The following is a 60,811-nucleotide window of genomic DNA, read 5'->3' on the forward strand; positions in this document are numbered from 1 at the left end:
TGGGCCAAACAGCAAAACTCCACCTCAAAAAAAAAAAAAAAATAAAAATAAAAAAGGCAGGGTTTACCAGCCAGAATATCGCATGTGTGCAAAGATGCAGAGGAGTGACAGAAAATGACTAGGTGTGTCTGGAGCTTAGGGTACCAGGGAGAATGGTGGGCAAGGAAGCAGGGAGAGGTGTGTGTTTGAGGACCAGATTGTGGTGGGCCTGCTCTGCTAAAGAGTTTCAAGTTTGTGATGAAGTTCATGGGAGCCATGAAGATTTTCAGATAGGAGGTGAATTATCAGATTTTCATTGTAGAAAGATCATTCTAGCAGCAACCAATGTGGAGAATGGGAGGGCACAGTCAGTACTGGAGGCAAGGAGAGCAAATAGGAAGCTGTTGCAATAGTCCACAAGAAGGATGCAGAAGATCTGAACTGGAGTAGTGGCAGCGGAGTGTGGAGGGGAGGCATGAAGACCCATTCAACAGATTTTTAAGCAGTTCCTTCCAGTATCATGATTCTGTCATCCCAGTGTGGCCCTTTTCAAAACTTAGGGGAAATATTTTTTGCCTTATAGGCTATTATAAAGAACCTTTATGGTTATATAGGCTGGGCATATATATATATATATATATATATATATGTAACATAGGCTGGGCATATATATATATATGTAACATAGGCTGGGCGCAGTGGCTCACGCCTGTAATCTCAGCACTTTGGGAGGCCAAGGTGGGTGGATTACCTGAGGTCAGGAGTTCGAGACCAGCCTGGACAACATGGTGAAACCCCATCTCTACCAAAACTACAAAAAATAGATAAATAAAATAGCCAGGTGTGGTGGCGGGCACCTGTAATCCCATCTACTTGGGAGGCTGAGGTAGAAGAATTGCTTGAACCCAGGAGGCAGAGGTGTCAGTGAGCCGAGATTGTGCCATTGCACTCCAGCCTGGGCAACAAGAGGGAAACTCTGCCTCAAAAAAAAAAAAAAAGTAACATATATATTGATTATGAGAACTTTAGAAAACATAATAAAGCATAAAGAATATAATACAAATCACTGGCCAGGCACAGTGGCTCAGCCTTAAATTTTTATTTCATGCATTTTTCTTGACCCTTTGACACTTTCTATCTATACAAAGGCCTAATGTATTGCAGCAAGTCATGTAATCGTTAAAATTAATATATCAACGTTTCACAAGCAATAAGACAACTGAGGCTGTTGGGAAATATCTGGGAAAGAAGGTTGCAGGTGGCAAGATTTGTTTGGACATGGCAACCAAGCTTCCTAAGGTGTGACCTTAGAAAGTGGTATGAGAGGCCGGGCTCAGTGGCTCACCCCTGTAATCCCAACACTTTGGGAGGCCGAGGTGGGTGGATCACCTGAGGTCGGGAGTTCAAGACCAGCCTGGCCAACATGGTGAAACCCCGTCTCTACTAAAAACACAAAAATTAGCCAGGCATGGTGGCATGCGCTTGTAATCCCAGCTGAGGCAGGAGAATCACTTGAACCCAGGAGGCAGAGGTTGCAGTGAGCCGAGATCAAGCCACTGCAGTCCAGCCTGGGCCACAGAGCAAGACTCCATCTCAAACAAACAACAAAAAAAGTAGTGCTTGCATGTGGCCAGAGGGGAAGAGTCAGCTCTTTTGGTGAACACATTGTCCTTGCTGCCTTAGGCTGAGGTTGCAGTTAATTAAATTCCAAAATATTTTCTTCCATCCGGTACTTCACAATTTTCTGGATCTCAATTCAGGACTTGATATTTTTCCTATCGTGTTTCATCTGCTATCTTCCTGACTGGGGAGAGCTTTGTGGATCCAGATGATTCTGGCAATAAATTCCACAGGTCCTGTAAATCCCCTCTGGTATGGACTGAATTGTGATCCCCCAAAATTTATATGTGGAAGCCTTAATCCCCAATGTGATGGTATTTGGAGATGGGGCCTATGGGAGGAGGTTAGGATTAGATGAGGTCATGAGTGTGGGGTGCTCATGTTGGATTAGTGCCCTTATAATAAGAGACACTAGAAAGCTGCTTTTGATTTCTCACTCCCCTGACCCCAAACTGTGTCCGGAATTGGTGGGTTCTTGGTCTCACTGACTTCAAGAATGAAGCCGCAGACCCTCGCGGTGAGTGTTACAGCTCTTAAGGTGGCACGTCTGGAGTTTGTTCCTTCTGATGTTTGGATGTGTTCGGAGTTTCTTCCTTCTGGTGGGTTCATGGTCTCACTGACTCAGGAGTGAAGCTGCAGACCTTCGCAGTGAGTGTTACAGCTCATAAAAGCAGCATGGACCCAAAGAGTGAGCAGTAGCAAGATTTATTGCAAACAGCGAAAGAACAAAACTTCCACAGTGTGGAAGGGGACCCGAGCGGGTTGCCACTGCTGGCTCGGGCAGCCTGCTTTGCTGATTGGTAGAGCCGAGTGGTCTGTTCTGACAGGGCGCTGATTGGTGCGTTTACCATCCCTGAGCTAGACATAAAAGTTCTCCAAGTCCCCATCAGATCAGTCAGATACAGAGTATCTACACAAAGGCTCTCCAAGGCCCTACCAGAGCATCCAGACACAGAGTGTCGATTGGTGCATTCACAGACCCTGAGCTAGACACAGGGTGCTGATTGGTGTATTTAAAATCCCTGAGCTAGACATAAAGGTTCTCCACATCACCGGACTCAGGAGCCCAGCTGGCTTCACCCAGTGGATCCCGCACGGGGCCTGCAGGTGGAGCTGTCTGCCAGTCCCGCGCCGTGCGCTCGCACTCCTCAGCCCTTCGGTGGTCCATGGGACTGGGCGCCGTGGAGCAGGCGGTGGCGCTCGTTGGGGAGGCTTGGGCCGCACAGGAGCGCATGGAGGGGGTGGGAGGCTCAGGCACGGCGGGCTGCAGGTCCCGAGCCCTGCCCCGCGGGAAGGCAGCTAAGTGCCGGTGGGTCGGCACTGCTGTGGGACCCAGTACACCCTCCGCAGCCGCTGGCCTGGGTGCTAAGCCCCTCATTGCCCGGGGCCGGCCCTGCCGGCCAGCTGCTCCGAGTGCGGGGCCCGCCAAGCCCACGCCCACCCGGAACTCCAGCTGGCCTGCAAGCGCCGCGCGCAGCCCCGGTTCCCGCTCGCGCCTCTCCCTCCACACCTCCCTGCAAGCTGAGGGAGCCGGCTCCCGCCTTGGCCAGCCCAGAAAGGGGCTCCCACAGTGCAGCAGTGGGCTGAAGGGCTCCTCGAGTGCCGCCAAAGGGGGAGCCCAGGCAGAGGAGGCGCCGAGAGCAAGCGAGGGCTGTGAGAACTGCTGGCACGCTGTCACCTCTCAAAACCATGTGAGGAAGAAAGCCCTCACCAGAATTCAACTATGCTGACACCACAATCTTGGACTTCCAGCCTCCAGAACAGTGAGAAAATAATGTCTGTTTTTTAAGCCAGTGTATAGTAGAGTTGACCCTTGAGCAACACAAGGGCGAGGGAAACCAACCCACCACATAGTCAAAAATCCACATATAATTCTTGACTCCCCCAAAACAAAACTACTAGCCTACTGTTGGCCAGAAGCCCTACTGATAACATAAACAGTAAGTTAACACATCTTTTGTATGTTATATGCATTATATACTTTATTCTTACAAAGTAAGCTAGAATAAAGAAAATGTTATTAAGAAAATCATAAGGAAGGTAAAATATATACACTATTCATTAAGTGGAAGTGGGTCACCATAAAGGCCTCCATTCTCATCATTCTCACAGTGAGTAGGCTGAGGAGGTAGTGGAAGAGGAGCAGTTGGTGTTGCTGTCTCAGGGATGATAGAGGTAAAGGAGGTGAAAGGGGAAACGAGAGGCAGGCATACTTGGTGTAACTTTATGAAAATACATTGTAATTTGTCTTTTTTGCTTTTTCATTTCTCTAAATTTTTTGTCTATATAATACCAATCCTTCTCCAACCATATGCTTTAGTTTCAGTCTCTGTATCACAGAAAGGATGTAGTAAAAGAAGTCAAAAGCGGCCGGGCACAGTGGCTCACGCCTGTAATCCCAGCACTTTGGGAGGCCGAGGCGGGTGGATCACTTGAGGTCAAGAGATTGAGACCATCCTGGCCAACGTGGTGAAACCCCATCTCTACTAAAAATACAAAAATGAGCTGGGCATGGTGGTGCATGTCTATTGTCCCAGCTACTTAGGAGGCTGAGACAGGAGAATGGCTTGAACCCGGGAGGCGGAGGTTGCAGTGACCCAAGATCGCACCACTGTACTCCAGCCTGGCGACAGAGAGAGACTCCCTCTCAAAAAAAAAAAAAAATTAGCCAGGCGAGGTGGTACACACCTGTAATCTCAGCTACTCTGGAGGCTCAGGCATGAGAATTGCTTGAACCCAGGAGGTAGAGGTTGCAGTGAGCAGAAATTGTGCCACTGCACTGGAGCCCAGGTGACAGAGCAAGACTGTGTCTCAAAAAAAAAAAAAAAACAGCAGAACAACAAGAAATTACTTTTTTTTTTTTTTTTGAGACAACGTTTCACTCTTGTCGCCCTGTCGCCCTATCGCCCTGTCGCCCTGTCGCCCTGGCTGGAGTGCAGTGGCGTGATCTTGGCTCACTACAACCTCCACCTTCCTGGTTCAAGCGAATCTCCTGCCTCAGCCTCCCAAGTAGCTGGGAATTCAGGTGCCTTCCATCATGCCCAGCTAATTTTTTGTATTTTCAGTAGAGACGGGGTTTCACCATGTTGGCCAGGCTGGTCTCAAACTCCTGACCTCAGGTGATCCACCCACCTCAGCCTCCCAAAGTGCTGGGATTACAGGCGTGAGCCACCGCACTCGCCCTAAGAAATCACTTTTTACTGTGATGTATAATTTCCTGGAGATATTAACTGCTCACTTGCTCACTCAGAGATGATCAGCGTCACACACTGTTTTAAGTGGCTACCCACCATGCTTGAGCTCACCACAAAAGCAACAGGAAGTGGCTAGGAAATTATTATAGTAGTATAATATATCCTACTATTATTGTATACAATTATGATTTAATACTGCATCTTTACATTTACATATGTTTCTCTTAACTTTAAATGGCGCCATGTGCTGTCTGTGTATGTGTATATGTGTTTTTATGAACTTTAACTTTTTATAATAGATTTCTATGTATTTTATGGTAGTAAGTGATAAAATAGACTAATATCTACATGTATTTTATGTATTCATAACATACCTTTTTCTTATTTTTGATATTTATTTCCGGGCTACATGGTTCATCTGTATTTTTATTTTATTTTTATTTTTTTATTTTTATTTTTGAGATGGAGTCTCGCTCTGTCACCCAGTCTGGAGTGCAGTGGTGCAATCTTGGCTCACTGCAACCTCTGCCTCCTGGGTTCAAGCAATTCTCCTGCCTCAGCCTCCTAAGTAGCTGGGACTATAGGCGTGTGCCACCACACCTGGATAATTTTTGTACTTTTAGTAGAGATGGGGTTTCACCATGTTGGTCAAGCTGGTCTCAAACTCCTAATGCCAGGCGATCCACCCGCCTCGGCCTCCCGAAGTGCTGGCATTACAGGCATGAGCCACCATGCCTGGCTGATCTGTATTTTTAAATCGTCACAAATCTCAAAAAACATTTTCAATGTATTTATGGGGGAAAAATCCCACATATAAGTGGACCTGCACAGTTTAAACTCACGTTGTTCAAGGGTCAACTATATTTTGTTAACGTAGCCAGAGCCTGAGCCAATTAAGACACCTTCTTTATCCCATTATCTCATGACTCCATTATCCTCAATTCTCACTTTCTTGTCATATAGTAGCATCACCAGGTTACATGGTGACTCACCTTCCAGTGCCCTTGCATTTGCTCCACAAGCTGCCTTAGGTCCCACCTGGCCTCCAACCCCCACACCTCCTACAGATTCGAACATGCCCTCCTCGGGGCCCTCCATCCCTCATTAATCAAGATATGAAAGACAGACAGACACTAATATTTAATAAAACAGTTAAAACCATAGGCTCTGAGGCCAGAACGTCACAGTTCTATCCTCTGTTAATTCCCTGACTTTAGGCAAGTAATTCAACCTACCTGTGCTTCAGTTTCCTTATCTGGAAAACAAGGTCATTACATGAGTTAGTCTATCCATAGTACTTGGAACAGTGTCTAGCACATTACAAACATTCAGTAATTGTTACCATAATTAATACTCTGTCTCGGGCACAATGCTAAGTGCTTCATATGTAGTATCTTATGTAATTTTGATGTCAACCCTGTGAAACAGAATTGCCATCTCCTATTACATATAAGCAACATCCCTAGTCACTCTATCATTTTATCTTATTTTATTGTTTTTGTTTGTTTTTTGTTTTGAGACAGGGTCTCACTCTGTTGCCCAGGCAGGAATGCAGTGACACCATCACAGCTCACTGCAGGTTCCACCTCTCGGGCTGAGGTGATACTCCTGCCTCAGCCTCTCAAGTAGCTGGGACCACAGGTGCACACCACCACACCAGCTAATTTTTTGTTTATAGTAGAGACAAGGTCTCACTATGTTTCCCAGGCTGGTCTCAAACTCCTGGGCTCAAGAGATCCTCCTGCCTTGGTTGGGATTACAGGTGTGAGCCACCATACCCAACCATCTTATCTTATTGTCTTTATAGTATCTACTACTATTCCCATATTACATCATTTATTAATTTTCTTGTTTATTGTGTCTCCCCAACAACCCTGCATGCCTGAAAACTCTTAGAGATAACAGACTTTGTCTTGTTCACCACAAAATTGCAGTGCCTAGTAGTAAATTCTCAATAAATATTTTTGAATACATGTATCATCAAATGAATGAAAAGGAGAGGTGAGGCGAGGTGTGATGGCTCACGCCTGTTATCCCAACACTTTGGGAGGCCGAGGTGGGTGGATCACCTGAGGTTAGGAGTTGGAGACCAGCCTGGACAACATGGCAAAACCCCGTCTCTACAAAAAATACAAAAATTAGCCAGGCATGGTAGCGGGCACCTGTAGTCCCAGCTACTTGGGAGGCTGAGGCAGGAGAATGGCGTGAACCCAGGAGGCAGAGCTTGCAGTGAGCCGAGATTGTGCCACTGCACCCAGCCTGGGCAACAGAGCGAGACTCCATATTAAAATAAAATAAAATAAAATAAATAAAATAAAAATAAAACAAAATAAAATTAAATTAAAATAAAATAAAATAAAATAATGAACTTGCTAGGACAAGGTCACACAGCAAGTAAGTGACAGAACCAGGATTTGACATCAGGTCTAGATGTTTCTAAAAATCAATATTTACTTCTGCTTCCCAGAGCAGCCACAGTTGGGGGCAAAAAGCTGTAGGTGGCAGGGAGAGGGAGTGGATAACATTCAGCTCCCTAAGCCAGCGCTTCCCCTCTCTCCTCCCATTGGTCAAGTGACATCACAGCTGGCGGAGCCGACATTGATATCGAAGGTGCTTTATGGACTAGCAACCCAGCTCCAGGTTGCACTTACAACCTCTTATGTCTCCACATCTAAGGGAGAGTAAATCTGTCTGATAAATCCCTAGGAGTTACATCGATTAAAGGCTACGTGCATCTCTTCTTTTGATATTAATCCAAAGAGGACGCACCAGTCTCTACTCATATAGTATTTTCTCACACTTTCACAACAGAGTACTAGTAATCTTTTTTGATATTTTAATTTTTGCCAATCTGAGAGATGCAGCTGGAGATTGCAATATTCTAAACCTCCCCAAATTGCTCCCGGGGATAACATCTTAGGTTACAGTAAAACCTAAGATCAGTGCTTGAGATAGTTTGCAGATCCTGTACTCGATGGATCAGCTGACACCACCCAGATCAATAAACTGGCTCATCTGGTCTTGTGGCCCCCACCCAGGAACTGACTCAGCACAGGAGGACAGCTTCAGCTCCCTATGATTTCATCTCTAACCTGACCAATTAGCATTCCCCACTTCCCGAGACTCTACCCACCAAATTATCCTTAAAAACTCCTATCCCTGAATTTTTGTGACCAGTTTCTGCTCTACATAGTATTTTCTCAAACTTCCACAACACAGTATTAGTAATCTTTTTGATATTTAAATTTTTGCCAATCTGAAAGATGGAAAAGAACTCATTTTAGGTTGATTAATTCAATTATGAGTGGGACTATGCATCTTTTTTTTCTTTCTTTCTTTTTTCTGAGGCAGAGTTTCATGTTTGTCCTCCAGGCTGGAGTGCAATGGCACGATCTTGGCTCACTGAAACCTCCGCCGCCCGGGTTCAAGTGATTCCCCTGCCTCAGGCTCTTGAGTAGCTGGGATTACATGTGCCCACCACCACGCCCAGCTAATTTTTTGTATTTTTAGTAGAGACGGGGTTTCGCCATGTTGGCCAGGCTGGTCTCGAACTCCTGACCTCAGGTGATCCGCCTGCTGGAGCCTCCCAACGTGCTGGGATTACAGGCGTGAGCCACTGCACCCGGCCCGTCTTTTCTTGTTTATTAGCCATGTATAAGCTGTTCGTCTGGAGCTGCCTGTTCCTGTCTTTTGCTAATTTGATTTGAGATTCTGCATGAGGACCTAGAGAGGCCCCAAAGTCCCACACCCGTCCGCTCTTCTCTCCCCATTATCAGCCCCCCGCCTGCTCTGCTCGGTTCTCTACTGCCGCCTAGTGACAGGGGTTAGTCTTACCACAGACCTCACAGACGCAACTACTGCCTGCCTCTCCCTGAGGTTAAATTTCCTGCTGGAATCATGCCCTTGATTCCTAGGTGGGATTGCCAGGTGTAGTTAATAAGAATGCAGGACCTCTCGTTAAGTTTTTAGGATTGCCAGGTTTAGTTAATAAGAATGCAGGATCTCCCGTTAAGTTTGAATTTCAAATAAACAAATACCTTTTTAGTTGTGACATACTTTTATCCAAATTTAACTGAGTGTCCTGTAATTTATCTGGCAACCCTATTCCAAGGCTTCCCATTAAATTTCAGTCCCCACCCTCCACCATTCCTTACTGGCTCTCATTCTCAGCAAGTTCCATTCTACTACATTCCTCCCCAGTGGTTTCCTAAATGGCACCGTTAGGTGGTACATGAATCACTGTTTTTAAGACCTTGTCTCTGGCTCAATCCTGGGTTTGAATCCTAGCTCCAGCCATTTTGCTAATTTCTTTTAAAACTGTATCTAGTCAGAACTTAATCATTTTATTGCATATGTTTTTACAGTTGCCTTCTATTTAAGTCGAGTGATAGTGAATTCCCAGATTTCTTTTTAAAACAGATTTAAGGCCAGGCACTGTAATCCCAACACTTTGGGAGTCCAAGGCGGGTGGATCACGAGGTCAGGAGTTCAAGACCAGCCTGATCAAGATGGTGAAACCCCATCTCTACTAAAAATACAAAAATTAGCTGGGCTCGGTGGCAGGCTGAGGCAGGAGAATCGCTTGAACCCAGGAGGCAGAGTTTGCAGTGAGCCAAGATCGCGCCACTGCACTCTAGTCTGGGCGACAGAGCAAGACTCTGTCTCAAAAAAAAAATGAAAAAATGAAAAAAAATTTAATCTTTAAAAATCTGGAGAAAAGGGATTGAATAGTACAGATGATAAGTAGAAATGGCAGAAGTCATAAGGCAGCTTCTGAAATGATTAAAGTTTGGGAAATACTGCCCTGTTCCCATCCTGGGAGTCAACACAGATCAGCACAGTGCTGACTGAAATAATGTGCTCCTTTTGTAGCAGGACAAGCTGCAGACAAAACCCCTCAGACACCGAGTTAAAGAAGAAAGGGCTTTATTTGGCTGGGAGATCGGCAAGACACATCTCCAAAAACCAAGCTCCCCGAGTGAGCAATTCCTGTCCCTTTTAAGGGCTCACAACTCTAAGGGGGTCCACGTGAGAGGGTCGTGATCGATTGAGCAAGCGGGGGTACATGACTGGGGGCTGCATGCACTGGTAATCAGAACGGAACAGAACAAGACAGGGATTTTCACAATGCTTTTTCATACAATGTCTGCAATCTATAGATAACATAACTGGTTAGGTTGGGGGTCAATCTTTAACCAGGCCCAGGGCACGGCGCCAGGCTGTCTGCCTGTGGATTTCATTTCTGCCTTTTACTTCGTCTAGTTTTTACTTCTTTCTTTGGAGGCAGAAATTGGGCATAAGACAATATGAAGGGTGGTCTCCTCCCTTACTTTATGTGGCCCTGGTTTCAGGAGGAACCTTCATAACTCAGAGGGTGCCTAGAGGAGGAGGGAAAACTCAAGGATATGTAACTGTTTCATATGGGGGCTGTGGCAGTGTAACGACTCAACAGGTTTTCCTTGCCTGCTGCCTAGACAAAGCTGATGTATCAAGACAGGGGAACTGTAGCCAGGCGCGGTGGCTCACGCCTGTAATCCCAGCACTTTGGGAGGCTGAGGTTGGTAAATCACAAGGTCAGGAGTTCGAGACCAGCCTGGCCAACATGCTGAAACCCCATCTCTACAAAAAATACAAAAAATTAGCCAGGCGTGGTGGCAGGCTCCTGTAATCCCAGCTACTCGGGAGGCTGAGGCAGAGAATTGCTTGAATTCAGGAGGCAGAGTTTGCAGTGAGCCAAGATCTCACCTCTACACTCCAGCCTGGGTGACAGAGCGAGACTCCCTTTACTTTACTTTCTTAATAATTTACTTAATTCCTTTACTTTCTTAATAAACTTGCTTTCACACCGTCTTAAAAAAAAAGGGGGGGGGGGGAATTACAATACAGAAGGAGTTTAATTCACGCAGAACTGGCTGTACAGGAGACCAGAATTTTATTATTACTCAAATTAATCTCCCCAAAATTTCAGCAATCTGAATTTTTTTTCTAATATTTTATTAATTCAAAAGCACTTTACAAGAAAATATAAGTATGGCTTCCAACAGGAATGTTATACCTGGACTTGGTACCAAGCTCACAGATTTGAGTTTACAAGGAAAAACAGGCTTTCAAGTTAAACAACAATTTGTAACCAAAACTTTAATCCCAAGAATTCTCATAAAACATATTAGAAATGACAGCATGAAAAAAAAAAATCTTGCACAGTAACTCAAAGTTCGGCTCTACAATGTACCCTTAAACTGACAGGACATTTTTGAAATCTCAAATTTGCACATAAAGAATGTCACGAACAGCCATGTATTCATATACAGCAATCAAATAAGGAACTTATGACCTAAAGCAAAGGTAAACTTTCTTGAAACTTAACAGATTCTATACCAACTAGGCAACCTCTGCCCAGGATGAAAGTGAGTTGGATTTTTCAAAAACGTCTGATTTAATAGTGCAGCGTTTTTTTTACCTGATGGCTTGTGTTTCACAGCAGTTTTTAAAGACTGCTTGTTCAACTATAGCTGCATCCTATATCCCAGCTATGGAAAAAAAGTAAATCTTAGTTCAATTTTTGCCAGTTGTTTCTGTATTAAAAAAAAAAAATCACACTTCTGCTGGGCAGGTTTAGAGGTTTATTGTCAGTCTATGAGTAACTAAAGTTCAAAGCAAATTCAATCTTGCTTAAGGGAACATTGTAAAGTAACAATTCTTGGTATTACATGCCTCATATGATCCATTTCAAACCACAGAGAATTACCTCTGTGTCACTGTTTCCAGAGACAAACAGACTCGAACAGCTAAAACATCTTAAAAATGCACCAAGCTTATGAAGTCTCAAACAAAACTTGAATTTTCTGTACATACTCCTGTCAGATGAAGTAATTTCCTGTATGCCACTTTTCTTGCAAACTGTCTTCTATTTCCTTTCATTTGACCTAGATTGGCTACGAGACCTAGAGAAGGATCGGGATGGCTTGTGATTTCTCTCCCGAGACAGCGATCTCTCTCTTCTCCTATCTCTAGAAAGGGACCTGCTGCAACTGCCAGAGAAGTTTCTCCTTCTTGGAGATCTGCGACGAGGTGGAGGACTACTCCTACAATAATCATCTTGAGGGCAACGAACCCAAGAGGGAGGTGGGCCATGATTTCTACTTCTTTTTTCACCATTGGACAGTTCCACTGTTACGTGGCAGCCACATAGTGTTCTTCCATCTAGCTCTCGGGGATGGAACTGCATCGGCTGCATCTCGGGGATCTTCAGATTCAACAAAAGCAAACCCGGGTGGGTTTCTAGCAACCCACACACTTCGGAGTGGTCCACAGTAGCCAAAAGCCTGTTCCAATTCGGTCTTGTTGCCATCGTTTCCAAGATTGCCTACATAAACCTTTCAGTCCAATGAACAGGAATCACAATGCATTTCGAGATCTAGGGTTAAAAACTGCGGCGGCTCAAATCCACATGCTCCGATGGGCCTTCCTGCTTTCCTCCGGCCCAACACCCACCAATGCTCTCGCTCACCTGGCGTCCATGAAATGGCGCCTGAATTTTTTTTTTATTTATTTTATTATACTTTAAGTCTAGGGTACATGTACACAATGTGCAGGTTTGTTACATATGTATACATGTGCCATGTTGGTGTGCTGCACCCATTAACTCATCATTTACATAGGTATATCTCCTACTGCTATCTCTCCCACCTCCTCCCACCCCATGACAGGCCCTGGTGTGTGGTGTTCCCACCCTGTGTCCAACTGTTCTCATTGTTCAATTCCCACCTATGAGTGAGAACACGTGGTGTTTGGTTTTGTGTCCTTGTGATAGTTTGCTCAGAATGATGGTTTCCAGCTTCATCCATGTCCATACGAAGGACATGAACTCATGCTTTTTTATGGCTGCATAGTATTCCATGGTGCATATATGCCGCATTTTCTTAATCCAGTCGATCATTGACGGACATTTGGGTTGGTTCCAAGTCTTTGCTACTGTGAATTGTGCTGCAATAAACATACATGTGCACGTGTCTTTATAGCAGCATGATTTATAATCCTTTGGGTATATACCCAGTAATGGGATGGCTGGGTCAAATGGTATTTCTAGCTCTAGATCCCTGAGGAATCGCCACACTGACTTCCACAATGGTTGAACTAGTTTACAGTCCCACCAACAGTGTAAAAGTGTTCCTATTTCTCCACATCCTCTCTAGCACCTGTTTCCTGACTTTTTAATGATTGCCATTCTAACTGGTGTGAGATGGTATCTCATTGTGGTTTTGATTTGCATTTCTCTGATGGCCAGTAATGATGAGCATTTTTTCATGTGTTTTTTGGCTGCATAAACATCTTCTTTTGAGAAGTGTCTGTTCATATCCTTTGCCCACTTTTTGATGGGGTTGTTTGATTTTTTCTTGTACATTTCTTTAAGCTCTTTGTAGATTCTGGATGTTAGCCCTTTGTCAGATGAGTAGATTGCAAAAATTTTTTCCCATTCTGTAGGTTGCCTGTTCACTCTGATGGTAGTTTCTTTTGCTGTGCAGAAGCTCTTTAGTTTAATTAGATCCCATTTGTCAATTTTGGCTTTTGTTGCCATTGCTTTTGGTGTTTTAGTCATGAAGTCCTTGCCCATGCCTATGTCCTGAATGGTATTGCCTAGGTTTTCTTCTAGGGTTTTTATGATTTTAGGTCTGACATGTAAGTCTTTAATCCATCTTGAATTAATTTTTGTATAAGGTGTAAGGAAGGGATCCAGTTTCAGCTTTCTATATATGGCTAGCCAGTTTTCCCAGCACCATTTATTAAATAGGGAATCCTTTCCCCATTTCTTGTTTTTGTCAGGTTTGTCAAAGATCAGATGGTTGTAGATATGCAGCATTATTTCTGAGGGCTCTGTTCTGTTTTATTGGTCTGTATCTCTGTTTTGGTACCAGTACCATGCTGTTTTGGTTACTGTAGCCTTGTAGTATAGTTTGAAGTCAGGTAGCGTGATGCCTCCAGCTTTGCTCTTTTGGCTTAGGATTGACTCGGCAATGCGGGCTCTTTTGTGGTTCCATATGAACTTGAAAGTAGTTTTTTCCAATTCTGTGAAGAAAGTCATTGGTAGCTTGATGGGGATGGCATTGAATCTATAAATTACCTTGGGCAGTATGGCCATTTTCATGATATTGATTCTTCCTATCCATGAGCATGGAATGTTCTTCCCTTTGTTTGTGTCCTCTTTTATTTCGTTGAGCCATAGTTTATAATTCTCCTTGAAGAGGTCCTTCACATCCCTTGTAAGTTGGATTCCTAGGTATTTTTTTCTCTTTGAAGCAATTGTGAATGGGAGTTCACTCATGATTTGGCTCTCTGTTTGTCTGTTATTTGTGTATAGGAATGCTTGTGATTTTTGCACATTGATTTTGTATCCTGAGACTTTGCTGAAGTTGCTTATCAGCTTAAAGAGATTTGGGGCTGAGATTATGGGGTTTTCTAAAAATACAATCATGTCATCTGCAAACAGGGACAATTTGACTTCCTCTTTTCCTAATTGAATACCCTTTATTTCTTTCTCCTGCCTGATTGCCCTGGCCAGAACTTCCAACACTATGTTGAATAGGAGTGGTGAGAGAGGGCATCCCTGTCTTGAGCCAGTTTCCAAAGGGAATGCTTCCAGTGTTTGCCCATTCAGTATGATATTGGCTGTGGGTTTGTCATAAATAGCTCTTATTATTTTGAGATATGTCCCATCAGTAGCTAATTTATTGAGAGTTTTTAGCATGAAGGGCTGTTGAATTTTGTCGAAGGTCTTTTCTACATCTATTGAGATAATCGTGTGGTTTTTGTCATTGGTTCTGTTTATATGCTGGATTACGTTTATTGATTTGCATATGTTGAACCAGCCTTGCATCCCAGGGATGAAGCCCACTTGATTATGGTGGGTAAGCTTTTTGATGTGCTGCTGGATTTGGTTTGCCAGTATTTTATTGAGGATTTTTGCATTGATGTTAATCAGGGATATTGGTCTAAAATTCTCTTTTTTTGTTGTGTCTCTGCCAGACTTTGGTATCAGGATGATGCTGGCCTCATAAAATGAGTTAGGGAGGATTCCCTCTTTCTATTGATTAGAATAGTTTCAGAAGGAATGGTACCAGCTCTTCTTTATATGTCTGGTAGAATTTGGCTGTGAATCCATCTGGTCCTGGAGTTTTTTTGGTTGGTGGGCTGTTAATTATTGCCTCAATTTCAGAGCCTGTTATTAGTCTATTCAGGGATTCAACTTCTTCCTCGTTTAGTCTTGGGAGGGTGTATATTTCCAGGAATTTATCCATTTCTTCTAGATTTTCTAGTTTATTTGCATAGAGGTGTGTATAGTATTCTCTGATGGTAGTTTTTATCTCTGTGGGATCGGTGGTGATATCCCCTTTATCATTTTTTATTGTGTCTATTTGATTCTTCTCTCTTTTCTTCTTTATTAGTCTTGCTAGCAGTCTATCAATTTTGTTGATCTTTTCAAAAAACCAGCTCCTGGATTCATTGATTTTTTGAAGGGTTTTTTGTGTCTCTATCTCCTTCAGTTCTGCTCTGATCTTAGTTATTTCTTGCCTTCTGCTAGCTTTTGAATGTGTTTGCTCTTGCTTCTCTAGTTCTTTTCATTGTGATGTTAGGGTGTCCATTTTAGATCTTTCCTGCTTTCTCTTGTGGGCATTTAGTGCTATAAATTTCCCTCTACACACTGCTTTAAATGTGTCCCAGAGATTCTAGTATGTTGTGTCTTTGTTCTCATTGGTTTCAAAGAACATCTTTATTTCTGCCTTCATTTCGTTATGTGCCCAGTAGTCATTCAGGAGCAGCTTGTTCAGTTTCTATGTAGTTGAGCGGTTTTTAGTGAATTTCTTAATCCGGAGTTCTAATTTGATTGCACTGTGGTCTGAGAGACAGTTTGTTATGATTTCTGTTCTTTTACATTTGCTGAGGAGTGCTTTACTTCCAACTATGTGGTCAATTTTGGAATAAGTGCAATGTGGTGCTAAGAAGAATGTATATTCTGTTGATTTGGGGTGGAGAGTTCTGTAGATGTCTATTAGGTCTGCTTGGTGCAGAGCTGAGTTCAATTCCTGGATGTCCTTGTTAACTTTCTGTCTCGTTGATCTGTCTAATGTTGACAGTAGGGTGTTAAAGTCTCCCATTATTAATGTGTGGGAGTCTAAGTCTCTTTGTAGGTCTCTAAGGACTTGCTTTATGAATCTGGGTGCTCCTGTATTGGGTGCATACAAATTTAGGATAGTTAGCTCTTCTTGTTGAATTGATCCCTTTACCATTATGTAATGGCCCTCTTTGTCTCTTCTAATCTTTGTTGGTTTAAAGTCTGTTTTATCAGAGACTAGGATTGCAACCCCTGCTTTTTTTTGTTTTCCATTTGCTTGGTAGATCTTCCTCCATCCCTTTATTTTGAGCCTATGTGTGTCTCTGCACGTGAGATGGGTCTTCTGAATACAGCACACTGATGGGTCTTGACTCGTTATCCAATTTGCCAGTCTATGTCTTTTAATTGGAGCAGTTAGCTATTTACATTTAAGGCTAATATTGTTATATGTGAATTTGATCCTGTCATTATGATGTCAGCTGGTTATTTTGCTTGTTAGTTGATGCAGTTTCTTCCTAGCTTCGATGGTCTTTACAATTTAGCATGTTGTTTTTTTTTTTTTGAGACGGAGTCTCGCTCTGTCACCCAGGCTGGAGTGCAGTGGCACAATCTCGGCCCACTGCAAGCTCCGCCTCCCAGGTTCATGCCATTCTCCTGCCTCAGCCTCTCCGAGTAGCTGGGACTACAGGCGCCCACCACCACGCCTGGCTAATTTTTTGTATTTTTAGTAGAGACGGGGTTTCACCATGGTCTCGATCTCCTGACCTCGTGATCTGCCCGCCTCGGCCTCCCAAAGTGCTGGGATTACAAGCATCAGCCACCGCACCAGGCCAATTTGGCACGTTTTTGCAGTGGCTGGTACTGGTTATTCCTTTCCATGTTTAGTGCTTCCTTCAGGAGCTCTTGTAAGGCAGGCCTGGTGGTGACAAAATCTCTCAGCATTTGCTTGTCTGTGAAGGATTTTATTTCTCCTTCACTTATGAAGCTTAGTTTGGCTGGGTATGAAATTCTGGGTCGAAAATTCTTTTCTTTAAGAATGTTGAATATTGGCCCCCACTCTCTTCTGGCTTGTAGAGTTTCTGCTGAGAGATCCTCTGTTAGTCTGATGGGCTTCCCTTTGTGGGTAACCCGACCTTTCTCTCTGGCTGCCCTTAACATTTTTTCCTTCATTTCAACTTTGGTGAATCTGACAATTATGTGTCTTGGAGTTGCTCTTGTCAAGGAGTATCTTTGTGGCGTTCTCTGTATTTCCGAATTTGAATGTTGGCCTGCCTTGCTAGGTTGGGGAAGTTCTCCTGGATAATATCCTGAGGAGTTTTTCCAACTTGGTTCCATTCTCCCTGTCACTTTCAGGTACACCAATCAGACGTAGATTTGGTCTTTTCACATAGTCCCATATTTCTTGGCGGCTTTTTTCATTTATTTTTACTCTTTTTTCTCTAAACTTCTCTTCTCGCTTCATTTCATTCATTTGATTTTCAATCACTGATACCCCTTCTTCCATTTGATCGAGTCGGCTACTAAAGCTTGTGCATGTGTCACATAGTTCTCATGCCATGGTTTTCAGCTCCATCAGGTCATTTAAGGCCTTCTCTATGCTGTTTATTCTAGTTAGCCATTCATCCAATCTTTTTTCAAGGTTTTTAGCTTCTTTGCGATGGGTTTGAACATCCTCTTTTAGCTCAGAGAAGTTTGTTATTACCAGTCTTCTGAAGCCTTCTTCTCTCAACTCGTCAAAGTCATTATCTGTCCAGCTTGGGTGTTCTCAATAAGAGAATGATTGACTAAAATCATGGTATGCCCATCCCACTGGATATTGTGGCAGCTACTTAAAATATATGTTAGAGCCATATCAAGTGCTCTAGAGGGGCTTCTGTGAGCTTTGGCAAAATGAAAACAGCAAATTTCAGAGGAAAGCCTTTGATTTCTTTTTTTCTATGATTTCTTTTTTTCAAGAGACAAGATCTCACTCCATCACCCAGGCTGGAGTGTAGTGGTGAGATCATAGCTCACTATAACTTCAAATTCCTGAGCTCAAGCAATTCTCCTACCTCAGCCTCCTGAGTAGTTAGGACTATAGGTGTGTACCACCACATTGGGCTAATTTCTTTATTTAGTATAGAGATGTGATCTCACCGAGTTGCCCAGGCTGCTGGAACTCCTGGCCTCGAGCTATCCTCCTGCCTTGGGCTCCCAAAGTGCTAGGATTACAGACTTGAGCCACTGTGTCTGGCTGATTCTAGTTTTGTAAAGTGAACAAGAATTAAACCCTTATAGATATTTAGGTATGTTTGAGCATGAAGAATGAGCAAGGAGAAAGGGGGTGAAGAGGAAAGAACGAGTGAGGTAAGAAAAAAAAGTTCCCAGCAAAAATACAAGGATAAAATAATGGAAAACTAGTACAAAAATGAATTAAAAATACTTGTTGTCAAGTGTTCTTTATACAGCAAAAATGTAGAGATAGCTTAAATGTTCATCTACAGAAAGTTCATTATTTTTATTTATATTTATTTGTTTATTTTTTTTTTAGAGAAGTCTCGCTCTTGTCCCCCAGGTTTGAGTGCAATGGCTTGATCTCGGCTCACTGCAACCTCTGCTTCCTGGGTTCAAACGATTATCCTGCCTCTGCCTCCCAAGTAGCTGAGATTAAGGAGCCTGCCACCATGCCTGGCTAATTTTTGTATTTTTTAGTAGAGACGGGGTTTCACCATGTTGGCCAAGCTGGTCTCGAACTCCTGACCTCAGGTGATCTGCCCGCCTCGGCCTCCCAAAGTGCTGAGATTACAGGCATGAGCCACCGTGCCTGGCTATAGAGAGTTTATTAAATTAACTGTGGTATGCACATGTGATACTCTATAACCACTAAGAATAATGTTGTACATGAAACAGTGTTTAAGATTTACATTAATAAGTGAAAACATTAGGTGATAGGTGAAAAAAATAATAGTGTATATAAGCTCATCTATTTATATGTTTTTGTTTTTGAGACGGAGTCTTGCTCTGTTGCCCAGGCTAGAGTGCAGTGATCTTGGCTCACTGCAACCTCCCTCTCCCAGGTTCAAGCAATTCTCCTGCCTCAGCCTCTCGAGTAGCTGGGATTATAAGTGCGTGCCACCAGGCCTAGCTTATTTTTGTATTTTTAGTAGAGACAGGGTTTCGCCATGTTGGCCAGACTGGTCTCAAACTGAGGAATTATGTCTGAAAGAAGGGAAGAAATGACCATGGTGGCCTTCTCAGACCCTGTGGGAAAGGCCTCTACCCATCCAGTGAAAGTGTCTACCTAGACCAGGAGGTATTTTTGTTTCCTGACTCGAGCATGTGAGTAAAGTCAATTTGCCGGTCCTGGGTGGGAGCAAATCCACGAGCTTGATGTGTAGGGAAGGGAGGGGGCCTGAACAATCCCTGAGGAGTAGTAGAATAGCAGATGGAACAACTAAGAAGTGATTTCCTTGAGGATAGATTTCCAAGATAGAAAGGAAATGAGAGATTCTAAGAGGCGGGCTAGCAGCTTGTAACCTACATGGAAGAGGTTATGAAATGATGATAGAATAGAATGGGCCTGTGAGACTGGAAGGAGATATTTTCCTTGGTCTAAGAACCATTTGCCTTATGTGGGAAGAGACTGATAGGTGGAAGTTTCAGTGGGGGAGTAGGTGGGCGTGACCAGATGAGAAGGAGAAAAGGGAGAAGGAGGAGGAATGGAGGGTGGAAGACTGCCTATAGTGAAGGAGACAAGTTTAAAGAGAAGGGTAGAGACAAGGGGGGGGCGGTGGGGAGCAGCCCTGGGCTGCAACATGGGTGAGCAGCCAAAGCAGGCGTCCCCGCAATTGACTTGCCACCAAGGGAATGTGGATGAATGACCAAGGCATGCGTCCCCACGGAGAAATTCCACCCAGATGGAATTTCTGCCGTACGATGGGAGAGAGAGTGAGATTGATGCCAAAGAAATAATCAAAATACCCACTGCAGATGTGAACAATTTAAAGAAGAAAAAAGCCCAACAAATTATCAAGTAGCATACAAAAAGATGCTAGCTGGTAATCAAGGATATGCAGAATAAATAATGAGATACTTTTCACCCATGAAATTGACAAAAATTTAAGTTTAATAATATCCAGATCTGATGAAGAATAGAGAAAAGGGTGCTCCAATAGCTCCCATATATTGTTGGTGGGAATCTAAATTGGTATGCCGTTTTTGGAGGACAACTTGGTAGTAGCTATTAAAATTTTAAATGTACATACCTTCATCCCCCCAATCCAATTTCTAAGTATCTAAATATCTAACATAGGGAAACATGATCAGTATTTGCACAAAAAAGCATGTGCAAGGACATTCATGGCAGCATTGTTCATGATAATAAACATTTTTAAGCAGCCTTACAATTCATTAATAATCCTGTGGTTAAATAAACTATGTTAAATACACACTCTGGGCCAGGCACAGTGGCTCACGCCTGTAATCCCAGCACTCTGGGAGGTCGAGGCCGGTGGATCAGTTGAGGTCAGGAGTTTGAGACCAGCTGGCCAACATGGTTAAACCTCATCTCTACTAATAATACAAAAATTAGCCGAGCATGTTGGGGGCTGCCTATAATCCCAGCTACTCGGGAGGCTGAGGCGGAAGAATCGCTTGAACCCAGAAGGCGGGGGTTCCAGTGAGCCGAGGTCGTTCCACTGCACTTCAGCTTGGGTGACAGAGCCATCTCAAAAAAAACAAAACAAAACAAAACAAAACTACGGAATATGATATGATGCAGTAGTTATACAAAACAAAGTAGATCAATTTGTACTGACATGAAAACAGCTATAAGACATACTTTAAATTGAAACAAGACAAAACCCAAGTTACATATTGTCTGAATCTGCTATGGCTGCCATAACAAAATACCGCAGTCCAGTGACTTAAACAACAAAAATTTATTTTCTCACAGTTCTGGAGGCTACAAGTCTAAGATTAACGTGTCAGCATGGTTGGTTTCTTCTGAGACCTCTTTGCTTGGCTTACAAATTGCTGTTTTCTCACTGTGTCCTCACATGGCCTCTTCTCTCGGCGTGTGCATCTCTGGTGTCTCTTCCTTTTCCAATAAGGGCTCCAGTTCTATTGGATCAGGGCCCCATCCCAATGACCTCATTTAACCTTAATTACCTCTTTTTTTTTCTTTCTTTCTTTTTTTTTTAAAATGGAGTCTGGCTCTGTGGCCCAGACTGGATGGAGTGCAGTGAGGTGATCTCGGCTCACTGCAACCTCTACCTCCCAAGTTCAAGTAATTCTCCTGCCTCAGCCTCCTGAGTAGCTGGGACTACAGGTGTGTGCCACCATGCCTGGCTAATTTTTATATTTTTAGTAGAGATGAGTTTTCACCATGTTGGTCAGGCTGGTCTCGAACTCCTGACTTCGGATGATCTAACCACCTTGGCCTCCCAAAGTGCTGGGATTACAGGCATAAGCCACCCCACCCAGCCCTTAATTACCTCTTTATTTATTATTTTTTTTTTAGAGATGTAGTCTTGCTCTGTTACCCAGGCTAGAGTGTGCAGTGGTGCCATTTCAGCTCACTGCAACCTTTACCTCCCAGGTTCAAGCAATCCTTGTGCCTCAGCCTCCCATGTAGCTGGGACTACAGGCATTTACCACCATGCCTGGCTAATTTTTGTATTTTTAGTACAGATGGGGTTTTACCATGTTGGCCAGGCTGGTCCCTCCAGTGATCAGCCTGCCTCAGCCTCCCAAAGTGCTGGGATTACAGGTACGAGCCATCACACCTGGCTTTAATTACCTCTTCAGAGGCCCTGTCTCCAAATATATTCACATTGGGGGTTAGGGTTAGGGTTTCAATACACAAATTTTGGGGGGACCACAATTCAGCCCACAGCACATATACGTATGTATGTGTGTGTCTCATTTCTATAAATAAACTAAGGACACACAACCAAGTTATATATTTTCAAAGACACATATCCTAGATTTATATTGATATGCTAATATTATATGTTCTATGTATCCTACATATATATAGTACATTTATATATGTGCATTATATATTGTACATTAGGCATAATTTTGTGTATACAAACATCTCAGAAGCACACTTAGCAACTTTATATGGTAATATCCTCTAGGGAGGGAGATGAGATTGAGGGAGGCTGATGGAGCTTTATGTTATTTTTTTGTTTGAAAATTTTTTACATCAAACCTTATATTCAAATACTGTGCCATACATCAAAAAGTACAAAACAGAAACTTGACTAAGGACACACAGCCCTTCCACGGCAGAGCCTGGACCTGCGGTTGGCAAAGACCCAGATCATTCCATTCTTTCTGGTTCACACTACCCGAATTTACCTTTTTACCAACAGCCTCTACCCCCCACCCTGGTTATTGCATTATCACTCACCTTTTCTTCATCACCAAGTATCTTGAAGTATCACACTCACCTGTCCTTCCTCATGCCTGGAGTCTCACTGTCACCCAGGCTGGAGTGCAGTGGTATGATCTCGGCTCACTGCAACCTCCATCTCCCGGGTTCAAACGATTCTGCTGCCTCAACCTCCCAAGCAGCTGGGACTACAGGCGCCCACCGCCATGCCCAGCAAATTTTTGTATTTTTGTAGAGATGGGGTTTTGCCATGTTGGCCAGGCTGGTCTCGAACTCCTGACCTCAGGCAATCCGCCTGCCTCGGCCTCCCAAAGTGTTGGGATTGCAGGTGTCAGCCATCTCGCCTGACCTTCACTTACTTTTCTGACCTTTATTTCCTAGCATTCTCCTAAATACACCCACTACTTGTTCTTTCAACCCTTTAATATGCTTTTCACATTCTCTAAATGTAATGTTGTAGCTGGAATTCCAACACTTCTAGAGTTGCCAGATAAATACAAGACACCTAAAGGTGAATTTCAGATAAACAACAAGTGGGCCGGGCGCGGTGGCTCACGCCTGTAATCCCAGCACTTTGGGAGGCCGAGGCGGGCGGATCACGAGGTCAGGAGATCGAGACCATCCTGGCTAACACGGTGAGACCTCCGTCTCTACTAAAAATACAAAAATTAGCCAGGCGTGGTGGTGGGCGCCTGTAGTCCCAACTACTCAGGAGGCTGAGGCAGGAGAATGGCGTGAACCTGGGAGGCGGAGCTTGCAGTGAGCGGAGATCGCGCCACTGCACTCCAGCCTGGGTGACAGCAAGACTCCGCCTCAAAAAAAAAAAAAAACAAAACCACAAATGATTTTTGGTGTATGTCTTTCCAATTTAACTGGATGGGCTGGGCACGGTGGCTCATGCCTATAATCCCAGCAATTTGGGAATCCCAGATGGGCAGATTACTTGAGCTCAGAAGTTCAAGACCAGCCTGGGCAACATGGTGAAACCTCATCTCTACAAAAAATACAAAATTTAACCAGGCGTGGTCGCATACACCTGTGGTCCCAGCTACTTGGGAGGCTGAGGTGGGAGGATGGCTTGAACCCAGGTTGAGGTTGCAGTGAGCCGTGATCGCACCACCACACTCCAACTTGAGTGACAGAGCAAGATCCTAACTGTATGTCCACATTTTTATTTGCTAAATCTGGCAACGCTATTCCCCACACTTTGTATCCCTAATACAGTTAGCACTTTGTTTTACATAATTGTTACTTGTGTTCACACAAGAATTAAAAGTTCTGATCAGGCAGGCAGGATATGGGTCTTTCTTTGTATCATCCATAAGGTTGGGTACACAGTAGTAGTTTCCCAGGAAGTATTTGCTGAACTCAATGACAGAATGTTTTACAAGGACACAGGAAAATTGCTCCTCTCATTCCTTACTTCATTCCCACCTCCAGCAGTTGTTCTTGATTTTGACTAACTAGGTATTAGTTACCTAATCCAAGCCCTTTTACATTATAACTCCATGTACATAGACTTGTACCAGCTCAAATGGGCTAACTGAAATATAGAGTCTGGTTTGGGTAATCTAAGGGTTCTAGTCTTGGCTCTGTGATTGACTAATGGTACAGTATTAGTCTAATTTCATCTCTTCAAGCTTCAGCTTTTCATCTATAAAACAGTAACAAGAATGCCTTATACGACACTCATGATTAAGTCAGATAATCCATGTCAAGCACTAAGCATATAGTAAGGGCTCAATGTATGCTAAGTATTAGAATATTGAATCTTGGGAGCTTTTCACTTATCGATTCATTAATTTGGTCAAAAAATCTTTGTTGCAGCTTTTATGTGCATTAGCAGGGAACTGTGCTGGTGATGGAAACAGTGATGGGTAAAATAGGCTTATGCCCATTTTCATAGCTCTATCTACCACAGATATAGCCAATAGTTTTTTTTTTTGTTTTTTTTGTTTTTTTTTTTTTTTGAGACGGAGTCTCGCTCTGTCGCCCAGGCTGGAGTGCAGTGGCGCAATCTCGGCTCACTGCAAGCTCCGCCTCCCGGGTTCACGCCATTCTCCTGCCTCAGCCTCTCCGAGTAGCTGGGACTACAGGCGCCCGCCACCACGCCCGGCTAATTTTTTTTTTTTGTATTTTTAGTAGAGACGGGGTTTCACCGTGGTCTCGATCTCCTGACCTCGTGATCCGCCCGCCTCGGCCTCCCAAAGTGCTGGGATTACAAGCGTGAGCCACCGCGCCCGGCCTAGCCAATAGTTTTTTTAAAAAAAAAGAACAAATATGTAATTACAAACTGTAAAATGTTCATGAAGGGAAATACTGGGGGGCTGTAAGAATTTATAAAAGGGGCCCTGAGATAGCTCAGGAAGAGCTTCCTTGAGAAATGATGGTTGGCATTAATTGAAAACACCATATGCCAGTGTATTCGTTTGCTAGGGCTGCCAATAACAAAGTACCACAGACTAGGTGGCCTAAACAACAGACATTTATTGTCTAACAATTCTGGTGGCTAGAATTCCACGATCAAGGTGTGGTTACCTTGAGATCTCTCTACTTGGTTTGTAGATGGCTGTCTTCTCCCTGTGTTTTCACAAAACGATGTAGGAAAGAAAGGCTCATCTATAATCAGAGGAACAAAGGCAGCTGCCTGTTATGTGGCTCAGGTTCCATAATGACATTCCTTTAAGGCGCAAAATAATTTAAAGTTCCAACAGCTTTGATTTTGAATTACGTTCACAGCATTAAACCATCAAAGAGTAAGACCCAGCAGCTTTGTCTAGCATGTTTTAACAGCTTGACATATTTACATACTGTATCATTCTTACCCGTCTTAAGTGTACGATTTTTAGTACATGTATAGTGCAACCATCCCCACAATCCAGTTTGGAGGCATTTCCATCCCACCGAGAAGATCCCGAGTACCTGTTTGCTATCAATCCCCTGGCCGGTTCCCACTTGCAGACCCAGGTTTGCCTAATTATTTTCAGTGTTTTCGCTAAGTCGAAATGATCTTACAGATCCAAGATAACTCTCAAAAGGAAGTCAGGACTAGGATCCCAATGAATATGAATATGAAGCATATGTTCATCGGTACACCAAAGTATGTCAAGCCTGGGTCTGTATGTGAGAAATTCCTTAATCCATTGCCTGAGCAAAAACACAGGTTGGCTGCTCCACATAAAACCTATTTTCTAAACGGGGCAAAAGCAGTAAGCGCGTGCCCCTATCCCCGGTACGCGTGCATCTGAGTAGAAGGTAAGCGCACGGCATGTGGTCGAATTTGATGAGTAATGGGCATCCAAGACAGGACCACCGCGCTGCTGTGTGCGCCTGCGCAGCTTCGCGAGCACCTAGACACAGGTAGCCCAAATCCCGGCTCCAGATCCGTCTGTTCACAATTTTGGATCTGAGCGCCTACCCATGACACGCAGAGAACCCAGGCCTGGCGAGTAAACCCTCCACCCCCTCACTTTCTCTACCCAGCGCTCACAAGGAGCAACAGATGACAAGGCCGCGCGCCCGGGCCACCAGGGAAGCCGCTCTCTCGCTTAGCCACACCCCCTTGGTCGCTAAAATGCCTAGTCCCTGCCTCTCGGGCCGACGCCAGCAGCCACGTATCACGTTTGTACGTGTCTCGGCCTCAAAGCGGAAGTTACGCAGAGACTCGCGAGCGCTGTGGCGGCCCTGAAAGGATATAGGCCGTGGAGGGAAGGGGGCGGGCAGACCGCATAGGAAGGCGCCGGAAGTGGTCCCTCAGAGGAGGGGTGGGAGTGGGGCTGCCGAGGCAGTGCACTTGGCTGTAGCTGGGCGCCTCGGTTAGGTGCGCTGTCAGTCCGTTCCGAGTGCCTGGCCCAGTCTCTCCCGCCTCGGCCCAACATGGACTTCAGAGAAATTCTCATGATAGCTTCCAAGGGACAAGGTGTCAACAATGTGCCGGTAAGTAGCAGCTGGGGCATCAATGTAGGGGACCCTAGTCTTCCAAGTTCGGAATGTGTGTGGCCCATGGAACTTCTAGGCAGCCGCCTGTCGGCTCCGGGAGAGGAAAGACCCGGACGCCTTATTTCCTTTTCTTGGGTTTATACTCTTGGGAACTCGGGAGAAAAGAGATTGGGACGAGACGCGGGAGCCTTCCTGTGAATGGGTTTCGCCGGCTTATTTACCCCTGCAACAGGGACTTTGCGGTTTGGGTGTTGTAGTTAGAATTGCGTGAAAGCCGTGAGTGAGCGGTGCCTGGCACGCAGTGGATTCTAGCGCTGGTAGTTTTTGGCTTCGACATAAACTTCAGCCCAGAGATTGGGAAGGAAATATGTATGTAAGGGAGTTACGGGGTTTGCGGTCCTTGGCTTGATAGCTTTTTGGCTGGCTTCTCATCGATCTTCAAGTCAAACGTTTAGTGATTTCTTGAAAGAATTCTCTGACTCGGCCCCACCCACTCAGCCACCAAGGTGATTAAATTATCACCTCCCAGGGGATGGGTATCATCTTTTGAGAAGAGAAGTTTAGCAGATTCCACGAAATCCTTGGCCAACAGTATAGGTGAGCTAGTTTCAGCTTCTGTTTACTTGTAGCCTTCCAGATTTCAGTCTTTGTTTAAAATCTAGGTCCCATTTGCTCAGTAGATGTTTGTCAGTTCGCTTACAGTCGCAAGAGCGGTGTAAGACTTAAATGGTAAAGTGGTGGAGAGCGCCTGGTTTCTGGGGGTTGTGGCTGTTTTGCATAAGCTAGTCATTTCCAGATCTTCAGATGGTACCCACAGCACAGCTGTAAACCGATAAGTTGCATGGATGCCTGCGGTTTGAGCAGTGAGGTGTAGAACTAAAACGGCTCTCAAAGTCAATTCAGCTAGAATTTATTGAGCTCCGACGAAGTGCTCTGCATTTCCTAGATATTCGTATGTTGCAATATTCGTTTTTTTCTCTTCTGCCGCTTTTTTGGTCTTCTGAGGCTAGTTCTTCTTTTATCCCTTTGAAAATATTGATCTGAAAAAGGTCTATATTTATGTTTATAAATATATGTATATACACACACACACAGCCATCCCTTATCCTAAGAACTCTGAATAACCATTCCTCTAAGCCGTGAGTCATAAGCTTTGCATGTTGAAGGTATAGACTCAAACCTTTGAGACCCAGATCAACAGATTTACTTTCTAGAAGCATCCGTAAATTTTCCAGATGAATCAATATTGGGTCTAGTAACCATTCATCTTTGCAGAATTTGGTCTGTATTTCATTCTAGATCTTATTGAATTTCAGTAAAGGTCAACGATAGTACTAGCTTTGATGCCCAGTACTGTTCTATGGAAGAATCAGAACTAAGTCATTTCTTATTCTGAAAGCCAGTAGCTGCTGGGAGAAAAGCAGACAGATAATCCTAAAGCAGAAAATTTCAAAATATGTGTATATGTCATAATATATGCATTATCTATGATTGGAATAACAGAAGAATCAAAAAGGGGAAAAAAGTAATTTAAAATTTAATAGATGGCCGGGCACAATGGCTCAGGCCTGTAATCCCAGCACTTTGGGAGGCCTAGGCGGGAGAATCACCTGAAGTCAGGAGTTTGAGACCAGCCTGAAAAATATGATGAAACCCCGTCTCTACTAAACATAAAAAAATTAGTCGGGCATGGTGGTGTGCGCCTGTAATCTCAGCTACTCGGGAGGCTGAGACAGGAGAATTGCTTGAACCCAGGAGGCGGAGATTGCAGTGAGCTGAGATCGTGCCTTTGCACTCCAGCCTGGGCAACAAGAGCAAAACTTCATTTCAAAAAATGAATTAATAGATAATATAGCCATATGTTTTATGAATCATGCATTCTCTGACCTCTCCCCACCAAAGCTAGTAAGCCTAGAAGTTTGATTTAGTTACCAGCATTATAATTCTTATCTTTTTACATGGAATTAAAGTCACAAAAGAAACTATTGAAGAATAGAATAAGACTGTAGTTACATTTCTTCTTCTTTTTTTTTTTTTTTTAGATAGAGTCTCACTCTGTTGTCCGGGCTGGAGGCTAGAGTGCAGTGGCATGGTCTCAGCTCACTGCAGCCTCCACCTGCTGAGTTCAAGCAGTTCTCCTACCTCAGCCTCCTGAGTAACTGGGACTACAGGTGCCTGCCACCACATCAAGCTAACTTTTGTATTTTTGGTAGAGACAGGGTTTCACCATGTTGGCCAGGCTGATCTTGAACTCCTTCCTCAAGTCATTCGCCCACCTCGGCTTCCCAAAGTGCTGAAATTACAAGTGTGAGCCACCACACCCGGCCAAATTTCATGCTTTACTTGATTTCCTTTAACTTGATTCATCTAACTGTTCTATTTACTTTTTCTTTATCAGCTTAAAGTAATTTGGACACTTTCAAACATAAGGAATGTTAACGCATTTCTAATATACCCAAACCCCGTATTTAGCATATTAACATTTTCCCATATTTATTCCATCTATTTTAAAAGAAGTAAAGCTTTTTTCTTTTTTTGCCATCTATTTTAAAAGAAATAAAGTTTTTTTTTTTATATCTATTTTAAAAGAAATAAAGCTTTTTCTTTTCTTTTCTTTTTTTTGAGACGGAGTCTCTGTTGCCCAGGCTGGAGTGCAGTGGTGAAATCTCGGCTCACTGCAACCTCCGACTCCCAAGTTCAAGCCATTCTCCTGCCTCAGCCTCCTGAGTAGCTGGGAATACAGGGGTGCGCCACCACGCCCAGTTGATTTTTTTGTGTTTTTAGTAGAGATAGGACTGGTATCAAACTCCTGGCCTCAAGTGATCAGCCCACCTCAGCCTCCCAGACTGCTGTGAGTACAGGTGTGAACCACTGAGCCAGGCCTGTCTTGAAATGTTTCTTGACTTGGATGGTAGCTTAAAAGGATACTTGCTTTGTAATAATGTTACCCTGTACACTATGTCTATGATATTTCACAATTATAAAAGCAAAGAAATAGAGAGTTGGGACTGTTGTATCAATTGACAGCTTTATTTCTGGCCGGGTGCTGTGGCTCACACCTGTAATCCCAGCACTTTGGGAGGCCAAGGTGGGCAGATCACCTGAGGTCAGGAGTTCGAGATCAGCCTGGCCAACATGGTGAAACCTCATCTCTACTAAAAATACAAAAATTAGCCAGGCATGGTGGGGCACACCTGTAATCTCAGCTACTCAGGAGGCTGAGGCAGGAGAATGGCTTGAACCTGAGAGGCGGAGGTTGCAGTAAGACAGAGGTTGCAGTGAGTGGAGATCGTGCCACTGCACTCCAGCTGGGGTGACAGAGCGAGACTCTGTCTCAAATGAAAAGAAAAAGAAAATTAAAAAAAAAAAGACGGCTACACCCCTCCCTGCCCTATACACACCCTGCTGATATAAATTTACTTAATTGATCTGAGAACCACAGAGGCTTTGCAATAACTAACTAAGCTGCATCTCTCTCTGTTGATTGGTTCATTTTTCCCTGTTTGCCAACTTCTTCTCCCACCTTCATTTGGAACCTATCAGAGCTAATGCTCAGAATTTAAGTCTTCAGAGTTCTTAGGTCAGACCTTTACTATGGTAAGGAAATCCAGTGACTAGCAATGATTAGACTAAAATCCAAATACCTGTACAGCCACTTCAGCCCTTCAGACTTTGCAGAGCTTTTTGTTGTTGTTTTGAGATGAGTCTCATTCTGTCACCAGGCTGGAGTGCAGTGGCACTATCTCTGCTCACTGCAACCTCCACCTTCTGGGTTCAAGCGATTCTCCTGCCTCAGCCTCCCAAGTAGCTGGGATTACAGGCGTATGCCACCACACCCAGCTAATTTTTGTATTTTTAGTAGAGACGGGCTTTCACCATGTTGGTCAGGATGGTCTCAATCTCCTGAGCTTGTGATCTACCTGCCTCGGCCTCCCAAAGTGCTGGGATTACAGGCGTGAGTCACCACACCCAGCCAGAGCTTTATTTTTATTTTTATTTTTTGAGGCAGAGTCTTCCTCTGTCACCAGGCTGGAGTGCAGTGGCATGATCTTGGCTCACTGTAACCTCCACCTCCTGGGTCCAAGCCATTCTCTTGGCTCAGCCTCCTGAGTAGCTGGGATTACAGGCATCCACCACCACGCCCAGCTAATTTTTGTATTTTTAGTAGAGACATGGTTTCACCATGTTGGCCAGGATGGTCTCGATCTCCTGACCTTGTGATCCATCCGCCTTGGCCTCCCAAATTGCTGGGATTACAGGCGTGAGCCACCGTGCCCAGCAGAGCTTTATTTTTTAAAGGTACCTATTGTATCTGTCTTGAGAAGCTATGAGTATTTCCCTAATCATCATTTTTTTGTTTCTTTTTAACAGAAATAGTTTTTTATGTTAAAGGTAGGATTGCATCAGGCCCAGAAATATTAGGCACACTATCATTTCCCAGTGGAAAACTGAATACATAATAACTGCTGATCAAGATGATGAAACAAGTTGTCGTCACTGGCTCTGTTTATATATAAAGGAGAAAAGATATTTTTGGTAAACGTGCACTTGATTTTTCTCCCTGAGTTCCAGTAGGAAAAACAAAGTAGTTAACTTGTTTTGGTAGAATACTAGAGCTTAGAATGTGGATTCTTACAGGTTTCACATAGCTATAATTTTTTTTTTTTTGAGACAAAGTCTCACTCTATCGCCCAAGCTGGAATGCAGTGATGCGATCTGGGCTCACTGCAGCCTCCGCCACCTGAGGTCAAGTGATTCTCCTGCCTCAGCCTCCTGAGTAGCAGAGACTGCAGCCACACGCCACCATGCCCAGCTAACTTTTGTATTTTTAGTTAAGAGATGGGGTTTCACCATGTTGGCCAGGCTGGTCTTGAACTCCTGGCCTCAAGTGATCTGCCTGCCTTGGCCTCACAAAATGCTGGAATTACAGGCGCGAGCCACCACACCAGGCCATCACATAGCTATAATTGATGGCCTATAAAACGTAAGCCAACTTATATGGTCTTTCTCCCAGTGAGACTGTGAAAAACAATCAGAAAAGCTACTGAAGCTCTGGTATGACCTCCACCGCCTGCCCCCGCCTCCGCCGCCACAAACCAAAAGGTAAAGGGCAAACCTTCATGTGGTACCAGGTATACCAGAATTTGGGGGTCTGCCTATAGCCCCTTAAGGATAAGAACCATAGGTAGTGAAAGTAAGAGCCCAGGACATTAACTAGGACAGCAAATTCAAATGTCTTCAGGGGCCAGGTAGATAATGTAAATTCTTGAAGTAGTCTGGATAAAAAATGATAGATGCCAAGCTCCATGTATTTTTAAAAAGCCCACGATTTGCATAGTAGTTACATTTTCTTTTAAAGAACAGTGTGGGCCAACAAGTTTTTGTAGATGACTTTTTTCTACAGGTAATGTTTGATCTATAATGGATTGTAACTGGATTGCTCCCCACCCTTGGATGGATCTGTTAACCTTAACAACGAGGTCCTGGCAATATGATATTGAGCTTATTTGAGTGCAGTTTGAGGATGGCTACTTGGGAAGACGAAGACTCCACAAAACAGACAGATAATCCTACAGCAGAAAATTTCAAAATGTGTGTATTTCAGGATGTATGCATTCTCTTATGTGCCAGATAGTTCTGCCTTACTAAATAGAATATAATGTAACCCAGCCTGTGGCTTTTTTTTCCTTATAAACGTGATTCTCCACTGGGCTACCCCTATTGGATAGGGGAGCTATCTTTTAAAACATTCCAGTACCACATCTTTTGATACCAAGGTCTAATTGCAACCCCCTTTTGAAAGGTCTTGCTAGCTCAAGATTAAAAAGATCTATGATCATATGCCTAAGAGAAAAGAAAACATACATCCACATAAAAACTTGTACACAAATGTTCACAGCAGCATTATTCATAATAGCCAAATGGAGTGCTCCAAAATGGAGAGATTTGAGAATCTTTTATATAGGCAAGATCTGGGGAAGCTTAACAGGATTTCAGTATTTTCTGTACAAGGTTAATGCATAGTTGCAGCAATTTGGTAGTAGGCAGTGTTTCTTTTTTGGGAAGGGTGTATTTAACATTCCACATTAAGGATGTAATAGTAAAGGGATCTCTTATCTCAGTCAGGGTTTTTTTTTTATTTTATTTTATTTTTTTTTTAGAGACAGAGTCTTGCTCCGTCGCCCAGGCTGGAGTCCAGTGGTGCCACTTCAGCTCACTGAAACCTCTGCCTCCTGGGTTCAAGCAGTTCTCCTGCCTCAGACTCCTGTAGCTGGGACTACAGGCATGCACCACCACGCCCAGCTAATTTTTGTTTTTTTTTTTTTGACACGGAGTCTTGCTCTGTTTCCCAGGCTGGGGTGCAGTGGCACGATCTCGATTCACTGCAAGCCCTGCCTCCTGGGCTCACACCATTCTCTTGCCTCAGCCTCCCGAGTAGCTGGGACTACAGGCGCCCGCCACCACACCTGGCTAATATTTTTTTTGTATTTTTAGTAGAGACAGGGTTTCACCGTGTTAGCCAGGATGGTCTCGATCTCTTGACCTCATGATCCACCCACCTCGGCCTCCCAAAGTGCTGAGATTACAGGCGTGAGCCACCGTGCCCGGCTAATTTTTGTATTTTTTAGTAGAGATGGGGTTTCACCATGTTGGCCAGTCTGGTCTCGAACTCCTGACCTCAAGTGATCCACCTGCCTTGGCCTCCCAAAGTGCTGGGATTACAGAAGTGAGCCACCATGCCTGGTGAAGGGTTTTTTGTTGTTGTTGTTTTTGGAGATGGAGTCTTGCTCTGTCACTGAGGCTGGAGTGCAATGGCATGATCTTGGCTCACCGCAACCTCTGCTACCCAGGTTCAACCCATTCTCTTGCCTCAGCCTCCCAGGTTGCTGGGATTACAGGCATGTGCCACCATGCCTGGCTAATTTTTTTTTTTTTTTTTTTTTTTTGTATTTTTAGTAGAGATGGGGTTTCATCGTGCTGGCCAGGCTGGTCTTGAATTCCTGACCTCAGGTGATCCACCCGTCTTGGCCTCCCAAAGTGCTGGGATTATAGACATGAGCCACCGCGCCTGGCCAAGGGTCTTTTATCTCAGCCATGTGGTCTGAGCCTGGTACAAGAAAATAAGGAAGTTAATTTAAAACAAACGGTCATTAATTAATAGGTCATGTTCCAAGACTGTCTCCAAAGTCAACCTCCTCAGGGCTGAACAACCTTTAGAAGCCCCAAATAGACTCTCCATTTTCTTTCACAGATCTGAAGATGACTTGTCTCATGTCTGGGGCAGTGTTGGATTCTAGCCTAGAGCAGTACCTCTCAACTAGTGTTTTAGGGAGAGGGTCTTTTAGAAACTACTGTTCACCTTATTCCCATAGAGGTTCTGTTATTTCCCTTCCCCATCACTACCAAGATAATCTCTTTCTGAATAACAGTTAACCTTTATAGTGCTTAGTCTGTGCCAGGCACTGTTCTAAGCACCTTATATATTAATTAATTTAATCACCATAATAACCACATAATGAACAGTATTTTACTAATGAGGAAACTGAGGCCCGTAACTTGCCCATGGTCACAGAGCTAACACTAGATATGGTAGAGCAGAGAATCTAATCCAGGCAAATTAGCTCCAGAGTTCTTGCTCTTAATCATGAGCTTGTGTTGAATGAGGGGTGTGTACTGAGGATGGTATAGTGAGGAAGGTTGTTACCCACACAGCTTGAACCCATCCAGTTCCCTATCCCCAACTCCAGCCGTAGGCAGTAACTCTGTTTTTTTGTTTTTTTTTTTTTGTTTTTTTTAATGACATTCTTAGTACACAGTAGAGTCTGATGGGAGACAAATGTGAAGGCTAAACCAAAATCGTTTGGAAACTGATAGGCAGAAGGATATTTACAGCTTGTTTAGGAGAGTGCCAGCATTGGTTAACAGAAGTAGAGTCTGAAGGTGAGAGAGGATAAGATAGAAGTTCAGTTGTAGACCTTTCTGAAGTACTGGCATTATCCAAGAGGCAGGTGGAAATTAGGGAAAGGAGGTTAGAACTAGAGATCCAAGTGTTGTAGTTAAATTAGAAACTAGAGATGAAAGTGGTGGAGCCAGGCGTTGTGGCTCACGCCTGTAATCCCAGCACTTTGGGAAGCTGAGGTGGGCGGATCATGAGGTCAGGCGTTCGAGACCAACCTGGCCAACGTGGTGAAACCTGTCTCTACTAAAAATACAAAAGATTACCTGGGTGTGGTGGCAGGTGCCTATAATCCCAGCTACTTGGGAGGCTGAGGCAGGAGAATTGCTTGAACCCGGGAGGTGGAGGTTGCAGTGAGCCAAGACCACGCCACTGCACTCCAGCCTGGGCAACAGAGAGAGACTCCATCTCAAAAAAAAAAAAAAAATGTTGGAGTTAAATTAGAAGTGACCAGGATGGGCAACAAAGTGAGACCCCCCCCGCCATCTCTACAAAAAATACAAAAATTATTAATAGCCAGCTGTGGTGGTGTGTGCCTGTAGTCCCAGTTACTCGGGAAGCTAAGGTGGGAGAATCACTGGAGCCCAGGAGTTTGAGGCCACAGTGAGCCAAGGTCATGCCACTGTACTCCAGCCGCCTGGGTGACAAATCAAGCAAGACCCTATGTATTTCTAAAAAAAAAAACAAAAAAAAAAGAGATGCGTTGTAGTGAGAACACTTTTGGGGCTGAGTTAGGCGATCTGGATTCTAATTCAGACTCTGCTATAAACCGTGTGATTGCCAGTAAATGCACAGGTGTCCTGGGCCATTTCTAACATAGAGGTTGGACTAGAGACTCCATGAGACACCTATCTGATATTATTACATTTTATAATCAGGTATGTTTTTATAAACACAATAACAGTAAAATTTACATTTAACTCCATAGCAATTGTGAATAGCATCTTTTGGGGCAGGTTATTAATTTTTATCCTCTTAGCCATCCAGCTAAGCAGTTCTAATGGAACCATTGGTTTTCCAGGCCTACTTTCTTTCTCTGACTCTCATGTTCTGAGAAAATTTTAAAAAACTGTGGTGATTATTAAAGTTAAGGATGTAGCATTCTTTGAATATTCCTAACTCCTAATTCTAAACAGTTATAAATCTCTTATGTAAAGCCATCAAGAAATTTATATTTTCTACAATTGAAACAATGTGTTATCTCCTGGGTAAAGAACAACTTTCATGAAGGAATTGACTTTTTTTTTTTTTTTCTCGAGACGGAGTCTCGCTCTGTCGCCCAGGCTGGAGTGCAGTGGTGCAATCTCGGCTCACCGCAACCTCCGCCTCCCGGGTTGAAGCAATTCTCCTGCCTCAGCCTCCCGAGTAGCTGAGATTACAGGCAATGCGCCATCCTGCCCGGCTAGTTTTGTATTTTTAGTAGAGATGGGGTTTCTCCATGTTGGTCAGGCTGGTGTTGAACTCCCAACCTCAGGTGATCCACCCACCTGGGCCTCCCAAAGTGCTGGGATTACAGACGTGAGCCATCGCGCCTGGCCAGGGATTGACTATTGATTCCAATATAACATACAGTAGTTGGTGTACACATATTTCTAGACTGATGTCTCCTTATTTTCTTAATCTAGCCTAGATGATACAGTTTAAATGCAAGGAACAGATACGTTTTAAAGCGGCTTAATATTTTCTAAAGCTCTTGGCTTCAGAATTACAAATCTTGGCAAAATCTCTGATGTTGTATTTAAATGACAAGCTTCACTGTGGTGGATCATTCATCAGGGTGTAGCAGAATGACTGAGTTGGCTTGCAGTGTAATAAAATGGATATGCTTAGGATAAAAGAAACTCTTGTCCAGCTGCTTTCCACGAAGCTCAAACAATGAAGCAGCCTGGTGCCTTGACTCAGATTCAGAATTGATGTGTGCATCTTGATGTGCTGCTGCTAGAGCTAAATATGACCATATGATGCGAGGGGAAGTGCCGAATAGTTCTTCTGGGTTATTAAATAGAATATAATGTAATCCAGCCTGAAGCTTTTTTTTTCTCTCTCTTTTTAAAAATGATTCTCCACTGGGCTACCTCTGTAGGGAACTGTCTTTTAAAATATTTTATTACAACACATCTTTTGATACCAGGGTCTATCGCAACCCCCTTTTGAAAGGTCTTGCCTGCTCAAAGAGAAAAAGATCTGTGGTCATATACCTAAGAGAAAGGAAAATGTGCATCCACATAAAAACTTGTACACAAATGTTCACAGCAGCATTATTCATAATAGCCAAAAAGTGGAGACAATCCGAATATTCAGCTGATGAATATAAAAATAATGCATGGTATATCTATACAATGGAATATTATTCAGCCACAAAAAGGAAGGAAATATTGATACATGCTACAACGTGAACCTTGAAAACATGCTAAGTGAAAGAAGCCAGATACAAAAGGCCACTGTATGTCAGTGTTCTCCATGGAACCAGTAGGATTTATTTTAGGGAATTGATTATGGAGGCCTGACAAGTCTGAAATTTCTAGGGCAGGCCAGCAGGCTAGAAAATCAGGCAGGAGTTCATGCTGTAGTCTTGAGATAGAATTCCTTTTCTTAAAAGCCTCGGGTTTTGCTCTTATGCCTTCATTGGCATGGTTGGATGAGACCCATCACATTATGGAGGGTGGTATTCTTTACCTAAAGTCAACTGGTTGTAGATATTATATCTACAAAATACTTTCACAGTAATGCTTAATGTTTGATTAAATAACTGGGTATTATAGCCTAGTCCAGTTAACATATAAAATTAACCATCATAGCCACATATTATATGATTTCATTTATATGAAATGTCCAGAATTGGTAAATGTATAGAGACAGAATGTAGATTAGCGTTTGCCAGGGGCTGAGGGGAGATGAGAACGTGGAGGCATTGCTAAAGCTGAGAGATTTTTTGGGAGGATGATTAAAATGTTCTGGAATCAGTTGGTGGTGTTGGTTATATGACTCTGTGGATGCAGTTGACCCTTCAACAACATAGGCTTGAACTGTGTGGACCCACTTATACGTGGATTTTTTTCCAATAAGTTTTTTTTAAAATTTGTAACAACTTAAAAAAACCTGCAGATGAACATAGCCTAGAAATAGTGAAAAGAAATAAGAAAAAAGTATATCATGATGCATAAAATGTATGTTAATTGACTATGTTATCAGTAAAGCTTCTGGTCAACTTTGAATTGTTAGTAAAGTTTTTGGGGAGTCAAAACTTATACATGGAATGTTGTTGTTGTTGTTGTTGTTGTTTTGAGACAGAGTTTTGCTCTTGTTGCCCAGGCTGAAGTACAGTGGCGCGATCTCAGCTCACTGCAACCTCCACCTCCTGGGTTCAAGCGATTCTCCTGCCTCAGCCTCCTGAGTAGCTGAGATTACAGGTGCGCCCCATCATGCCCAGCTAATTTATTGTATTTTTAGTAGAGATGGGATTTCATCATGTTCGTCAGGCTAGTCTCGAACTCCTGACCTCAGGTGATCCGCCCGCCTCGGCCTCCCAAAGTTCAGGGATTACAGGGGTGAGCCACTGCGCCCAGCTGGAATTTCTTCTTACTGCACAGGGCGGTGGCATCCCATGCTACCATGTTTAAGGGTCACTGTATATCAAAAACCATTTAATTGTATACATTAAATGGATGAATTTTGTGGTATATGAATTATATCTCAAAGATTTTCTTTTTGAGACAGAGTCTTGCTCTGTCACCCAGGCTGGGGTACAGTGGCACAATCATGGCTCACTGCAGCCTCCGCCTCCTGGGCTGAAGCCATCCTCCCACATCAGCTGTGTAGCTGGGACTACAGGTGTGCGTCACAATGTCTGGCTAATTTTTGTATATTTTGTAGAGATGGGAGTCTCAGTATGCTGCCCAGGCTAGTTTCGAACTCCTGGGCTCAATCAATTCTCCCACCTCAGCCTCCCAAAGTGTTGGGATTACAGATATGAGCCACCGTGCCTGGCCATTCAAAGATATTTCCTAAAATATAAAGATGATCTCTAGTGATCCAGTCTTTTTTTTAGGTTGTGAACCTAAACTTTGTCTAAGAGTGTTTTAATATCTTATTGGTATTTGTGCTGTTGAGGTTTTTTTTGTTGTGTTTTTTGGCTTTTGGGTTTTTTTTTTTTTTTTTTTTGAGATAGGGTCTTACTCTGTTGCTCAGGCTGGAGTGCAGTAGCACAACCACAGCTCACTGCAGCCTGGACCTCCCTGGCTGAGACAATCCTCCTGCCTCAGCCTCCCGAGTAGCTGGGACCACAGGTGTGTGCCACTGTGCCCAGCTAATTTTTAAATTGTTTGGAGAGACAGGGTCTCCCTATATTGCCCAGGCTGGTCTCGAACTCCTGTGCTCAAGCGATTTTCTCGAATTAGCCTCCCAAAGTGCTAGAATTACAGGTGTGAGCCACTATGCCTGGCCTGAGTACATTTTTAAGCTACAGAGGATATAAGAAATTAATTGATTATGGCTCAGTTCATATAAACAAGATAAAGCCTCATTAAAGCAGTGCTGACCTTGCCTTACTGCTAGCTTTTTAAGTTGTTTGGAAGATCAACAAAGTAGACATTGTATAGATTTATTGAGTTTCTTCTGCATCATAAGGACAGGACAACAAGTACTGCAAAGTTGTTGGGTTAAATGTGAGACCAGCTTAAGTATCCTTAATGATTAGAGGTGTTTAAAAAGGTAGAATTTGAAATTGACATATAAATTGATGAGAATAGGTGTATACTTTGAAAAAAAAGCTAAAAGTAGCCTTTGTTATTCTTTTCAAAGCAAATCTGAGTTCCTGAACACCACCTTCCTTGTTTTTCTGCCTTTCCTGTATTTTTGTTCCCTAAGTCAGTGTTTCTTTTCTTTTCTTTTCTTTCTGAGACAGAGTTTCACTCTTCTCACCCAGGCTGGAGTACAGTCACCCAGGCTGAAGTGCAGTGGTGCGATCTCGGCTCACTGCAACCCTTCGCCTCCTGGGTTCAAGCAATTACTGCCTCAGCCTCCAGAGTACCTGGGATTACAGGTGCCCGCCACCATGCCTGGCTAATTTTTGTATTTTGATGGGGTTTCACCAGGTTGACCAGGCTGGTCTTAAACTCCTGACCTCAGGTGATCAACCCACCTCAGCCTCCCAAAGTGCTGGGATTACAAGCGTGAGCCACCACGCCCGGCCTAAGTCAGTGTTTCTCAAAGAGCAGCACATATAAGGCCTGGAAGTAAATGGTATACAAATATACCATTTAAAATATTTCTACATTTTTACAAATAAAATGTTTTTTATTTTAATAGTATGTATTTTTTTTTTTTTTTTGAGACAGAGTCTCGCTCTGTTGCCCAGGCTGGAGTGTGGTGGCGCGATCTCGGCTCACTGCAAGCTCCACCTCCTGGGTTCACGCCATTCTCCTGTCTCAGCCTACCGAGTAGCTGGGACTACAGGCACCCGCCACCACGCCCAGCTAATTTTTTTGTATTTTTAGTAGACACGGGGTTTCACTGTGTTGGCCAGGATGATCTTGATCTCCTGACCTCGTGATCCGCCCACCTCGGCCTCCCAAAGTGCTGGGATTACAGGCATGAGCCACTGTGCCTGGCTTAATAGTATGTATTTTTATATGAATTGGAAAAATATAGCTAGTTGTTCAAGTCAGTCATTTTATGGATATTATTGCTGAGGTAAAGCTATAATAACAGCTCATGATGTTAGGTCTGTGTTTTTGTTTTTTTAAGGCCGAGTCTCACTCTGTTGCCCAGGGTGGAGTGCAGTGGAGTGATCTTGGCTCACTACAACCTCTGCCTCCTGGGTTCAAGTGATTCTCGTGCTTCAGCCTCCCAAGTAGCTGGGACTACAGGCGTGAGCCACCATGCCTGGCTAATTTTTGTACTTTTAGTGGAGACAGGGTTTCACCAGAGTTCAAGGCCAGGCTGGTCTCAAACTCCTGACCTCAAGTGATCTGCCCGCCTTGTCCTCCCAAAGTGCTGGGATTACAGGCGTGAACCACCGCACCCGGCCAACTCTATATTTTTTTAAATCAGTAAGTAATAGTAAGGGTAGTATACCACAAAGGTAAAAATCGTAAAGGTAGTATGCAAATGACTGAAGCTTACTAAACACTGTATTAAACTATGCCCCCTTGACACTGATATTTTCCCTTTTGGATACCAGTATTCAGTCAAGAGCAGCTTTTTGGTTTGTCATATCTCACTTTCTATCTCTTGCAGTCCCAGATTAAGATGAAAGATATCTATCCCAAAATCATGTTAGGTAGCGCTCAGTGCTGGGTTATTTGGACAGCAAACCAGTCGTGTTAAATAAGTAACGCTAATATATGTATTTGCATTTTTCTTGGGGAAAATCTTGTATGGGGCTTTGATTTGTATGGGGCTTTATAACTCTATGATCTATATAATGGACAGGGACAGGAAATTTTTGTTTGTTTGTTTTTTGTTTATTGAGACGGAGTCTTGCTCTGTCGCCAGGCTGGAGTGCAGTGGCGCGATTTTGGCTCACTGCAGCCTCCGACTCCCTGGTTCAAGCGATTCTCCTGCCTCATCCTCCCAAGTAGCTGGGTTTACAGGCAGGCACCACCACGCCCAGCTAATTTTTGTATTTTTAGTAGAGATGGAGTTTTACCATGTTGGCCAGGATGGTCTCGATCTCCTGACCTTGTGATCCGCCCACCTCGGCCTCCCAAAGTTCTGGGATTACAGGTGTAAGCCACTGTACCCAGCCTTTTTTTTTTTTTTTTTTTTTTTTAAAGAGATGAGTTCTCACCATGTTGCCCAGGCTGGCCTCCTAACTCCTGGGCTCAAGCGGTCCTCCTGCCTCAGCCTCCCAAAGTGCTAGGATTACGGGCTTGAGCCACTGCGCCTGGCCAGGAAAATCTTAAGTGTTGGCGAAAAAAAATCCACCTTCCTCTGCTTCCAAATCCCTTAATGGGATGGACTGGAGTGAGTGTGTGCCTCTGCTTATGAGTTTTTGTATGTCTTAATTTGAATCATATTCATGGTGCCTTTTCCACAATGAAAATGTAAGCTCCTTGTAATTAAGACCTGTGTTTGTGGCTCTTTTCTTGTAAACAAGGGCAATTTTATATATATATAGTTAGGTTAGCAGTATTACTTCTCTTTCTCCTCTCCCTTTCCTTCTCCCTTTTCTCCTTTAAATATTGAGCCCCTATCCACTATGGAAAGAGTCTAAAATTAAATTTACAAAGATACGGACTTTAAAGGATCTCATTGTGGCCTAGCCAAGGTGACTGGGAAAGAAATCTGGTTGCTGTCTTGGGACTTCTCTCTATTAGGGATATGTCACTTCTCAGCATTACTATCATGCAAGATTTTCAGGTTGGATTAGAGCCTGCTTCCTTGGCCAGCTGCTTTGTTGGCAGACTAATTTAGTTGGAACTTCCAGCCTGTTTCAAGATACATTGTATTTGGCAGCCTTATAGTAAGCACATATCTTTTGATTTTCCTCCAAGAATTTCGTACATATTTGGGAATACTTTTTTGGTTCCTAAGTTGGTCCTAAGTTGTCTCAATTTGTTCTTGGACATGTTTCTTCTTCTGTTAGCCACAGCAACAGGTACATTAGATGAGAATGCATCTGCCTAACAAAACAAAAAAAGGAAGATACTTTAAAAATCTCATTTCCTGGATTTAATGTGGAATGGTCCTAGAGGTGAATCATCCCTTGTCTGAATTTATTTTAGCTCTATGTTCATCATATTTCTCTCATAATAGGTACTTATAAAGTGGAAATATTTTTCCTTTTGTAGTTCAAATTAACATTACTTGAGTTTAGTAATTTCTTAATGCAGTTATATAAAAACTGAGGTCCAGAGACTTCATCTGTGCCAGGATAATGTAAGTATTTTGTGGGTGTTATAGGAACCTGTCTAAAAAAGAGTTTGTGAGGCAAATTAACATTTAGTGAACATAAGAGCTACAGTTAGAGGTTGCTGGGAATTGGGCCTTTATTGCATAGATTTTTTGAAATGCTTTTTTGCTATGGTTTGCCCCTAGCCTTTGTGTGTGGTCAAAGTAAAACCTCAGTGTTTCTGTGTTCTAAGCAAAATAACACATGTAGCTATGAGTCCCTACTAGAAAATCATCTGGAGTAGTCAGGAGAGAAAATAGTTGTGCGGAGTAGCTTTTTCTGTTTGTTTGAAAAGTTGGACTTTGAAATGCTTCTTTCTAAGGCAGGCTATTTTTTTAACTCAGAATTGTATACATTTACTTACTTACCTATTGATTGATTGATTGAGACGGAGTTTTGCTCTGTCGTCCAGCCTGGAGTGCAGTGGCGCAATCTTGGCTCACTGCAACCTCTGCCTCCTGGGTTCAAGCCATTCTCCTGCCTCAGCCTCCTAAACAGCTGGGATTACAGGCGTGTGCCACCACACCCAGCTAATTTTTGTATTTTTAGTAGAGACGGAGTTTCACTATGTTGGCCAGGCTGGTTGCCAACTCCTGACCACAGGTAATCCGCCCGCCTCAGCCTCCCAAAAGTGTTGGGATTATAGGTGTGAGCCATCGCACCTGGTCTAAATCAGATTTTTTTTTTTTTTTTTTAGACGGAGTCTCACTCTGTCACCTGGGCTACAGTGCAGTGGCATGATCTCGGCTCACTGCAACCTCTGCCTCCTGGGTTCAAGCAATTCTTCTGCCTCAGCCTCCTGAGTAGCTGGGATTACAGGCACCTGCCACTACGCCCAGCTAATTTTTTGTGTTTTTAGTAGAGATGGGGTTTCACCATGTTGGCCAGGCTGGTCTTGAACTCCAGACCTCATGATTCGCCCGCCTCTGCTCCCAAAGTGCTGAGATTACAGGCATGAGCCCCTGAGCCCAGCCTAAATCAGAATTTTAAAACACAAATAATCGATTCTTCTAAGTGGTGATTTCATGTAGTTACCCAGTCCAGGTACTTTTTTGGAAAATAGCCTGAAAACAGTGTTTCTGTGAATTGTTCATTTGTGCATTATTTTGGAATGTTACATGGAAACTTTGTACCCCAAAATCACCATACATAATAAATATTTAGTCTGAAATTTTATATTTAAGCTTTACTATGTGTTATATGATCTCTCAATTATTCAGAATAGGTTTCACAGTTAACATTTATACCTCTTATTACCTGGCACAGTGCCTTATACCTAATAATATATTTTAAAAGTTGAATTGCTTGTAAACTTTTATTGTTTTTGTTTTTAGAAAAGGTATAGTTTGGCAGTGGGGCCTCCAAAAAAAGACCCAAAAGTTAAAGGTGTCCAATCAGCAGCTGTACAAGCTTTTCTTAAAAGGAAAGAAGAGGAGCTGAGACGAAAAGGTATGTATCTATAGCCTTATTCTCAATTTTAAAGTCTTCCGTCTTCACATCTAGGTTGTACTAAACCAGTGGCTGTTTATAAAAACATAACGGGCCAACAGATTGGGAGGGAGTGTGTGTGTGTGTGTGTGCGCGTGCGTGCGTGTGCGTGTGTCCAGGTTAACTGACTGTATTCATGATTTTACATATGTTATCTTGATCATTTGTATAAACGTTTTCTTTTTTTCTCCCCTTGAAGTAACAGCTTTTTGGGGGTTAGTAGCCATGCCTTCTAATTGGCCATAGTAAATCCCCAATAAAAACTACATTCTTTCTTTAATCTTGGTTCTGAAAGTGTTTCTACCCATTTTGTATTTTAATTTTTATTAACAGAATGCTATCTAAAAGGCTAAAATAGAGATAAGTTTTAAAGTCTTTATCTCGAATAATTCTACTTCATGCAAATACATAGAAACTGATTCAATATGTTTAAGTATTCATTGAATCATAATTAATAACAACTGCTAAGTGGATACTAATGTTCTCTTAACTTGGTAATGTATTTGGTTTGAAGTATTTTCTATATTTAAAGCTGAAAACCAAGTCTCCCACTTGCCTAGTCATATAGAAAAACCCATATGCCTCCCACTCATTATGTAAAGATGACTCAATTGATACTTGTTCAAATGACTTCCTCATTTGATTCCTAGATGTCTTCAAACTGTAACCTGAACATTGTGTTTTCACTTGAGCATACTGCAATCTTGAGATCTCGAAATAATAACATATTCTTGTTTTGTCCCTTTTAGCCTTAGAGGAGAAAAGGAGAAAAGAGGAACTAGTGAAAAAGCGAATTGAGCTCAAACATGACAAGAAAGCAAGAGCTATGGCCAAGAGGACAAAGGATAATTTCCATGGTTACAATGGGATTCCTATTGAGGAAAAGTCAAAGAAGAGGCAGCCAACAGAAAGCCATACCAGCCAAGGAACCGACCGAGAGTATGAAATGGAAGAAGAGAATGAATTCCTCGAGTACAATCACGCAGAGTCAGAGCAGGAGTATGAGGAAGAGCAAGAACCTCCCAAAGTTGAAAGCAAACCAAAGGTCCCCCTTAAAAGTGCCCCACCACCCATGAACTTCACTGATTTACTCAGGCTGGCTGAGAAAAAGCAGTTTGAACCAGTGGAAATCAAGGTAGTGAAGAAATCAGAAGAGCGACCTATGACCGCAGAAGAACTTAGGGAGCGAGAATTCCTTGAACGAAAACATAGGAGAAAAAAACTTGAGACAGATGGAAAACTACCTCCAACTGTGTCCAAAAAGGCACCCTCTCAGAAAGAAAGTGTGGGCACAAAACTTAGCAAAGGTTCTGGAGACAGGCATCCTTCTTCCAAAGGAATGCCCCTTCCTCATGCTGAGAAGAAATCAAGACCCAGCATGGCCAATGACAAACACCTCGCTTTGTCTTCATCCAAATCCATGCCAGGAGAGAGGATCAAGGCAGGATCTGGCAATAGCTCCCAACCCTCACTTCGTGAGGGCCACGACAGACCTGTTTTCAATGGAGCTGGAAAGCCTCATTCCAGCACCTCTTCACCAAGTGTCCCAAAGACTTCTGCTAGCAGGACTCAGAAATCTGCTATTGAGCACAAAGCCAAAAAATTTCCGTCCCATCCTAGCCATTCCAGGCCTGGGCCCATGGTCACCCCACACAATAAGGCTAAGAGTCCAGGTATCAGGCAGCCAGGCAGCAGCTCTAGCTCAGCCCCTGGGCAGCCCAACACAGGGGTTGCTCGACCTACAGTTAGTTCTGGCCCTGTGCCTAGGCGCCAGAATGGCAGCTCCAGCTCAGGACCTGAGCAATCAATCAGTGGGTCCAAGAAGCCAGCCAATGACTCAAATCCCTCTAGGCGGACAGTCAGTGGTACATGTGGCCCTGGACAACCTGCAAGCAGCTCAAGTGGCCCTGGGCGACCCATCAGTGGTTCAGGTAGTTCTGCAAGACCCTTGGGCAGCTCTCGTGGCCCTGGCCGGCCTGTGAGCAGTCCACATGAACTTCGACGACCGGCGAGTGGCTCAGGTCCCCCGGGGCGGTCTGTCAGTGGCCCTGGGAGATCCATAAGTGGCTCAATTCCAGCTGGACGGACTATCAGTAGTTCAGTCCCAGGAAGACCAGTGAGCAGCTTGGGACCTGGTCAAACAGTTAGTAGCTCAGGTCCCACTATAAAGCCTAAGTGTACTGTTGTCTCCGAAACAATTTCTTCCAAGAATATCATTAGCCGGTCCAGCAATGGACAGATGAATGGAATGAAGCCTCCCCTATCTGGCTACAGATCTGCCCAAGGTAAAATTTCCCCTCACCCTAAAGAGTATATATTTGTCATTAGGACATTGGAAAGAGTTTTTATATTATCAGGGACCCTGTGAACCCCTCATGTGCTGTCCTTTAATGTACTGTAGTGTTGATAGAATCGTGATGTTTTATCTGCCCTGTGGTTGAGAGTTCCTTGTTTTTTTGTTTTTGAGACAGGGTCTTGCTTGCTCTGTTGCCCAGGCACAATCACAGGCTCAAGCAATTCTCCCACCTTAGCTTCCCAAGTAGCTGGGACTATAGGCGTGTGCCACCATGCCTGGCTAACTTTTTATTTTTCATAGAGATGGGGTCTCAATATGTTGCCTATACTCATTTCTAACTCCTGGGCTCAGAGATCCGCCTTCAACAGCTTCCAAAAAGTGCTGGGATTATAGGCATGAGTCACTATGCCCTGCTGAGAGTTCCTTTAATGATCATGGCTTAGAAAGGTCTTTAGAAAGAGACTTATCTAGGATCTCTGTGTTCACCCTTGAAATGTCCCCAAGTGTGATAAACTTAGCTTTGTGATTTGTGAACATTCAGGGTGAATGTACGTGACTTACATATGTATGCTACAATGGATGAATTAATCTACTTTTTCCTGAGGACTAAAGAGACCTGTCTTCAAGAATCAGAGTGTAACTGGAAGCTTATTCAGCAGATATTTCTTGGGCACCCATTATGTGCCAGGAACTGTTTTTAGATTGTACTTGTGTTTCTGCTTGTTATAGTGGTTAGTATCAAGGTCCTAAACACTGATCCTTTAGGAATCTACTGTTCCAAGGTATATGATCATTGGTGGCACCTGCTAGCTGCTAGGTTGTACTCGCTTTATGCTAATAGGCATTTATTAAAGCACTTGTTAGGCTCCATGGAGAATATAAAAAGGAACCAATGATTGAATTACTTGTTTTAAATTTCCTAGTTCAACTAGACCATTGATTCTTATCAAGGGCAATTTTGCCCTCCAGGGGACTTTTGGCAATCGTCACAACTGGGGATGGGGGATGCTACTGGCATCTACTGAATAGAGGACAGGGATGCTGCTGACCAGCAATGCATGGGATAGCCCCCTGACAACAAAGAATTATCTGGTCCGAAATGTCATTGAGCTAAGGTTGAGAAACTAAGCTAGGGAGACAAGCCATGCATATTAAAAACAACCATAGAACAACAAAAGAAGTGTCTGTAATCAAAAACTAGAAAGTAGTTGTTCCCAGATCCTGGGCTGTTGATCAATGCCTGTCTTTTGCAAAGTTTTTATCAGTCTTTTGGCAAAATGACAAAAATAAGGATAATGTAGTGAGTTTTTCCTACAGTCAAACTTACTCAGTTTGAACAATATAATTCTGAGAATCATTCATACTTCATTCAACTTTAAATTTTTAAATGAAATTGTGATTATAGTAGATGGTAGTTGCTACTTTTGGTGTCTTGGCAAAAGTTAATGATTCTGTGAAGGTTTGTAAATTGTATTTATTTTTAGAAATTTTACTGATCTTGGCCGGGCACAGTGGCTCACGCCTGTAATCCCAGCACTTTGGGAGGCCAAGGCAGGCAGATCACCCGAGGTCGGGAGTTCGAGACCAGCCTGACCAACATGGAGAAACCCCAACTCTACTAAAAATACAAAATTAGCCAGGCATGGTGGCACATGCCTATAATCACAGCTACTCAGGAGGCTGAGGAAGGAGAATCACTTGAACCTGGGAGGCAGAGGTTGCGGTGAGCCGAGATCACAACATTGCACTCCAGCCTAGGCAACGAGTGAAACTCTATCTCAAAAAATAAATAAATAAATAAAAAAGAAATTTTACTGATCTTATAAATTCAGAAATATTGGCACTACTAAGCTAGAAAATGTAACAAGACGTTTCTGGTAAGCCCTGGGATAAAACAGGAGTTCTATTCCTTCTGGATACCATGACACAGCAAGGATGATGGCTCTGTGCTAAGGGCCAGCCTGCTTGCTCTGGTTTTAAAAGATACCATCTTAATAATGACTCACAATTTCAGTTTACATAGAACTGCATTGGAACTATTTTAAGTTATAATATTCTTATAAATAATGGTTTCTTAGGTCCTCAAAGGCTTCCCTTCCCTACTGGTTACAAAAGGCAGCGAGAATACGAAGAGGAAGATGACGATGATGATGAATACGACTCTGAAATGGAAGATTTTATCGAAGATGAAGGAGAGCCTCAGGAAGAAATATCCAAGCACATTAGAGAAATCTTTGGTTATGACCGAAAAAAGTAAGACTAAAGAAGATTCAGATAACTATGACATCCTTTTTTTATTTTGAATAATTCATGTCATGGGGTAATAAACTAATATTGGAGGCACTGAATACAATTCTTAATTAGGAACCCTTGGGTGATTGTTATTTTAAATAAATGTACTCTTTTAGCACTAAATATTTTATATTTAATTCAAAATTTCTGTAGTTAATTGCATAAGGAACAAAAAATAACCCTTTTAAATTGTTATTCTTGTAAGATATATATTTAGTGAGATGGAAGCCGCTTAGTGTAGTATAAGTAGATTGGCTCTTGAAAGAACAAGCTATATGTTCTTGGTCAGTCTGTTAACCCAACTGCTTCAGTTTCCTGTGGTCTAAAGTCTTTCTCCACCTCATGATGGTCATGAAGCTCAAATTAGATTATTATATAGAAAATAATTTTCATATATACTGTGCTTTCAAATTTTAATATAAATTATCAAGTAAATGTAGGTGAGTGAGTTGAGGAACCACTGTACGATTGGTACCCTCATGGACATTAGCTTCAGAATAGTTGCCCTATGAGGGTAATAAGGGCTTATCTAAAACTTGTCTTTACTTCAGAAACCTACTTCTATCCATCCTCCACTCCCCTCACTCGCTGCCAAGCAAGGAGTAATTCTGTATGTGTGCTTGATTTAGTTTTAAAGGAGATACTGGTTTTTTAAATGAGAGGGCATAGTTCGTTTAGAAAATTGAAGTTTTCTCTTTTTATCATTTTGATTTCCTTTTATCAGATACAAAGATGAAAGTGATTATGCCTTACGTTACATGGAAAGTAGTTGGAAAGAGCAACAGAAGGAAGAAGCAAAGAGGTAAGCATAAAATTTAACATACTTGTGTAAAAATGTCCTAAAAATTCCTTTCTGCTTATTGCTACAATTACACCATTGGGAACTGGGGCTTTGGGCCAGAGAATTCTGGATTCCAATCCTGTTTACTAGCTGTAGGGTCTTAGACAAATTCCTTAGCAGTTGTGTTTTTTCACTGGTTTTTGTTTTTTTGTTTTTTAACAGAGATGGGGTCTCACTATGTTGACCAGGCTAGTCTCAAACTCCTGGCCTCAAGTGATCCTCCCATCTCAGCCTCCCAAAGTGCTGGGATTACAGGCATGAGCCACTGCACTGGACCATCACTGTTTTTTTTTGTTTGTTTTGTTTTTAAGAGATGGGGTCTTGCTTTGTTATCCAGGCTGATCCCAAAGTCCTGGGCTCAAGCAATCCTCCTGCCTTAGCCTCCCAAATTGTTGGGATTATAGGTGTGAGCCACCATGCCCAGCCTATTTTCCTTTGTAAAATGAGAATATACTGTTTTACTCATTTAAATATTATGAGGATTAAGACATGCATACAAGATGCCTAGTGCAGTACCTCACATGTGTGGATGCAAAGTAAATGTTAGACGCTTTCCCTAATCCTTTTGTAGCAAATTCTTGCTTTTCTTTCTGCATCAGACACATCTCAATCTTGGTAACCTGTAACATTGCTGGCCTCAGGGATGTAGGTATATTAGATTTCCTCTGATTTCTGTTCAGCTATCTGATAGTAAGCTAATGATAATTTCTCTATTGGGATAAAAAGTAATTACTTTGTATATAGTGTTTTTTTTTTTTTTTTTTTTTAAGAGACAGGGTCTTGCTCTGTCGCTGAGGCTGGAGTGCGGGTGGCATGATCGCAGCTCACTGCAACCCCCGCCTCCCGGGTTCAAGCGATTCTTCTGCCTCAGCTTCCCAAGTAGCTGGGACTACAGGTGTGCGCTACCACGCCCAGCTAATTTTTGTAATTTTTAGTAGAGATGGGGTTTCACTGTATGTTGGCCAGGCTGGTCTCAAACTCGTGACTTCAGGTGATCCGCCTGGCACGGCCTCCCAAAGTGCTGGGATTACAGGTGTGAGCCACTGTGCCTGGCCATAATGTTATTATAGGTAAATAATTTACCTCAGTCTCAAGCCAGAATACTAAATCTTTTTCTCCCTCTTGCCCATAAAATTTCAAACTAAAGTGTTGGAAGAGAACAAGAACAGAATGTTAGTTAATGAATAAATGCTTCTTGCTGTTTATTTTTAAAAGCTATTGAGATAAACTTATATTTTATTATTTTAATGGAAATATTAAGGTTTTTGTGGTGTGTGAGTTCTTTTTCCCACTACAATTTGGGTCTGTGGCCCCTGGTAAAAAAAAAAATGTCCCTGCTAATTTATTTTCAGTGGTAAAGCCGTGAGGCATTTTGAGAGCATCAGCACAATCCATGTGAGCTCCCAGTTGGAAATTTCATTCTTTTTAAGGGAAGTGGTCTTCTCATGTATATTGACAAATAACCTTTAAAAATTCTCTGTCAGCCTAAGACTGGGTATGCAAGAGGACTTAGAGGAAATGAGACGTGAAGAAGAAATGCAACGTCGAAGGGCCAAGAAGCTGAAAAGGCGTTAGCTGCTGCTTTTATTTTTGTGAAATTCTAGAGCTGCTCTGCTGCAAGGATTACCTGCCTTCAGACTGAAGAAGCCCCCTTATCATTTTAGATTTATACTTGGGTACTCAAGGAGAAGGAATGCATACTGTCATTTGCAGGCTGTCATTTGAGCATAAAATATTTTCAGATATTTTCCAGGGTGAAATCTGTAATGCAGATGATATAATGCCCACTTGTGCTCTTATGAAGTTAACTGTTCACAGATGCCAGCCTTGATCCTGATGAGCTATGCACTCTAATGTGGGGCCACTCACCAGTCAGCCAATCTTTTATTGTTCCTTTGCTACTTTGAAGGGAAAAAAAAGGTTTTCTCTTGATTTCTATAATTCTGCTGATCTGTGAGTAGGGCACTGCCCTGCTCCCAATCAAACTTAGTCTTTTTATGAGAAACCTGGACCTTCCATGAATGTTGCCAGCAATAAAGTGACTTGTCCTAATCTATGGATTGAGAACTTGAAAATGTAGAGTAGAATTTATAACTATCATATGGATGTCATCCTGTGACTTTGAAGTACAAAGTAGAATAAATTCTGTATTCATGGATTGGATGCTGAGCATTCTTACTCATTAATTTAGGTGGCTAGGAATTAATGAAAAAATTTTCAAGTTAAAATACAGGTTGTAACAGTATAATATTCTTTTCTAAGTTTTCCTTTCAGATTTACTGTTATGTTGGCTTTAGTGTAAGATAGACAAGGTCACTGTGCTGATTGATTTTTATCTAAAAAGAATTCATTTTTATATCGAAGAAAAAATATTTTATTCAAACATTAGATTTGAAAGAGTAATAGTTTATAAAATAAGGAAGTAACATGTGAGGCTCTCCCCTCCTCCCCTCCCCCATCATAAAGATATTTTGAAATCCCAAGGTGCCCCCGTACCTCCTGACATTAATGACTTCATTTTTTAGCTTGAATTTGTTAGCAAATATTAATGGCAGAAAACCAAAAACTAAATTTATGGTATCGAGAGCACCACCTTCTCTTTTTGCCCATATTGCACTTTGATTTCAAACTATGCACTGTGAAGAGATTTTTTTCCCCAGATAGGAAGGGATGTTCCCTGTTATCATTATTTTACTGAGCTGTGGAAACTCATTTTTACCCTTTTTAAAGTCATAAATATGGACTTAATATCCCTTAACCTTCAAGTCCAAGCAGTTCCAATCAGGCTGACTTAGGATCATGCTGGAAGGAAGCCAAGTCTCAAGAACCATCAGCAACAGAAAATGAGATATGACGCTAGAGAGCATTTGTCCTTGACTGTAAGTATGGAGGTTTAGGGGAAGCGAGACATAAGCTTGTAGGAATAATAAACGTTCTACAATAAACGTTCTGGCTATCTTAAGCCATTGTATGGGGGGGATTAGGAAGTAGGAGGGATTGTCCTACAACAGGCCCTTACACTTCAACGGCCCAAATATTTTGGCTTATTCCTTTTTATCCATAAAGTCTTTATTCTTCAAGTTTGGGTATTATAGATTACCACTGTTAGCCTCCCTTAATGGGACCATATGAGCCAGGCTTTTAAGACGGACTCATTTTGAATTGAGTTTCAAACTTTGAAAGTGCAAGGATTTAATTTTTAAGTTGAATCTCATGAAAGGTGTCCATCCCTAGGAATAACACCCTTTGTAACTACATATAGAACTGTTACAATGGTAGCAGAAAATCCTGTTGATTTCCTCTCACCCATCTCAGATACCTTCAGTGAAATTAAGGGTAGTGTGATGTCCCATGTAATAAAACAGGCTTAGAACATCAATTCCTCTGCTGCCATTTATGTGCTTTTATTCCTTCAAAAATTTTTTATTGGATATATTTTTCAATATTCAGACTCTGAAATCTGTCATTACAATCAAGTGCTTGTCACAGCTGAAAGATTTCTGGTGGCTTAAAGTTTACTAGCAGTAAATTTATGATATGGTACAGTTCTTTGTACAGAAAGGCACCATTATGTTAGAATAAATTTCCAGAACTTAGTGGGAAGAATCAGGTTTTGACCTTGTGTGTCTGTTACTTCTGAGTGCATTTCTATAATATAAATGTTGATTTGTATCAACATTATAAAAGAGCACTTCTGTGGCTCATTTAAAAGAAAAAAAAAGTTAAGTCTTTTAAATTTTGGCCTTGTTTCCAAATCCTGTCTTCCATGTTGTTCTTCTGCACTTCCTGACCACTCTTACAAAAAGCTCACAAACCTTTGAAGAAACTGGAGTAGGCTGTTATTTCATTAAGGTTTACAAATTAAATGCTTGATTTTTAATGTATTCTCTACTGTTTTGATTTTTGGATTTTCTTAATTCAACATTTGAAGATGTGCCTTTTGGGTAATGTTAATCACGAATGTAGTAATATTTCATGATTGTAATAATGTTACATGATCATGGGTGTGGCATTCTCTAACAAATGATGTGAAAGGAAAGTAGTTTTCATAAAACTCATGGCTCTGATTGCACAGTCCCACTTGCTTTTGATATTGCTATGTCAAAGCAAAGGGCACTTCTTTGAAGGCTACTTTCAGAACTTTGTATTTTCGCTAAAGTATAAATGCAGTTATGTCCAGTTGGAGGCCAGGGTACCACATGTCACAGGCAGCCTTACATGTGTGCCATGAAAAGGTTCAAAGACCATTAACAAAAAAGTAAGTCTGGCCGGGCATGGTGGCTCAAGCCTGTAATCCCAGCACTTTGGGAGGCTGAGGCAGGCAGATCACTTGAGACCAGGAGTTCAAGACCAGCCTGGCCAACATGGTGAGACCCCGTCTCTACTAAAAATAAAAAAATTAGCTGGGTGTGGTGGCACACACCTGTAATCCCAGCTACTGGGGAGGCTGAAGCAGGAGAATCGCTAGAACCTGGGAGGCGGAGGTTGCAGTGAGCCAAGATAGCGCCACTGCACTCCAGCCTGGGTGACAGAGCGAGACTCCATCTCAAAAAAAAAAAAAAAAAAGAATGTGGGAACTCAAATTTTCATTTTTAATGTAATCCCCAAGATTTTCTCCAAGAAATAAATTGTTGTTTTGTATTTTGTAACTTAAAAGCAGCTATTGGTAAATTTCTGAGATATAGCAGGAGACCAAAACATGTTTGGAAAGAGAATAAATATATGAAGAGAGACTGGTTGTTTTCAATGTATTGAATATATTAGACTACTATTTATTTTCTGAGTGGATGTGATTAAATATTCAGATGTTTAGTGTATGATTAAGAGTGAGATAGAGATTTCTTTGGAGTTATTAAATCCATCCTGTCTTTTACATAATGGACAAATCAAGTTAAAAAAATTTTTAGATAGCTTAGCTTGTTTTCTGGTGCTGTTGACCTGCAAGAGAATATACTTTTGCATATACAGGTGAAAGTTTTGCAATTTATGTATACAAGAAATTGTAGGCATTAAAAATATTTTATTGATATTTTTGCTGGTTTGCATTTATTGATTAAAACTTTGAGATATTCTTTATCTCATCACCCTGAACATTTTTCCAGCTAGAAACCTCGGTATACTCATCACACTTCAGAGATACAGTTTGCCTATTGCACACACTCCTCTGCTTATTCTCCCTTACACATTCATGTCTGCTCTAACATGATAGAGCTTCTCTCCCCCTACCAGCTTAGAGAACTGTTCTGCTCTCTGACACCCATGTTAGGAGAACTGTTAGGTGGTCAGAGCAATGGAATCTATTTTAGTGGCTCAAGTTTTGGAAGTTCACTCAAATGGAGGGAGGCCACAGCTGGGTATGTGGTTCCTCTCAAAATGAGCAGGGTCCTATCTCTTATGATAAAAACAGCTTGAAATGGCTGAGAAGAGGAGTCCTTAGAAATGTATATGAGGCAGGCTGGGCACGGTGGCTCACACCTGTAATCCCAGCACTTTGGGAGGTAGAAGCAGGTGGATCACTTGAGGCCGGGAGTTTGAGACCAGCCTGGCCAACATGGCAAAACCTCATCTCTACTAAAAATACAAAAATGTGGCGTGCATTGTAATCCCCGCTACTCGGGGCTGAGGCATGAGAATCACTTGAACCTGGGAGGTGGAGGTTGCAGTGAGCCGAGATCGTGCCACCACACTCTATCCTGGGTGACAGAACGAGACTGTCTCAAAAAAAAATGTATTATGAGGCAAATGGGCACAGCTTGCAGCCAGAGGATATAAGTACTTAACTCACTGGAAAGTGTTGAGTCTAAATCACATAAGAAATAGAAGTGCTAGTATCCTAGAGTCAGAAATTACTAAAGTTTTGCTTATGGATTTTGAATTTATTTTCTTTCCATTAAAAAAAGGTAATCCATTCATTGCAAAGAGACACTTAGAAACAGTTAAGCGAACTTCCCAAATAAAATGTTTTCTATGTAAACAGAAGATCTGCTTTGCTGGAAAAGGTACACTTCTTTTGAATATTGGAACTGTATCAGTCATCCTCAGAATGGCTACAGTTCCATACAATTTGTTTTTAAAGTATTTACTCCTGTTAGGTCTCTCTCAGGCTCCCTTCTTTTCAGTAGTCATGAAAAAGAATTATCAGGCAACTTCCTGGGTTTTCTTTTTTCTTTTTTTTTTTTTTTTTTTTTTTGAGACAAGGTCTTGCTTTGTCACCCAGGCTGGAGTGCAGTGGCGCAATCTCGGCTCACCATAACCCCCACCTCCCGGGTTCAAGCAATTCTCCTGCCTCAGCCTCCCAAGTAGCTGGGATTACCGGTGCCCACCACCACACCTGGCTAATTTTTGTATTTTTAGTAGATACGAGGTTTCACCATGTTGGCCAAGCGGGTCTCAAACTCCTGACCTCAAGTGATCCGCCTGCCTCGGCCTCCCAAAGTGCTGGGATTACAGGCGTGAGCTACCATGCCCAGCCTAACTTCTTGGGTTTTCAGGTGAGGGAGACACTTAAACAGCAAGATCTTGGATATCCCACAGTCTCTTGTTTGGCTCTTTTCCTTGGCACATGAAAGTGTGAAGGGAAAAGGCCTGTATCGACTCTGCAGCCCAGGGCTGTGTGTGTTGGCAAGATACACATGCCCCTCAACTTCATTTTTGCCATTTTGCAAGATGAGGCTAATAGCTTCAGAAGGTTATTTTAAGGATTAGGATAATTAGACTTCAGTATCTAACCCTAATATTAAAAATGAGGTTCTTACCCCACATGGTATAAGCTTAGAGTTCTTTTTTTTTCTTTTGAGACTGAGTCTCACTCTGTCGCCCAGGCTGGAGTGCAGTGGCCGATCTCAGCTCACTGCAACCACTGCCTCCCAAGTAGCTGGGACTACAGACATGTGCCACCACACCATGCCTTAGCTAATTTTTTGTATTTTTAGTAGAGACGGGGTTTCAACATGTTGGCAAGGCTGGTCTTGAACTCCTGACCCTAGATGATCCACCTGCCTTGGCCTCCCAAAGTGCTGAGGTTACACAGGTGAGCCATCGTGCCAGGCCGAACTCAGTATCTTAATGCCAGTCTTAGAGACCATGTAGCAGAAGGACTCAATTGCCTCCCATCCACTCAACTACTTCCCTACCTTCTGTCTCCCTGTTACAAGCTAACAGAATGCTAAGTCTTTATTCATCTTTAAAAGTGCAGTAACTTCTTAAAATATGACAACATAATGTGCAATTACTTTATGCGAAACCAACAACAGGAACTGTACAGCTGCTCAGGTGAGCTTCAGAACTGCATTACTTCACCAGGATCATCCTTGTTTACTTCCACTGGGGTCTGTGGGGGAAAAAAGAAAGTGTGTGTCATGTGGGCCTGGTGGTTTCTAGTGTGGGGGCTTAGGCATTTGGCCTCCCAGGCAAGGACTGGCAGGGGAGGTTACCTCCAATTCTGTCTCACCTAATGCCTCTGATCCCGGATGCAAGGGGAGCTTAGCACTGGGGAGCTGACAAGAGGCAGAGAAAAGACAGAAATTCCAAGGTCTAGCAGGCGAAGAGAGGAAAGACATCTGCCACCAGATCCCTTTTACACACTAGTGTTTAGTTGTGGAAGAGAGAAGTTTGGATTTCTGAAGTGGACTGATGCTTAGGAAATGGCATCAAAGACTGGGCATACAAAATGTCCATTAGCACAACAGAGACAAGGCTGCCCAACTCAGAAAGCTTTGACTCTGGGCCTTAAAGATCACGTGAAAGAAAATGGGAACCCTTCCAACAGCTACAGTAACTTTAAAAAATTAATAAAAGTATTTGTTTCTAATGATACTAGAGTTGGATTTTCATGCTTTGTTTTTGGCGGCGGGAATGCATTTCAAAGTAGGAATAGAGAACAAAGTTGAAGGTACACTTACCCCTCCTGGGGGATATTTATATCCCTTCCACATGGTTCCTGCAATGAGAAGCATCCATAAGACAACAATCATCATGAGGCTTCTTTCTCAGCTGGTGGTGTGCCCAAGAAGAAACAAGTGCTTCTGGAAGGTGCAGTGTTCTATTCCCTGAGTCCTAGGAATCCAGATGGTGGATGGCCCAGCATGGCAGCTCCCCACTAAGGAGCTTCGTGGCCTAGTCTGAATTGAAGTGGCTCCTCATGGCCATTTAGGGGGGCAGAGCTCAGACACCCATTATGATATCATTATGATATGATACCTTGGCAACCCAGTCAGCATGAGCACCTATGGGATGGTTGGCCAGGATGCTAGATGCGTTGGGTTAAAGAAAATTTATCAAAAGGGCCCTGTGCTCTGGTGTGTCTGTGATTTGGACCTAGCTGGCATCATACTCATTAACTCATCACCTGTCAAAATGTTTAACTACTGGCTTTGTGCAATCAGATACTATGCAAAAGAAAAAAAGCCTGGGTTCATTAAGAGAATTAGCTGGCTAGGTATGCCATGAGCAAATAATATGCTATTGTTAGGCTGTTCAAAAAAGAAATCTTGCATTTTGTAAAATGGTACAGCAGTTAAACTCTCATCATGTAGGGTGAGCCTATTTACAACTTTCCTGAGAAGGGAAGAGAAGGAAGATGGGCTGTCTGTTTTACTCATTTTGCAGCTGGAGAAACTGAGGCACAGAATAGTTTAAGTGGTCTGGTCAGGACTGCCACAAACTTCTGACAGCTTTGGGCTAATGCATTCACAGAAATCCTGGGGCAGATGGAGATAAAAAACCCCAACCATCATGTCTTGCTCTTAGTATACCTGGGGCTGGGGCTGAACACCCCTAACTTCTGGAGTAGCTTCCAAAAAACCTTCTGCTCCTGTAATCAGTATATTATTAAAACTCTCCGAGTTAAGTTTCTCTAACAATAGGAACAGCTCTGAAAAAAAAACAGGTCTGAATGAAATGGAGTGAAATGTAAGAAAGCCAGGAAATGGTCTGCTAAAAGGGATACTGCTATTAGTGTTTCCTGTAGGCAGGCTGGTCTAGTGGAATGAGTATGGGAGGCTATTTAGTCCAGAGACAGAGATCTGTGCTCACATCCCACCTTTACCAACAAGCTACTGTGTGTGGCCTCAGGTAAATAGTTGATGTCACTGTCACCAGTAAATCTTTGTTGACTGGTTCATTATTTGCTTGTTGTTAAGTTAGTATTTTACTAAATGCCAATTTTTAAGCTTTGTATTAAAGGCTTTATATTAATTCTCAAATATAATCTTCACAAAAATAGTAAGATACTCAGATATCTCCTGTTGTACAGAAGAAACTTTGAAACTGAGGTTCAAAGAAAGTAATTAAACTTTCCCAAGGTCACACAGCTAGAAAGTCACAAAGTTAGGACCTAAACTCAAGTTCAATGTTAACTCCAGTTTCAGGATCTGCCAAGAGGGACATTAAAAATGCTGGTCCTGGCAAGGCATGGTGGCTCATGCCTGCAATCCCAGCACTCTAGGAGGCCAAGGCTGGAGGACCACTTGAGGCCTGGAGTTCAAGACCAGCCTGGGCAACATAGTGAGACCCTGTTTCTACACAAAATAAAAATTAGCCAGGCATGGTGGCATGTGCCTGAGGATCAGCTACTCAAGAAGTTGAGGTGGGAAGACTGCTTGCACCTCACTCCAGCCTGGGTGACAGAGCAACACCTGTCTCAGAAAAAAAAAAAAAAAAGAATGCTATTAATAGTATATTACAGTGTTGTGAGGAGAAAAATAGACGGGAACCGTCTTCAAAACAGCACCTATGAGACATGGTTATTAATAGACAACTTTGGCCTGCTGTCCTCAGCAGTACTCACCAAATCATTTCCCCTTCCACAGTTTATTATATTTTCCAGAGGAATAAACGCTCTCCACTGAGACTTCAGGGTGCTACCAAGTACCTTGGAAAGGGAGGAATCCAGCCCACCAGACCTGACCACCTACTTACTGCAGCAGATCTTCACCTAAAGTCCGCCTCCTCAGTTGTGTCTTGCTCTCCTGAACAGGCCACCTCTCCTGCCACTTCAGAGTTGGAGGCTGAGTCAGAAAGAAAATTCAAGGGCAGAGATGGCTCTACCCATTGGCCCAGTGGGTAACCGCCTCTGTGTGCTGACTAGAAGGGCTGCTAAAAGGTCCCACCAATCTCTACCGTCCCCCTTCCTAGCAACAACCACCGATCCACTTGGCCTGAAATCCACAAGTCAAATATGGTCTCCAGCAGACCCCTTGCAAATTCCATAGTGCTTTGAAACAAGTACAGCTATATATGCAAGGGAGGGGGAAACAAAAAAAGACTTAAAAGGATGTCCTGGCCGGGCCCAGTGGCTCACACCTGTAATCCCAGCACTTTGGGGGCCGAGGCAGGCAGATCACGAGGTCAGGAGATCTAGACCATCCTGGCTAACACAGTGAAACCCCGCCTGTACTAAAAATACAAAAAATTAGCCAAGCATGGTGGTGGGAGCCTGTAGTCCCAGCTACTAGGGAGGCTGAGGCAGGAGAACGGTGTGAACCCAGGAGGCGGAGCTTGTTTGAGCCGAGATCGCGCCACTGTACTCCAGCCTGGGCGACAGAGCAAGACTCTGTCTCAAAAAAAAAAAGGATGTCCCCAGCCCGGCACAGTGGCTCATGCCTGTAATCCCAGCACTTTGGGAGGCCGAGGTGGGTGGATCACCTGAGGTCGGGACTTTGAGACCAGCCTGACCAACATGGAGAAACCCCGTTTCTACTAAAAACACAAAATTAGCCAGGCGTGGTGGCGCGTGCCTGTAATCCCAGCTGCTCGGGAGGCTGAGGCAGGAGAATTGCTTGAACCTGAGAGGCGGAGGCCGCAGTAAGCCAAGATCGCGCCACTGCACTCCAGCCTGGGCAACAAGAGCGAAACTCCATCTCAAAATAATAATAATAATAATAAAAAAGGATGTCCCTAGTGGGATGAGAAGTAGCCTGGTAGCCTGGGACACTAACTTTGTTCCCATCACATTCTGACTTCCAGTTAGTGGTGAGACCTCAAGTATCTTTCCCATTTGGTCAGAAAACCCAGACAGGAAGATGAGCCAGCACCAGGACTGACCACCAGGGATTTACAGGCAGAGCCATTACTTACCATCAACTCTGGAAACGTGCCCATGTAACATGCAAGTCCAACAAAAAACATCCAGCCAAGCACAATCATGATCAAACGTAAAACAATTTCTAAAATACAGTTGCACAGTGAAAGACTATTCACCAAGATCTTGGCAAAGGAGTGTGCTTACGACACCTTCGGTTGGTAGAGGTCTCGCATGTCTGTTTGAGTCCTTGGCTCCAAAGGATCCACAACTCCCTAGTGGAGAAGCTGAAATCTAGTAGGGCATTGTGACATCATTGGTCATATGGCCTAGACTCAAAACACACCAGAGACACTGCCCCCAGACCAGTAGCTGAGCAGCAAACAGCAACACTATGAAGTAGGTATTATTGTTAACCCCATTTCACTAATGAGAAAACTGAAGCTTAGACTAGAGCCTAAGTGATCTGCACTACAGCACATAGCTGATGCTCCAGATCAGGGCCAAGACTTAGGACTCAGCTGCCTCTTGGGCAGCTGGGCTCTTTCCACTAGAGACAGAGATTTGGAAAGGTGTTTTGCTGCTAGGTGCATGACATGTGAATGAAACAAACTGAATTATAGGTAAATGAGACAGATGTCTCTATTTCTGTCCCTGCAAAACCTCCTCTCCCCATCTCAAGGGGTTCTTCAGTATGATGGTATACCCACATCTTCATCACCTTGGATCAGTTCCTCTCCATTGATTCTCTTTTCTTGGCCATCATGAAGCCACCAGTACCCCTGTCCTTTCCTCAAAAAAA

At 42.9% G+C, this 60,811-nt stretch overlaps 2 protein-coding genes and 1 pseudogene across 2 annotated transcripts; 1 reads left to right on the forward strand and 2 right to left on the reverse strand.

Annotated features, from left to right (window-relative positions):
• Positions 1–11,608: 11,608 nt before the first annotated feature.
• On the reverse strand, positions 11,609–12,217 carry LOC129484353 (serine/arginine-rich splicing factor 3-like; annotated as a pseudogene).
• A 13,715-nt stretch (positions 12,218–25,932) lies between these two features.
• On the forward strand, positions 25,933–52,873 carry SPTY2D1 (SPT2 chromatin protein domain containing 1). Its single transcript, XM_055282176.2, has 6 exons — positions 25,933–26,218; positions 43,407–43,521; positions 44,310–45,845; positions 47,935–48,109; positions 48,873–48,950; positions 50,474–52,873. Exons 1-6 carry the CDS (start codon positions 26,159–26,161, stop codon positions 50,562–50,564), a joined length of 2,055 nt encoding a protein of 684 aa, XP_055138151.1. The 5' UTR covers positions 25,933–26,158; the 3' UTR covers positions 50,565–52,873.
• Positions 52,874–56,207: 3,334 nt separating this feature from the next.
• MISFA (mitochondrial sheath formation associated) lies at positions 56,208–60,297 on the reverse strand. The gene is made up of 4 exons (XM_055282227.2): positions 60,066–60,297; positions 58,908–58,996; positions 56,891–56,928; positions 56,208–56,319 (listed from the first exon to the last, which is right to left on the reverse strand). The coding sequence occupies exons 1-3, from the start codon at positions 60,132–60,134 to the stop codon at positions 56,907–56,909; spliced, it is 180 nt and encodes a 59-aa protein (XP_055138202.1). The 5' UTR covers positions 60,135–60,297; the 3' UTR covers positions 56,208–56,319; positions 56,891–56,906.
• Between the last annotated feature and the right edge of the window lie 514 nt (positions 60,298–60,811).

Source organism: Symphalangus syndactylus, chromosome 6 (assembly GCF_028878055.3).
Source record: "Symphalangus syndactylus isolate Jambi chromosome 6, NHGRI_mSymSyn1-v2.1_pri, whole genome shotgun sequence".
NCBI lineage: Eukaryota > Metazoa > Chordata > Mammalia > Primates > Hylobatidae > Symphalangus > Symphalangus syndactylus.

Excerpts from the sequence above, each read along its gene's own strand:
- SPTY2D1 (XM_055282176.2), top strand. The coding sequence starts at position 26,159 with ATGGACTTCAGAGAAATTCTCATGATAGCTTCCAAGGGACAAGGTGTC. Across the intron at positions 45,846-47,934 it reads TGGCTACAGATCTGCCCAAG|GTCCTCAAAGGCTTCCCTTC; the intron begins GTAAAATTTCCC and ends ATGGTTTCTTAG. Across the intron at positions 48,951-50,473 it reads CAGAAGGAAGAAGCAAAGAG|CCTAAGACTGGGTATGCAAG; the intron begins GTAAGCATAAAA and ends ATTCTCTGTCAG.
- MISFA (XM_055282227.2), bottom strand. The coding sequence starts at position 60,134 with ATGATTGTGCTTGGCTGGATGTTTTTTGTTGGACTTGCATGTTACATG. Across the intron at positions 58,997-60,065 it reads GCACGTTTCCAGAGTTGATG|CCTCCAACTCTGAAGTGGCA; the intron begins GTAAGTAATGGC and ends TTTCTGACTCAG. Across the intron at positions 56,929-58,907 it reads TTAGGTGAAGATCTGCTGCA|GAACCATGTGGAAGGGATAT; the intron begins GTAAGTAGGTGG and ends TTCTCATTGCAG.